This window comes from Ochotona curzoniae, unplaced genomic scaffold (genome assembly GCF_017591425.1).
Source record: "Ochotona curzoniae isolate NIBS_2020 unplaced genomic scaffold, NIBS_Ocur_1.0 contig_3432, whole genome shotgun sequence".
Taxonomy (NCBI): domain Eukaryota; kingdom Metazoa; phylum Chordata; class Mammalia; order Lagomorpha; family Ochotonidae; genus Ochotona; species Ochotona curzoniae.
In genome coordinates, this window is record NW_024465859.1 from 5749447 (window position 1) to 5821535 (window position 72089).

Here is a 72089-nt window from a genome sequence, read left to right on the forward strand (position 1 = left end):
GTGGATTTAGAATGTTTGCAACATTTACAACAGCACCGCACCACCACACACACTCACCTCCAACACTTAGGACACGAAACTTGCTGTCATTTTGACTGGACACCAGTTATCAATAATATGACTTGGAAACTTGGAGAAAGTGGCAGGGCACAGGCTAAATTTTGCTGTGAAACAAACAGCATGACTCAGGGAGGGGGCATTCTGATCATAGCAGTTGCCTATTCAAGATGATGGGAGAGTAGGGTTAAAATCTCTTTCTCTCACTGGCTCGCTCTGTGCGTGCGTGTGTGTGTGTGTGTGTGTGTGTCTTTCTCACTCTCACTCTTCTGTTCGTTTCTGTCTGAGTCTCACAGCCACGTGAATCCTTTGGGCAAGAAGCAACAAGTTGCCGTCTGGGCTGCTTTTGTATCTTCTGGGAAGATTGGTGGCGGTGGGAGGAAAGCTCTTGCTTCTATCTCCTACACTTTAGCTGAGATCTGAAAACTTTAAAACCTAGTCTGGACCCTGTTAGGAACTAGGATTGGGGAACCTGCCCAACAAGCCCTCCGCTGGCACTGGACACTCCCTAAATGAATGTCTGGCAGCTGGGCTCTTGAATCCCTGGCATATTTCCCATCGTGGCCTTTCCCTTTTGTTGCCTCAAGGGCTGTGTGTTGTGATTCAAGTCACTGAGCAACCCAGTACCTTCTGAACAGCCCCATTCTCTCTGGCAATTGCTGTTCTACTCAGCCAAAAATGCAAAGAAAGAAGAGCACTGCCCTCAGAAAGATCAATACCAGCATTTCCCTACGCCTTCTCCAACTAAACAAAGCTGATACTGAAAAATTTCATGGCCAAGCAGGTTCCATCCAACCTCTGTTCAGGTGAAAGCTGGTGTCTCCTGCCTGGAAATGTAGGTCTCAATTCCTCTTCCACAAATGAGTTTTGAGTTAAAATTGTGATCAAGTGAGAAAGAAGTAGAAAAATGTGTTTCCTATCCTGTTCCTGTTATTGGGCCAAAGACAGGATGCAAAACAGGTGAGATCTGTAAGGAAAGATTCTAAACTAAGATAATGTTTTTGCATTGAGTCCTGGTGGTTATGGTTTTAGGAACTGATGGTATTTAAAATATTTTCTCTTTATAACTGCTTCTCTTTGGGGTCGTAAGTGATCTTCGCTTTTCGTTTTGTTAAACCTCCCAGCTTCCTTCAGTGGTTGCTACACCTTCAGATTGAGACATCCTTCCTCATTTGCAAACCTCAGCTGTGGGGGCAGGGCCACAGGAAAGTTGCCAGAGCATACAGGCTTCCAAGGAAAAGCATCACCACATTGGAAGGTAGGGGCAGATCACTCCTGCTATATGACAGGCACAGAGAGCTCCCTCCCCAAAGGACGTCTAGGATTCACACTGACCTTTGCTTTACCTGGTAAGTTTTGTGTGCTTCGTGTCCAAAGCATATCTGAGAACAGGTATGATCGTTGCTGGCTTGCCTTTATTTGAAGAGCTTGTGAAGTCAAGACTGCATTGGGAACTGGGTTAGCGTCCAACTGGAACTGCAGTCACACGTAGCTTGCAGACCTGTCGGTTGCTCTGGGGATGGTGCATCAGGCATTTGGAATAGGCTTGATTTTGGAATGCAGTGGATCTGATTGCTTCTTGGCAGCTTCCCTTTCCCAATTACATTTGGCTTAGTCTGGTAGTCAAGTTACTTTGCAGTCTCTGAGCTGATGCAGAACATATACAGGAGGACAGAGAGGATACTGTCTGAGAAGCAGACTGGGGAATGGAGCAGGACTGTTCTCACTGGATTCTTGAAATGTTCCCTGATTAATCCTCAACCCAAATCAGGGAAAACTGATTTCCTTTTGTGCCTTGGCCCTTTGCTAAACCCCAAGAACTAAGTGCAATGGGATTCTGCAATGTTGGTCAGTGTAATTCATTGTGTGCACTCTCAGTTATTCTGTTCTCTTAAAGAAGCTCAAGAAGAGCTTTTACAGATATTTTTAACCGGTTTGATTAAAAAGATAAAATTTCTCATTGTGAATTTTCATTCTGTTTTAAAGAATGAAGAAATCTTGATACATTCCAGATCCTGTTCTCTGTAAAGAAATACATTGGACATCAGAGTTCTAATCTAAATGTTATGATTTCACTGGAATAAAACTAATGTTTCGCTTTATGAAATTTCCAAATTGAGTAAATATATGAAATTTGATACTTCAAGCAAGATAGACAGAGTGGTGAGCGTATTTTAAGAGAATGTGCTGATTTTCCTCATGAATTCATATAATTCATCATTCACATGAAAACATATTTGCAAACTATTAGATGTATTAGCCACTTATAAGTCAAGTTAAAAATACAACTTAAATTTTAAAAAAAGAAAAACTTCAAGCTGAATGGCCTTAGTATCAGCAGTCATGACTAGCCTATTACATATTTTAGAAGATATTAAAATTCAAGTTCCACAAGCGTGATATGGACAATTTCTACCATACCAAGTGTGAATTAATTGAATTTGACAATTTAAAGTTTGAAATACAAGTGAATAGCAGTATTTTTAAGTCTCTGTGGTGTAATATCTGAAAAACTCAGAAAACTTCTTTCCTGCCTTCTCCCTCCAAATGATGAGGTTAACTAATAACCAAGAATGTCAAACGGTGAGGTTAAATAATAACCAACAATGTTGACATCCACCTACTACTCTAATAAAGTATTTTTGGTAAATTGAAGTTATTTCCTGGAAAATTATTCTGCCATAAATTTTCCATGATGTCACCATATGTTAAAAATTCCTATTTCCTTTCCATTGAGTTAGTTCCTTCCCCTCTCCAAACTCATGATCATCCATGAAATAAAGGTGATAGCAATCATCTCACAGGATTTTGTGGAGAATTAAATAGGGCAACGCATTAAAGGAAGCACCTGAGTGGCTGGAACAAAATAAATAATGTTAGATGCCTATTTCATGCATATACTCCCATATAATTTGCTCATTCATTTGTATGTTTTCCTAATCTTCTCACACAGGGGTGGATCCTGCAGTATAATCACAGGCCTAAACACTGACATTAAGGAAAAGAGATGAAAATTTACAGAAATTGGCATTTGATAACAGGTGTCTATGACTCTCATCCTGAGAGTTAGTAACATAGTAGATGAATTGACTATCCTGAACACATACTATTGACCTCTTACATTTAGTATGAAAAACTGCAGAAACTGAGTTTTCTATACTTTCTTTGAATCCCCTGCAAAGCCTACAATTTCAAGCTATTGTATAAGCATCTGAGGAAATGTCCTGTTGTATTGCTAGGATGCCTTTATTGGAATTATAAATTATAAATGTTTTGTATCTGTACACTGGGCAGGCCACCCTAGACAGGCAGCAACCTTCTCCACTAACCAACTGTGTCAACTTGGACATACACTCCCAACAGCTTAGTGCTTCTATTCTCATTCATGTCTGAAGTTTGTGCTAAATGCTATAACATCACACCTTGTTTGTCTCTGATTCTAGCACATCTAGTTTTATGTTATTTTGATTTCCAAGGCCAATGCCTAATGTAATTCTATTTATGGACCCTATGCGATTATTCAGCGCTGAATACTCACCCTGCACGCATTGGGCTCTGATTTATGTCCAGTGGCCCCACTTTCCATCCAGCTCCCTGTTTGTGGCCCAGGAAAGCAGTAGAAGATGGCCCAAAGCCTTGGGACTCTGCACCCACGTGGGAGACCCGGAAAAAGCTCCTGGCTCCTGGCTTGATGGAAGATTTTTCTCTTTATCTCCTTCTTTTCTATAAATCTATTTTTTCCAATAGTAATAAGTAAGTCCTTTAAAAACTAAAATAAATAACTCCACTTTTTAATTTCAAAAATTAGAAATTTATTTATACCAGAGCAGGGATGGTGACTTAGTAGTCTAATCCTCCACCTACAAATGGCTGCATCTCACACGGGCACAGGTTTCAGTCCCAACTGTTCTACTTCTGATCCAGCTTGCTACGTACAGACTGAGATGGAAACAGAAGATGGCTCAAGTCCTTGCATCCTTGCAACCATGTGGGAAAACTGGAGTAAGAATTCTGGCTCCTGGCTTCAGGATGGCTCAGCTCTGTTTATTGTGCTGATTTATGGAGAAAGTTAATAGCTGCTATGGCCAGAGCTGGTGTAATCCAAAGCTGGGAACCAGGAACTTTTCCCAGGTTTCCCATGTGGGTAAAGGTCTGAAAGTCTTGATCTATTCTCTTCTGCCTTCCCTGGCCATTATCAAGGAGCTGAATTGGAAGTGGAGCAGCCAGGATTCATACCAGGACCCATATGAAATGTCAGCACCACAAGCAGGGGTTTACCCTATTGTGCCACAGTGCCAACTCCAAAACGTCTCTTGCTTTTTCCCAAAAGTGCTAGAGAAACTAGGCAGAAATTTGAGCTTATGAAATTAATTAAGAGCAAAAAAACAACCATCATGATGGATGAGCCTGACAGAAGCTTTAAATTTGAAAAATCTGGTTGGTGAATACTAAGAATAACACACAATCACATACACACACACAGTGGGGAAGAGAATGAAATAGGAATCCATCAAAAATCAAGGAATCAAGGGCTGCTTTTCAGGAAAAACTACTCCTTCCCACGAAAATCAATCTAACATTTCATAAACTAAATTGTAACTGCAAGGAAATTCAAGATAACATAATACAGTATATAACAACCTCATTTTACATGTGCTCTTTAACTTGGCAAATAAATGCTACTGATAAAAATGGAACTCATTTGTCTGCCTTGTTCCTCAGATAACTTCAAAAACTTATCCAATAACTATATTGTCTTTGTACTCCAACTGGGCTCAATTCTAACAAGTGGAGTAAATTAAACACATTCCAACAAATCAGTGTCATGGACAGGCTTACAAGTTCTAAATGAGAAGTTAATTTTAACTAGTGATGATACTTAACATTTGTCCTTCTTAATTTGCATTGTACTTGCATCAGCAGAGCATTAAACCAGCGAAAAAAAGTTCAAGTGGGAAAATATTTTTCCATTTCAGTATGCATTTGTTTGGATCACCATCCACACTTGTCATAAAGTTACGGCATGTACTATGAAAAGCAGACATGATCTGCCAAGTTCCTGCATAGATAATCTAATCACTTCATTTCAGTAACCAGGTCTTTCTAGTTCTTCCACTTGTTCCTATGGCCTTAGGCAGCCTCCCATCAGCCATGGCCCTGACATCTCCACATCTCGAAGTAAATAACTTCTTAGGAGTACCCAAGTTAGGAGAAGGATCCTCAGTGTCCCTAAAGCCCAGAGATGTATTTTGCCTTTTGATGTCAAATCTGCAAAATAAACGAGGGAGAGAAAAAGAAAGAAAGAGAGAGAATGCATAGCAGAGAGATGCACACATATACATACAGAGAGAATGAGAGACACGGAGCGTGAGTTCTCATACATTGATGCATCACTCAAATATCTGCAAAAGTTTGCAATTTTTTTATCAAGATCACTTTAGTTATTTGATGATTTGTTGGTTCTATATGAATTTTACAGAGATTTGTTCCTATTTTTCAGAAAAAAACTTACTGAAATATTGATAGGGAGTATACTGAATCTGTAGGCCATTTTAGGAAGTATGGCTGTTTTAATACTATTAATTCTTCCAATCTCTAAGTGTATGGTGACATTCCATTTGGTTGTGGCTTCTTTAATTTCTTTCATCAATGTCTTATATTTGTCAATGTACAATTCGTTTATCTTCCTGATGAAATGTAATAATAAGTATTTTTTATAAATAATATAAATGAGATTATTTCCTTATTCCCATTTTAAGAATGCTCATTGTTATGGTATTCATACTTACCTATTGATTTTATATCCTGAAATTTGCTAAAATCTTTTATTCATTCTGAATGTTTCCCTCTGAACTCCGCGGTTTCCCATAAATAAGATCAGGTTATCAGCAAATAGCAACATTTGCTTCCTCTTCTCACAGTTTTATCCTTTTGTTTCCTAATCTCTCACCAGAACAGCCCTGCACTGAAGAGAAGTAGTCAGAATTGGCATGATTTTCTTGTTTCTAATCATACAGGAAAATTTTCAGATTTTTCTCATTTACTAGATTGTCATGGACTTTAGTATGTTGAACTATATTTCTCTTTTTCTGCTTTTGTGAGTTATAGTGAAAGGATGGTGAATTTCAACAGATGCTACTTTTGTTTCTGTTGAGATAATTATGAAAATTTTTAATCATGAATGTGAGAAATGTCACATTTATTTGCTTACATGTATTGGACCACTCCTCCATTTCGGGACTACATCTTACTTTATCATTGTATGTGATCTTTTTAATGTGTTATTTAATTCATTTTACTAGCATCTTATCAAATATTTTTGCATTTATATTCACCTGTTACATTGACTTGCGATTGTCTATTATTTTAATTTAGTCTGGCTCTGACTTAAGAGTAATGATGGGCTCAAAAAGTTAATTTTTGAGTAATCCATTTCCTTCAAACTTCTGGAAGCTTGTGAGGATTTGTGCTAAATCTTCTTTAAATTTGTCACCTACTGAAGAGACACTGATGATTAAAAAGAAAATCCACTATAACCGCTTGCCTGGTAAACATATTGATATTTCTAAAGGTGTCCATATGAAAAATTGCATTTTGTATTGTGTTTTTCATACACTTTTTAAAAATGATTATCACATTGCTTTTTGCCATCCATGGACTTTCAGTGAATGAGGAATCTAGTTTTTTTTCTTATATAAAAATAAGTCCAAATATGAACAACTACATTGGTGATGTGACATTGCAGAACGATGAAGGATCCTTGCTCCTTTAAATATTTTTATTTCTTCTTGCTGCTTCGTGATTCCAACATGACTGCTCTGCTCTAAGACACATGCGCATTCTGGAGTAGAGGCAGTGGAAGAAGCACAAAAACATTGTGTGGCACTTAAATCTGCCTCGTTTCTAAAAATCTCCTTGCCCAGCCACTTCCAAGTACATTTCATTGGCATAATTATATCACACTATCCTTAGCTATGATAGAAGCTGGAAAGCATATCTGTTTATTAATTATGAGTTTAAAGAAAATTGCATTTGTGCTAGTGAGGAGGGAATGTAAAGTGGAATAAATGCACATTCAGCAATGTTGATCATAGATCCTTAAAGACTTATGTAAATAGCTTTATCTTCTCTATGGAAGCATGCTGAGCCTGTCAGACAACTACACGTGCTACTTGTGTTCAGCCGTCCTTTGTTTACTTTCATAGCAATTTTATTTTTCCTTATGGTCTGGAACTTAATGGTCATATGTGTGTTCTCTAGTACCAGTGGTACAAAGGAGACAATTGATGCACACCTGGATTGTGAATTTGATTGTTTGATAAAGAAAGAAAAGAGAGTTATTACCTCTACTTGGGCAAGATTGTGTTTCATGGCAATGAAAGCATAATTTAATTGATCAAAGATAAGCAATGGGCCAAACATGCCTACAAAGTGCTTTTGTGTAGCCATCGACTAATAGTTGTTACACTCTTAAAGAGCTTAGAAAAATAGAATGAATACCCATGGAAATACATCTGCCCTTTCAGAAAAAATATTCTCCCACCCTTGACATTGATTAAAATGCTCTATACCTTTCTTTGTTGCTGCTCTTGTTTTTGTTGTTCTGGGTGTGATCAGTTACTTATATTATGCCATGGCTATAGGAATGGTCTTGTCCTTTGAAAATATATATGTGAAGAAATTTGCCAGCCTGTCTGTCCTATCCAGAAAATCCAATGTGTTACATTTTCCAAAGAGAAATGGATGTTTGGATTCCCCTGGAGCCCTCTCCTCCAATGTAAATACTGCTTTCAGCTAAATTGAAAACTGTGACTATTTTTTTAATTAATAATTCTCTAGAATAATTATACAAATTTTGAAGAAAATGTGAGTGGGAATTCTCTGAAAAAAGAAGACTTAATCCAATGCATGCTGTTTCTCCCATTCAGTCATTGGATAACTGCTGTAGGGGAGACTAAATTGGGAACGTAGTATTTTTTGCTTGGCTTGGCTCTATAACTACCAAGTCACAAAAGCTAATCTCTTAAATCTGTTTTACTTTAATATTGTGTAAAATACTGTTAATGTTATTTCAGTGATACATAAAGTCTTCCTGTAACCTTAAGAAATGCACAATGATTTTTTTTTTTATTGAAGCCCCAATTGCCCACTGAAATGCCTGATGTCCTAAAAAGGTTTTTAAAACAGCCCTTACACTTGTCTGCGTGTCTATGATGGGGAGTCTACCTCCATCCTCTTCAACTCAAGCAATGAAATCTTGCTTCTACTGTTAATTTCACCTTTTATTGTTTCTGAGCCAGTTATTTTATAGAAGTTTAAAAGTTTAAATTTTCTCTATAAATAGTACTTCCCGCATAAGTGTCAAATAAGTTTCCACATAAATTTCCTTGTTAAATGTCTGAGTCCTAAGAAATAATACATAATGTAGGTGAAATAGAGAATATCAGCATGATTTTCAAAGGTCAAATGTATAGGCTTGAGTAGAATTGGGATTCATCTCAAGTACCTCTGACCACAATACCACGGTGCCCCCATGTCACTAGCTTTTCTTTTCTATAAATATTGCATGTTCTTAAATTTTCTGTATTTCTTAATAAGTCATTTATTCCCAAGTTAAATGAAAATAAGGAGCAGTACTTCATAAAAGTTTAAAAAAACAAACCCCCAAAACCATGGCACTTTGTACTAGTTTGTGTCAAATCAGAAAATCTCAGATAACTTATGAAAGAAGTCTCTTGGAGAAACTAAAGATTTTATATTTATTGAGGAAGTGAACTTCGCATAAGTAAAAAAGTAGCGGATAGAGTAGAAAAAACACAATGTTCTGAATTTTACAAAATCACTCAAAATGAATAAATTACACTAATCGTCTTCATTCAAACAGATTCATTAATTTACTATCATAGAAGCATAGGGTACAATTGAACAGTAGTTGAAATAGCACAAACATGATTGCTGCTGTTTTCATTTCTGAGCATTTTTTTCCTTTAAAAAAATCCTAGGACTTCTATGAGTGTATAACTGTAAAAATATATGAAACTATGTAAAATCTGTATGAAAAAAAAACAAGGAATTGCTTCCACCTGGCTCCTGACTTAGCATTTTTATCATATTTAACTTTAGTCACTGTGTTTCTGTTTTGAGTACAGGAATTACTTGCATTCGAGCAGAGGTTTCAGCATTAATAAGGCAAACCTCAGGCTGGGGCAGTTAAACAATCACCAGAAGGCAGAGTCCACTTGAACTGTTCACGCACATAGAGGTCAAGTCCAGATCCGATCTGCCTGAAATTCCTATTAACACTGATTTTTCACAGCAGGTATCTGGCAGGATTTGTCCCCGAAGGCCAGGGAAGCATGTGCTGTGCCATTCAAAAGGCAGAAGTGGTGGATGGGACTCACTTGCTGCAGGTCCTCTGGCACAGTGGGGAGGAGTCTCTCTACCCAGCCATATGGCTGAGAGACAACTGCCAGTGCTCCGACTGCTACCTGGATTCCGCGAAAGCCCGGAAACTCCTCGTCGAAGCTCTTGATGTCAACATTGGTATCAGAAGCTTAACTTTTGACAAAAAGAAGGTACTTATCTAAATAATATCTCTTTCTTCTCTCCGGTTAACTAAGGGGTCACATACGATAAATACAATTTTTATTTGGTTAAATGTATATGCTTATGTATAAACACATATCTACACACATACATATATTACATATATTACAACTCTCGGCAGGAGTTTTCATTCATGTCTAACTTCAGCCATCTCAGAAAATTTGGGAAACATTGGTTTAGAAAACAGAGCACAACCTAGCCAGATTCGGCCTTTTGGGTGTTAATTGGGAGCCTCAGACTTCAGTTGATTCTCTGTGGTTTATAATTTTTTGAAAAAGAGACCACATTTCCTGATTATGTTAAACAACACACAGAAACAGAAACACGGCAGGGGTTAGAATAAAACCATACTGTTCATGTGGTAATCTTTGCTTTCTGTATGATAAGGTGTACATCACGTGGCCTGATGAACATTACAGTGAATTTGGTGCCGATTGGTTGAAGAAAAGATGTTTTACTCAACAGGCCAGAGCAAAACTCCAAAGAGAGCTGTTTCTGCCAGGTAACACAATGGGTTTCATAGCTTTCCAAAAGCCTCAGAGGAAGAATCTTAGAGAAGACTTTTTCTCAGCAGTGAGTTCGAACATGTGTGCTTTAATCAAATATTGTTGTAGGCGAGGACACTGTGACTGAAGAATTTTAAATGAAAGAAGCATGGTACACTCATCTTCTTGTCTCCTAAACTAAAACTGGGCACACCACACACACACACACACACACACACACACACACACACACACACACCCCACGTGAGGGTTCCTACAAAGGGGAAAGATGAACCAGAAGTGGATATGCCCCTCTTAGAATTTTGTCTTACAGCAGAAAAAAAAAAAAAAAGATCCACAAAACAGAAGAAATTCCCAACCGGCTCTTCTCAGATGTAATGAAACAGTAATCATGCCGTTGAGTGAGCATGTTAGTATGTGCTTGTGTGCACGGTGGTTCATGCACAGGCACCTTGGCCTAGAGACAGTCTAGAGCTCTCAAACACATCACATCAACATAAACATGAAGCATGAATTCAGTGGGGAAAAAAAACAGATAAATCTGTTTCTGTGTTTAGATACAAAATAAATACCTAAAAACAGAATAATTTTTGGAAATATAATTTTTCTATTGGAAAGTTAGATATACAGACAGGAAGATTTTCTGTCTGATGATTCACTCTCCAAATGGCTGCAACAGCCAGAGCTGTGCTGATCTGAAGCCAGGAGCTCAGAGCCTCTTTCAGATCTACCACAAAGGTGCAAGGTCCCAAAGCTTTGGGCCACCCTCAGCTGCTTTCCCAGGTCACAAGCAGGAAGCTAGATAGAATCAGGGCTTCTGGGATTAAAAGTGACACACCTAAATGCGATCCCAGCACATGCCGGGCGAGAACTTTGGCCACTAGGCTACCATGCTGGGTCCTAGAAATATAACTTTTAACAAATATGCCATCATAGAGTGTGAGCAGAATGAAAAGAGTTTATGATTCACTGTCTGCATGTTTTGAAAGTTTGTTACCAAAATTATGTAGGTCAAAGGCCAATTTTGCCATGATAATGCATTTGTTAGAACCTTGACTTTTACAAACATAATAGCTAGGCAACTTCCTCTGAACTTCCTTTTCCACTGTTCCTCCGGTACATTGGACCTTTATCCCTTTCAGCAGGTGACTATCTGCTGAGCCTTACAACAGCTCTAGTGGGAATTTTAGGTCATACAACAGGACAGATATTTTACTTCATGCCATTCAGATTCTCCAATATGTGTAATGATCTGCCATCATTTGAAGAGCTAAACTCACAACAGTTTATTGGACATGTATTGGACATGAAGATTTTAAAACTTCTTATTGATTTCCATTTCTATTTGAGAGGAAGAAACAGAGAAGGAAGAGAAAGAGAAGGAGAGAGAGAGAGAACCAGAGATGTATATACACACAGATAGAAAATTTCCATCTGCTGCTTCAGTCCAGATGCCTGCGGCACAACAGGCAGGACAAGGCTGAATCCCAGAGCTAGGAACTCAATCCTCTCCTTCCACAGGGTGACTGAGTCCCTAATACCCGAGCCACCCACCCGTTACCTCCCACGGTATACATTAGCTAGAAGCTGGAATCAAAGCAGGGCTGGTACTCCCATCCAAGCACTCAGCTACAGCCTTCCCAAGCAGCATCTTCAGTGCTGCACTCACTCACTTCAGAGGTTACTGACTTACCAAATTCAACCACATTGCACTGCCTTTCCCTGCAATTGGCAATAATAGAAGATGGCGGTTACCTTCCTCTACCAGCACAAACCAGACTTGTTAGGAATTAGGTTCCTCTATTCCCTTAGTCTGACAGCTGGCAAGGTTTTGTTCTAGTGTGTGTAAATCATGAGGAATGCATGTATTTTCTTTTTTAATCTAGTTCCATTGGTTAGTTGAACACAAATGGGTATGCAGAAAAAAATAATGTTTGCCCTGCCTTCCTCCTAAGAGTACATTGCTAGATTCTTCAAAAGGTCTCTAATTACATAACAAAGCGGTGATTGGGTCAACCAGCAGTGTCATGAATGTATTGTTTTTTTTATTTATTTTAGACTTTTCTGATACTCAAGATATTTTTATGTAACTCTAAGCTAATTTTGTAATCCTGGTGGATTTTACATTCATTTCCTTCAAGTTCTTTTTAGATTACTTCAGGAAATAAAATCCATCTTTTTATTATTACAACTTAAGCTCTTAAGCATTGGAAAAGGATATAGCCACCACTCCGTTAATATTTCTTGATGAGTACAGTTTTATGGCTTCCATTTCTCAGCATTATCAGGAAGTAGCAAAGTGGAAATGATACTGCACTCAGTTAAGTAGTGGAAAAAACTGGTCACAATGACAGGCTATGGTCATGAATAATATAAGGAGACCTGGCTGCTATTTAGACACTGGAAAATATTTTAATGGCTTAAAACTAGCTCAGATGATTAAAATATATTTTCAAGCTGTACAATTGTTGGATAAAAGAAGAAATTGATGGGCCGTTTTTGGAGGATTCATTTTATTTTTTTTTTTCGTCTGTGGAATTTGATACTGTATTTCACTGCCACTGCACATTCTCAAATGCACATACTCCTGAGCATGCAAACAAATTCAGTTGCATCTGTGAAAGGCTTTTGTGTGTTTGTGTTTGTGCATGTGTGTCTAAGTTCCAGAGGCAGTGTTTCTCCTTTTGCTCTTTCCTACAGGCATTTTAAAATCTGGAGTCAACATGCAAGGCCTTTTTTTTTTTTTTTTCCTTTTCCTGGCAGTGTCCATTGAGCTAAACAAATGGAAAGACAAATAAAAATCAGCCAAAAACCTCTTGTCATGGGACAGTCACAGCTGAAGGGAAGACGTGGAGAACAGTCATTCCCTCACAAACTTCAGTTGCATATATTTTGGATAACAATTTTTGAGCCAGGAACTATGTAAGGAAATACTAAGATAAAAGTGATACAGATCCTATCCTCAAAAGTTTATTAAGTGTAGAGGGAATAACACCAATTAAAGCAAATTAAGAATAATATGTTACGTGAAGAGAGGAATTTGAAGAGATGAGAGAGTCACCTTCAGAGAGGGGGCGATGTTTGGGCTGGGTTTTGGACACTCGATCAGACTGTCAGGCAAAGACAAAGTCAGGAAATTGTTGGAAGAGAAATGGACGTGTAGAAAATCATCCAAGTACAAACCAGTAGGCTGGGTTTCAATCTCTGAATCCAGAGGCCTGATCCAGAGGCCTTACAAAAGTAAGTGTATGTGAAGTAACTGTACATTACAAACCTCCCCACAGGACAGAGTACAACTGCACTGTGAAGGTCTGCTTTTCAAAGCTTTTAGTAAGTGCTATTGGAATTTTGGGTCGTCTGACCATTTTTTCTCGAATATATTAAAGAAATACATGTCAATACATACAAATTAAAGCTATATAAGCAAAAGAAAGGGAGGATTATGTCTTTTTACATTCGCTCAACCCTGAAATAATATCCATTAGTATTGAAGTACAAATCTATCACTCTAAGCCACTGTTTCCCAAGTCAGGGTAGTTTGTGCCTCTCAACTCGATGACAAGTGACATTGACAATCTGAAGAATTTTGGTTTTTCACAATTCAGAAAGAGGAAATTGGAAAGTGGTATTGTCTTCAGATGGATAGAATCATGGACTATATTTAACTACTTTGAAATACACTGGACAGCTTCCTATAATAAAGAATTATCTAAGCCAAAGTTTTAATTGTTCCAGGTCAGAGAAATCCTGACCAAAATATATATGTCTATAACATCGCACATAACTTTGATTCCAGAATGCCATTCTAGAATATCTTCAGCACATTTATGGCAGGTGGGATTCCTGAGAGCTCATACTTAACCAATGTTTGCTAGTATCATAATAGCATACATACAACATACAAACAAAACTTAATATTGAGAATATTAAGTGTTTCCTTGTATACATTTAGCAGATAAATTATTACCCTACCATTTTTTCTGTATCTGCAGGAAGCTGAAGAAATTAACAAAATGGGTAAAGGAATAACTTATCTTAAAGATTTATATATTTGGGATACAAAGTCTAGGTTGGCTAATCCTCCACCTTACAAGTGTTAGGATCCCATATGGATGCGTTTGTTTCCCAATTGCCCCACTTCTAAACTAACTCCCTCCTTAAGGCCTAGGAAAGTAGCCAAAGATTGTCCAAAGTCTTGGGATCATGCGCCCATATGGGAGACCCAGAAGAAGTTCTTGGCGTCTGACATTGTATTGGCTCAGCTCTAGCCATTGCGGCCATTTGGGGAGTAAACCAGCAGATAAAAGATATTTCTCTCTGTCTCTCTTTCTCTTTCTAAAAGTGCCTTTCAAATACAAATACTTTTTAAAAAGAGATTCATTTATTTGAAGATGATTTTCTTCCAAAAGAGCCAGAGAAATTAGTTCAAGATCTTTAAAACTCAAGTGGATGCAATTTCTCCAGTACTACAAGAGTGTAGTATCCTGTCCACTCTGTTTCTCTCTTGTTGCTTTCTCTCTTCTTTCTACGTACCCCTTTAACTCTTGGTTTCTATTTATTTAGCCAAAACAATAAAATGATCTGGTTTGAATTGTAAGAAATGTTGTTATAGCTTTCTGCATGGGATATGTCAGCATAGAGAAAGTTTGGGTGCGGAGTTACCAGAATGTGGCCCACAAAGTATCCTATTGGAGACAGTGGAAGATGATGAAGAAAAAAGAATGTGAAGCAAATTAATGGTCAACACACTCATACTTTGTCTTATAGGATAGTAAGTAACTTGCTCTATTTTCATATCTCTTCCAATGTAATTGACTGTGGGAGCATAGTAAAAGACTTCTTCTAAACATTTGTAGGAAAATTGATGCCACTTGCAAAATTAGAAATACTAAGATTTTGGGCTCAGTTCAACGACTCAAAAACTAAATCCTCACCTCACAAACACTAGGGCCCCATATCAGTGCCAATTTATGTCCCAGCTGTGCCCTTCCTGTCCAGCTCTCTGCTTATGTCCTGGGAAAGCAGTAGAGAAAGCATAGCCTTGAGATCCTGCACCTGTGTGAAAGACCAGGAAGAAACTCCGGGCTCCTGGCTCCTGGCTTTGGATCAGCTCAACTATGGCCATTGTGCCCAGCCATTGAAGCCACTTGGAGAGTGAACAAGTAGAAAAAGATCTTTCTGTCTCTCCTTATCTCTGTAAATCTGATCTATATTTCTAATAAAAATAAATCTTTTTTTAAAAAAGAGAAATACTACATTTTTTTTCAATTTAACAACTTTTGTTTGCATGTGGTATTTTGACATTAAACATATTTTTGACTGGGTTATACAAAATTGGAATGAATGCAATAAATAATTTTATAACATACACAAGAAATTAAATACTTGTATTTTTCAAATATATGTTTCCATTTTGTAATATTCAGTGCCAGCATAAGAAAATCTTATTTTTCTTATTTTTTGACCTGATACTGAATGATCTTATGGTAACATCTGACATCAATAACACTTATTTATTATTGAAAATTGAGCTTTAAACATTGTAATTTGAATAAATTATATGGTGATCTCAGTTTTCTCAACAGTTCAGGACTGAGGACATTGTGCAATAAGGACAGGGCAGCTCCTCTCCAGTCTGTACGTCTCTTGGCAAGGAGAGCCGATCCTTACCATCTACCAAATCAGATCATGAATCCTCCCTTCAGCCATAATCCTCCCTTGTTTCGTAAGAACAAGCCACAAGTAGTGAAAACTCTCAAGGAACTGTCAAGGCCCACTGAGATCCACTTCTCTTATTCATATTAAGGGAAATAAATAGAGTTCTTCCTTTCTCGCAGTTAATTATGTCTACTTGAAAGTGAAGATTCTTATTATAGTGCAAAGAACAGAATTGACTTGCTGCAGAGGTTATTCTTGCACAATCTTGTCAAAAACAAATAACAAATGTTTGTTTAATTAACAAATAATAAGCAATTAATAAGTTTGTTTATAATTAACAAATAACAAGTTCCCATATGATATTTTACTCCCCACCTCATCTAAGCATTGTCACTCCCATTCTTGAGCCCCAAGACTCCAAATGTGGGAGTCTAAGGTGCAAGTCAGTGGTAGAGAGAAGGCATTCATTTCACTTATTACTAGGAGAGTTATTTTTTTCCCCCAGAGACTGCTTTAAAATATCACATTACCAAGGGCTGCAAGGTCAAAATGGCTCTGAACACCTCTGTCAAAACAAGGCCTCCGAGCAATCAAACTAGGTCACTCCCAAATACATGCTCTTTCCAAGGCAGACCTAATAAAAGTTCCTCCCTAGATTTGCTTGGACTCATATTTTCATGAGCATGTGTGAGAATAACCCAAGAGTTTCCAATGCTTAGAAAACAAACTTATTTTCTGTTTCGCCTGACATATGTGAAGCGAACATGTTGCAAATTCTACAAAAAAGATTCTTGGATTTTGGACTATGAGTTTATGAATGTATCATTTTCTTTATGTCTCTTCTGTACCTTCTTAATGGCTTTCAGTGTGGCCTAATCTTTTCTGAATTGGGTATTATTTATTATATCTACTGCATTTTTGCATTGTGCTGAGCGAATCTGGACATAGTAACTAAAGAGTCAAATACTCCTCAGAAGGATAAGCCTGCTCTTGTTCTCTCAGCTCAGATGGGCCACTCAGACCCTGGGAAGTGCACTGCAGTGTTCTACATGATTAGATTCTTGTGAACAAGTATTCCCTTTTCTGGTAGCCCCAGGTTGTTTTGTTAACATTCGTGGTTGGACTGCAAGTTTGTAAGTTGTAAGTTTAGGGAATTTCAAAGTGTGATGTTTCAAAAAATGTTTAATTACTTTATAGGTTGCCTTCACATTTACCAGATGGACACATAAAAGATAAACAGTCATTATTGCAAGTGCCAACACAACAGAAAATTTACTCCCCGGGGGGAAAAAGATCACTGATCAAAAATTACTCCCCCTCTTCTAGTCCTACTCTACTTCTTCAAGATGACAGAATGTAAACTACACAATCTTCATTTTCAAGTAGCAGATACCTAAATCACAATTTAGATAAATTTTTAAGTGTACCCATGGAATAACTGTGGGCTATCCCAAAAAGTAAACAAAATATATTTTTTAATTTTTTATGTTGTTATTTGTAGATTCTGTCAATCTGTCTGATTTTAAGCTGTGCAGATTAGGTAAATAATGTCTGAGCACTATGTCATTCCATGCATTCTCTGACATTATTATTTTGTTATAAAACGTTTGCATTTCTCTCCATAACTTTACATTTGATCAAAAGGATAATATAGCACTAAAATTACTAGATCAATGAGAAACACAAAGTTTCTATGGCCTCAGTCTTTGTGCAAAAGAGATAATAGAATCTACCTACATGGATATCTATTTTCTTGAGTAATGTGATGCGTGAAGGGCAATGTCACACTTTACATACTAACTTACTTCCTCTTGACAACATTCCCTTGCAAGTTGTAATAAGGAATTATTGACAGTATCCACAAGGTGTTCTTTGGCATTGAACACTGTATCACATTTTTAAAATGTAGAATTCTGAATTGAAACTTTTTTCTCCTTTTCTTCTATTGGTTTTCATGCTTTTTAAATTTACTGTTTGTGGCACAGGAAAACTGATAATCAATAAATTGCAATGGAGAAAGATTGCATAGTTGTCACTTTGACTAACTGATTATTTGAAGTCTTTTATCATTTCATGTCAGAAATTTTTAGATAACATGGGCTCTTGCACAATTTTGCAGGGTGAATTCCTTAAACTCCCTGATGGCCATGATCATCTCTTCTGTTTGGTTCTCATGCCTTATTACTTTCAGGACTATCCAAAATCTTTGCTGGGGTTTTCCAATCACCCACTGTCTAATAGCCTTCTTTGTCCAAGCTCAGCCTGCTTTGCCTACACATTTTAACAAGATCTACTCACAGTACTTGCCATAATTTTTTTTCTGCTATATTTATGTGCTGGCTTCATTGTTTGTGCATGCTTTTTCTTCTGGCAAGAACAGTTATCACAGCCATCTTTGCTCGTGAATGCAATGTCTTGAAAGATTTAGGTTTTTAACAAATACATGTTGAATAAGGGAAATTGTTAACATAATGTGATGTAAAGAACAGTGTGACTGAGTTATGTACCTCTGGTGAGGGAACCCGGGAAAGAAATACATCTACACACCCTCAATGCATCTGAAAAGTTTGCTAAAGGAGGTATTTATAGGGAAAGTTGGAGAGGGAATGGCAGATCCTTCTGCACTTTAGAAAGCTATTTCAGGACCAAGGGCTCCGTTCAGTGCAGGTAGACAGAAGATCCTTGACTTGGAATAATACATTGCAACCCAACATGCCGCAGTCATGAATTTAACTGTAGAACTTCTTTATGACTTTCCCTTTCCTGAAATACAGCTCAGGATCCAGGAATGTAATGCTTAACCGTGAGAAGGCAACCTTGTATAAATGATGCTCTGAATGCCAGCATGCAGTCTGTTCATAGATTTTATGATGTGTGAAGTACATGTTCAAGGAAGTATTTATTAGTAAGGCCCTAAGTTAAATTAGAAAGGGTGGTTCATGCCTTACACATTCTGTCATTTTTCATGCTGTTTATCTTTCTGGACCCAAGTGTGCATTTTAAGGTTATTTTTAATGTATCTCTTGACAAATGATGTACTCAAGTCAATTTTATTTTCTCTTGGTTCCCCAGTTCTTATGTTTTACAATTAGAGGAAAATGCTCTTAAATTACACTTTTGAAATCAAATTTTGATATTGTGTACCCATATCACACAATGCTTTTATCTGTTAACTTTAGTGGAATGTAGTATTACTTCTCATACAAACTAGGACACTATGATGCATTTGTTGTTAGTGACAATGTAGTGAGCTATGAAAGTCGCACATAGCACAACCAAGTATGTGAGTAGCTCACACTCCATCACTGGTTCTGCTATGCTTTCGGCATCTGAATTCTGCAACGTGTTGGTTATGGTTCTGCACAATGAAACCTATGACTAAAAACTAAGTTTCCACAGAACGTAAAAGTCACTGAACTACAAACTGAAAATGAAAAATATGGTATCTGTCATATTGATAGTCCTTTTCACACTGTAATTTCTTTAGGTAATCATGGTTAGTTTTTCACTTCTGAAAAGTAAAATATTTCTTAAAAAGAAGACAAAGAGGAAGAGAAAATGAATGCCAACCATATACCCAATCACTCACCAAATGCTTCCAATGGCAGATCTGCGCTGGTCCTAGGCTGGAAACTTAGAACTCAACATAGTTCTCCACTATAGGTGACAGGAATACAATCACTTGAGCCATCATTGTTGCCTCTCACTGTTTTAGTAGGAAATTGGATTCAGTAGCATAGGGCACTAATAGAAACCTGGAACTCTGATGTGGAATGTAGGCATCTTAGCCACTAGACTAAAATGCCTTCCCCCTTCCAAGTCTTAAAAACAAGGATGTGTAGCATTTGTGTGTGTGCATACTGGCAATGTAAATGTATTTTTCCACAGTGTGAAAATAACTCAGAAATAAAAATTTATTAAGACCTGCTATAAATGCATGCAATGTGCACTGTAAGACCCTTCTTGAATCTTGAATCAAAATATAAACTCAAAGTTTTTAAAACAATGACATTTTAGGGAATTCTGAAAAATCTCCATTACATTCCTCTGGCAGGTTACTGAATATTTAGAAGGTGATCATGAATTTAAGCAAGTACAAAATAACATGAGTCACTGAAATACACTGCTGTCAAATAAAGGGGAGAAAGGTGGATAAATATGCAAAGGTTTGGCTTAATTTGCAAAGGGTGACTAGTAACGTTTTTGTTGCAGTGTTGTGCATCCAGCCCTGTTCTTGTTTTGTCTGGGTTTAAAATCCTGAGGAGCAGCTGAGTTGTGTCTTTAAACAACCATACTTGGGCAAGCTTAAGTTCAGACAAAGTGTTCTTGATATATTTTTGTTCTGGTCAACCTACTTTACAAAGAACAATATAGGCTGTGAATATCCAGACACATCGAACATAAAAATACCTCTGATGATGGTATTTCAAGACATCAAATGTTTATTTTGTATGTAGTTAATATTACAGACTTTGGAATCAGTCCTCTGAATTTCACTGACTTGCACTGTAAATCATTAGCTGAATGACTTGGACCTCTGCCCCTTTCTCTACAATAATAAAAGAATATATCCAATATATTTGTTGTGGAGCGTGACCAAATTAGTTTGTATTAAGCAGCTAGTACTGTGTCTGATGCCTAGAAAACATTCAGCATGCAACAGTCATTTTCATTGTTGTTGTGACAGTTCTACCATGTGCCAAGCACTGTATCAGACTTCATGCACAATCCCCTTGCACGATCATAAAGAATCTGCAGGATAAGCTTATATTATAAAGTAGGAGACTGACTCTCCCAAAAGAAGCCAGGAAACTAGCTGGTAAAAATCAGGACAATGATTCAAACCCATGCTTCTCTGCATGCATATCCATATTCTGTTTAATGTAGTACTGTTCACATGTGGCATTAAATTAATTTAAATTAACTAAATTTTTTAAATTCAGTTCTTCATTCTACCAGACAGAAATCAAATCTCCACGGCCATATTTTGCTAATAGTTACACTACTGGGAACTGAAAGTATGAAATATTTCAATCATTGCAGAAACTTCTCTTGGACAATACAGCAATGAATATCATACCATTTCTCTAGGCTGGGTAACTGCCAATAAAAAATAGTTTTAATTATAATAAGTATTTTCTAATAAATTACATTTCAACAGTAAAGAAAGCATATTTGTTATAGAGTTGTAAGCAACAGTTTAAGCAACTTTTGTTAAATGAAAACTGATAATGGTGAGAAATGCTACAGCTTACACAAGAATGGCAGATTAATTTCTAACATCACATCTAATACTCTGTGGGCCCATAATTCTATTTGAGGCAATATAACTTATAGCAGTTTTCAGTATTTAGATTTACACCTAGGTGTAAACTTTGGAAATAACAGATGGTGATTTGTAGTTTATGTGTTTGATGCTGATATTTTATCCAGCAAATTTTTCTACTAACTAGAAGCCAAATGACTTATCTAGCAAGGCAGCCAATATGCAATATTTGTAATATTCATTACTTTCTCTTTACAAGTCTTTTTGATTTGTATCAGATATTATAATCTGGGAACATAAAATGCAATAATCAAATAGGAGTAGGAAAGCAAACAGCCATTAGTCAATATTCAGAGCAAAGCCAAGCTGATTGCCTCTTTGAAAAGCTCTTTCATACGGAATTAATACCATTTGATTTTAGAAGAAAAGTTAGTGAAGGCATGAGGGAGTCTTGTGCACATGAAGGAGCATCAAAGCCATGGAGCAGTACCATTATTTGGGGCACAGAATATCTGGTACCTCTATGGCGTTCTGAGCTAACTCAGTGGCATCTATTATAATGTTTTCATTGCCAGTTTCCATGTCCAGTTCTCCTGTACACCGTAAATTTCTTAAAACTGTGCCACACATCTTGTGACATACTTAAATGTTAAGCTTATTGAGAGTATCAGCCAACAGATAAATGTAGAATAGTTAATATGTTCAATGAGTTTCAAGAAACTGTGTGTATATCTTAACATATCTATAGTAATTATTCTTAACTTCTCATATATTGTGTCTGTTATTGCTTTAACCCATTTGCTCTGGTCTGAACAGCATGCCCCTTGGACTGACCAGCTTCTCTTACCTAAGTGACTTGGTTAATATTAAATGACAAGGTTTCCTCAAATGTGATAAACATTTTAAAAGCAATGTTAAATCAAAAACATATCATAGATTATAGTAGATTATAGTTCTTTCAGCTCTGATTAGTCCCATGGAAAGAGGAGTTATAGGAGTTAAGAACCTGTGAATGGATATCAGTTCAACTTCCTGAGAAAATACAGAGTAACATGAGCCTTTACAATGTGCTTGATAATAACAACTATCAGTATAGGCTAAAAAATAAATGCAGCTGCTATGGAGGCTCAGTTTACAGTTAGTAATTTAGATCTTGGAAATTCTGGCCCATCATGTAAACTGTTATGCTTAATAACCCCAAAATGTTGGCAGTTTTTGTAACTTTCGCTTGATTTAATTTCCCTACATGCACACAACCACTAGCTTTTGCAAACGTCCTTTTGCAACAACTAGTCAATAGACAAGAAGTGGCTGCCTGCACCTATTTGACTTTTCAATACCAAAGTCACTGTCTCGCCCCTTAAAAGAATCTTTTGCATACAGAAAACAACTTATCTTGACACCAAAGAGGAAAAGATTTCTAGTCAACAACTGCTACAAGTGTCATTGATCCATTCTTATCTTAGAACTGAGGGATTTGAGCTTTTCCCCCTATTAGGTGATATGTTCGCCAGTCTCAGAAGCAAAGCATTGCTCAGAATGATATTAAAATCTAAGTTCTCGGTCTTTGTTAGGATGGTTTTGCTTTCAGAAATCAATTGCATTTTCAAGAAAGGAATAACTCCAACGTATGAGCTAAAGTCACGTCTTTCTTAAATCCAGTTGTTGCTACCTGAGTTGCTTCCCTGCAAAAAAAAATTGCATTTCCAGGGCCCTGAGAGATAGCCTAGCAGCTAAAGTCCTTGCCTTGAGTATGCCAGGATCCCATATGGGCACCGGTTCTAATCCCAGAGGCCCTGATTCCCATCCAGCTCCCTGCTTGTGGCCTGAGAAAGCAGTCGAGGACTGTCCAACACCTTGGGACCCTGCGCCCACATGGGAGATCCGAAAGAAGTTCCTGACTCTTGGTTTCAGGTTGGCTCAGCTCTGGCCATTGCGGTCACTTGGAAAATGAATCATCAGACAGAAGATCTTCCTCTCTGTCTCTCCTCCTTTCTGTATATCTGACTTTGCAATAAAAATAAATATACCTTTTAAAAAAAAATCACATTCCCTCTGTTTCACACTTAATTTGGATGAGCCTGGTTTTTAAGCCAGTTATTTTATGCAATTGTTTTTCTTTCTGCTTTTTCAAGTAAATGTTGTTTTTTGGGGGTCAGTATTTAGATAATCAGAGACAAGAGAGCTAAGGAAAGGTATTTCACCATCCCTTCAGTTTCACTGGTTCTAAAGGATTTATGGTTCCCAAAAGGCATGTCTGCATTTTCTTCCCCATGAGCAACTGTTTCTGACTCCAAAGGGTGACCTCATTCCAAGACAGCTTCTTATCAAGTGAGCTATGAGGAAGAAGGAGCAGTGCCTACTCTGGCAAATACCACTTCAATCTGACCTATAATATTTTCACTCTACCATTATGATTTTATCATCTGTTTGGAATCAAGCAATGTAACTTGGCTGTTGGTACACACAATATATCAGGGCTATTTCTAAGAAGCATTTAGAGAGAAGTTATGACAACATACAGACCAAGGGCTGTGCAAACTAAGCAACAATCCTCCACATTTAAAGTATATGGAATATCTGCTATGAACCCAACCTTGTTGAACTTTTGGAAGTACCCTTATATAATGACTAGCACAGATCCAGCAAAGGTCTGATGATTTTGGTATTCCTAATATGTCTCGTATTTAATAAACTCTGTGATAAATCAATAATAGCTCTAAGAAAATAGTTCTTTCAGTGATGTATATAAACATAATGTTATTTCAATTGACTTCTTCATTTTCTTAATTCACAGAATGCCAGTACTGGGGTTCAGAGCTCGAGCTACCTACCCTGGATTTTGATGACGTTTTAAAACATGATGAACAGGCATACAAGTGGCTCTCTACCCTCAAGAAAATAGGCATCGTGCGTCTGACAGGGGCATCTGACAAGCGAGGAGAAATCATAAAACTTGGGAAAAGGATTGGTTTCCTCTATCTCACATTTTACGGGTGAGTCACAAAATAGTTTGTGTTCCTCCATCACAAATAATGTGTCACATATTTCTCAGAGGGGTGTAACTCCTCCAGTGTAACATGCAGAAATTTCCATAATGTTCTGAACAGGAAGTCAAATGAAAAGAGGAGTTTAGGAGCAGTAGTTCTCTAAGAATGGTCAGAACTTGTGAAGAACTGACAGCCCAAAGACATCAGGCGCCAGACATCAGGCCAGCTGCAGTTGGCACTTTCTCCGGCTGCCATAGCAAGATACCATATACTGAGTTACTTAACAGCAACATTTTTTTCACAGTTCTACAACCTGAACATCTAAAATCAAGGTGCCATTAGGGCTGTTCATGGAGAAAAAGAATTTTTTTGCTTGAAGATGACATCCTTCATGTTTTGTCTCCACACAGCCTTCCTTTCATAGGTGCATTGCACACTGCTGCTGCCTCCTTCTCTTACAGGTGCTCTAGACCCTCTGGGTTAGGATCTCACCCTTATTACCTCCTTAAAAATCCCACTTAGGGTTTTTACATATTGATTTGAACAAACATCATTCAGTCTTTAACAGGTGGGATGCAAGGCCTTTGCGTCCCCAAGACTTTAAAAAAAAAACTCAACTCTACAAGTTTTAATGTTTGTTAAGGTTTTACCTCCCAAGAGTTGGCACAAAACAAAATTTGATCCTGGAGAATTGGAGTTAGTCACCAAACAAGTAAAATTAAACAGTGTTTAAGTAAATAACATCCTGAAAGACATTGTTTTCATAAGGATTTCTTAGGCAGTAGCATTGATTATGGACATTGAAACACTAGCATTAGAGAATATTTACCTGAAGATGGAGTTTCAACTGTACTTATAATTTTTAGCATGCGTCTTTCATGCGAGATGGATACAATTATTTTTGGGCTCCTAGAGCAAAGAACATTGGCAGTGAAAGGGACCTTCAGATTCCAAAGGTTGCACACGCCTGGATTCAGAGGAGTTAGCTTTGGCCCACATGATGCTGAAAGAAAATGCTAGGAGATTTTATATTAAATGTGAATTTAACTTTTCTTGAAAAACCAAGTCCAGTAACCACTGGGCCTAATTTTTGCATATCAGTAATCTGCTGGGCATAGCAGATGTTGCCCTTTAATTAAAGAAACATAGGCTCACTCTTCTAGCTTTCAAAACCCCTCCTTCCTCCGGAGTCCTGCAAGGGTCCTGCCAGCCTTTCAACTTTCCACCCCCTAATGCAGAGTAAGACTCTGATGTAAATTAATAGAGGATTAAAAATATTTAACCACTTGCACTCAAATGATTTGAGCAAATTTCTTCATGGAACACAGCCATGCTTAGAAGAGTCCCCTCCAATCCTCATGCCAAGAATTTCATTTTACCATTAGCAGATCTACATTGCATAAAATTTGCATGTGTGTCCGTATGCCCTAAGGATTTGACCTGCCTTAGAGATCACAGCAATATCAAAGGGAGGGAAAAAATCTTTGAAATGATTATGAATCTTGAGGGTATTGTTTGTGACTTATCAATCTTTATAAGCTATTCTCCAATTGGTTGATAAAGAATCTGAAAGTTACTGAATTAATTCATAACTTCGGTTAGGTCTGTCCTCTCCATTGGCTTTATACTCTCATTATCAGGAAAACAAAAAACATGCTTTCAGGCACTGCATCTAAAACAGAACATTTTGGAATACATATGAGTGGTTTTACTTCACTTTATTTGCCAATAACAAACTCTTTGTATCTATTCCAACTCATTTCACAAGCTTATCACTACTTAAATGTGAGGGCTTTTTGTTGGAGCTCCCTAAGTCTCCCCACCCACCACACTGACTCAAAGGGTCAGGGTCTTAGTCATGATTTACAATTTATCGTTTTTGTTGTTGTATCACATAATAGGGCTCAATTATTTGCCCATTGATCTAATATTGTGAAATGTATTGAAATAAATCGTAAATGTTATCAAAATGAATCAACCATTCTACTGCAATTGTATTTTCCCCTTCCTATCTAACCACACTAATGGAACCTCCCCCATTTCACCTTCCTCAGATGTTTCCCAAAAATCTCAAACTCTATGCAAGCCAAACGAAATAAATTTCTTGCTACCTTACCCCAACTTCTGCCACTGATTTTCAGGATCTTTGCAGCTATTTGGAGGGAGGAGAACAATTTTTAAATTCTCCTTTAAAAAAAAAAAACAGCTTATCACGATGGCTATTTCATTTTTTTAAGATAATAAGAAAAGTGATTATTTTCTCTGAAGTTATGCTTCTTTGCCATTTCTCTCTGCAGTGATTTTGATGTTAGTATAACATGAGCCTTAACAGATTAGTAAATGATAAGAGTGCCCCAAAGCATTCTAAGGGATGTCTAGATTCATGGATTTCAATTGAGGCTGCACATTGGATCAGCCGATTGGAAAAATACTGATGATGGGGTCCTATCCACAAAGGGTTTTTTTGTTGCTTGTTTGTTTGTTGCTTATTTTGTTTTGTTCCATTTTGTTTTTAAGTAGGGATGGTATTTGGTGTAAGAATCAGGACTTCTGAAAAATTCTGCAGGTGATTCTTACAAATAGCCACAGTTGAGAAATTCTGGTTGAGAAGGAGTGTTTCTAAAAAGGCTAAACCTAAATCTCAGCTGGGATGGATCGTGGGTGTTTTTTGGTTTTTTTTCCTTACATCCTCTGAACTCTCCATTCACTTGTGATGTTTATCATGTTCTGTTGATTATACTTGGACTTAACCATACTGTTATCTTTGCAAAGTAAGTAGCTGCTCTGAATTCAGATCTTTGTGTCTCCACTAGCAAAATATTTTACTCTTGTTTGAAGAATAATTGGGTTGGATGTGAATGAATAATTGAAGGCAATAACAAATAATAGAGCATAGAGTGTCAAAACTAGGACTGAGGGAAAGAAAAAAAAGTGGTGACAAGCTAAAGATAAACATCACTTTCCATATAAATTTTTCAAGAACCTCATGACTGTTCTTACTTGCATTCCAAAACACACAGTAGTTTGCTATTAGTACCACACTTGACATGACTCCCTTAGGAAATTCATACTCGTTCAACACTTTCCAATTCAAATATGGTTACCAGTTTGGAGAATTTTAAATACATGGTCTAAAATAACTAATGATCATTTTAACAATTGGCTGTTTTCTAAGTGGTTCATTGAATGGACCAAAACCAATACATTCCAGCATGTCATGAAGTTTTGACATGTAAAATCCAACTATGTTCAAATATGAGTTGTAAGAATACCTCAAAATGTGTTTATATAAAAGAAATTAAAGACACATTTGTTTTGATGTCAAAAATATACCAGAAACCTTGTGCAATTTATTCATACCATACATTTTCCATAAACTTTTTGAAGTATCCTCAGACACACCTAGACACTCAAGACTATAAAACAGCAGACAAATGCAGCAGTTATTAAAGAATTTTCTAATCATAAATTTATGTTCAGCAAAATCAAAATGACAATAGCTTTGAAGATAAAAGTACATGTCATTTTCCACATCTGTATTTTCTAAGATGCTTGCCATTATTTGCCAGCACATTATCAAGACAATATTTTTAGGCAACCATATGCAGTGCTTCATAATCCCAGTGCCTGGATCATGAAGTTTTCCTGGGAAAACATGTAAGAGTAAAGGAATTTCTATTGACGATTTCATCAAATATAGATAATAGGTAACATTTCATCAAAAAAAAGGTAACATTTGGAAGTATTTAAGCCCTGATTTGGAACAATTTAATTTTTATAGACGGGATCTACAGTCTCATCTCTATCATTGTCTCATATATTAAAATAGCTTTCTGGAAGCATTTTAGGAAAAATGATATTATTGAAGGAATTATCTGAATCTTATGACATCTTTTAGCCCATTAGAAAATATTTATAAACTCCATATGAATGTAAGGCCACCTTCAATAATTACACCAACTTAAAATATCTTCTTTTTAAATTTTTATTTTTGTTGATGTTTAGTTAATTAGGGTAGAAAGGGTTGAGGATTAGAGGAAGGTATGTTAGACCATTGATCTCAAATTTTCTTTTTCTTCTTCCTATATTTGGGGGAAGACAGAGATAAAGGGATAATTGCCCCACCTCCTCAGTGGGGGGATGGCCACTGATGTCATCCCAAAGTCCCCAGGGTGGAGCATGGTCTGAGGGTTCTGCTCAAGTAGTTTCAATATTTCTGAAATGCTGCTGACCTCACTGACGCAAGGACGAGGAAATCGTTCTAAGGTCCGTTGGCTGACATGGTCTAGCTTAGATTCTCCAATCACCCAGATATTTGCTGTCAACACATGCCTGAGGTAGTTGACCAATTTGGTCTGCCTTCCTTTTCTGCTATGGTGTCAGATGTCCTCTGTAGGCTCCAATGGACTGCCATATTCTCCATGTGCATCTGAGTCTGCTGTCCACTCTATTCCATCTAAGCCACTAAAAGGCCCACTTCTGACATGTGTACTCTATGGTCAGACCACAGATCCTGTGATTCTCCCCATGGTTGGGGTTCTCAGTTCAGTGGTTCAGTTGGGCAGGGGAGGAGAGTGTTTCCTGAAAGAAACCTTGTCTGAAGTAATCTCAGACATGACTTTCGTGTGCTTGTCAGTAAGGGGTCAGCTCAGTTCACCACCCACATCAGCCTACACTGGTAGTAGTTGCAATTGCTGGCTCAGTTCTGTCTCCAGTCCCTTCTCTTACACAAACCAATGGATACTGCGGCCCAGCCAAAACCTGCCCACCACACACTCAGCCCTCACATACACTCAACAGGAACTGTGGAGTGAACCCCCAATAATCCCCATTAGGCTTGCCCCCAGTCCCAGTTCCTGTGCTTGCCAGTATATGCAGCAGACTGATACAGTCTTTCCCACATCCTATTCAGCTTTCATACATGTCAGTGGGCATTGAAGCCTAGCTCAGCCCAACAGACTCCACTATCCAGCCTATGCTCAGTCTGGCAGGTACCACCACCTGTCTAACCCAGCTCTTCCTCAGCCCTGATTTTCATGGTCACCAGTGAGAGTTGCTGCCCATGAGAGAGGTCTCCACAGTTTCCCTAACGGACCCACTCACACTCCCAGATCTTGTATTCTCCAGGTAGTTCTGCAGTTTAGCTAAACAGAATTGACCCTCCTGCACCAACATCTGCCAGTTGATGCTGCGACAAACCAAACCAACCTGCACTTACACTGGCTCATGCATGCACCAGTGGATACAGTCGGTTAGTCGAGCCCAGCTCTCTCCCAACCCCAGCTAACAAGAAGGCCAACTGTTGTAGCCCTGCCTGGCCTGGATTGCCCCCAGTCTCCTCCTCACACTCACCAGTGGGAGCAGTAGCCCAGCAGGGTGCCCTCCTCCACAGCGCTGCTACAAGGCTTCTACAGTCCCCATCCCCCAGATTTCATGTGAGCAGATGGATGCTGCAGGACTGTCTGGCATGACCTGCCTCACCTCAGAATTTGCCAGTGGGCGCTGCAGCCTGGCCTTGCCTCGTTTACCCCTAGTTGGGCTCATGCTGGTGGGTGCTGAAGCCTAGCCTAGACCAGCCAGCTCCCAGTTCTAGCAGTAACATGAACTGACTGGTATTGCAACATAATCCAGCCTGTCCTGCACCCCATCCTAGTTCTCAAATCTGGCAGTGGGTGTTATGAATTATCCCAGCCTGGTCTGCCTGTAGACCTGACCCCCATTTAATGCCAGTAGGTATCATAACCTGACTTGGTGTGGGTTGTTTCCTGCCTTGGTCCCTACTCACCTGTAGAGACTGCATCATGACAAAGGAGTTCTCCAAGCTCCTCTATCAGGTCACTTTCCAGTGGCAGATCTTATGCACTTCAGTGGGTCCTTGGCCCAGATTAAATTAGTCTACCTCTCATCCTGGCAGGAACAGTGGCCTTGCCAAACTGACCCACACCCATTCTGGTTCTTACTGTTGAGTACTACAGCCGAGTCATACCTAGTCCAAGCCAAGATACAGCTCTCACATGATCCAACAGGTACTGAAATCTAGCCCAGCCCATCCTATAACCCACTCTTGCTCTCATGAGCACCAGCGGGTGCTGGAGTGTACCCAAGTATGGCACACCCCAGACCCAGCCCACACCCATGCCAGTGGACACCTCAATCATATCCAACCCAGATGACTGCCCCCATTCCAGCTTTCACAATTGAGAACCACAACCCAGCTGGGATATGCTCCTAGCTCCCCAGGCTTGTTCCCAGCCACTGATCTTGCATGTATCAGTGGTTGCTGTGACCCAGCTTGGCATAGCCCATATCCTGTGTTGGCTTTGCCATCAGTTGCTACACCCTAGCCTGTTCCAGTCTACCCCCAGTCCCAACTCTCAATGGCAGGTGCTGCCCTTTGGGAAATATATGTATATATTTAATAATATTTATTAAGTATGTAGGATTTACAAAAAGCTTCAGAAACCCAGTGACAGCTAAACAAACATCCCTGTGAAGAAATGAGAAAAGGAAATGAAGACATTTTTCAAAAGAACAAAATTCAAATGGCTAATAGACATATGAGAAGATGCTCAGACTCTCTAGCCATCAGGGGGATACAAATGAAAACCACACTGAGATTCCACCTGACTCCAGTGATATTGCCCTACATTCAGCTGTACTAACACCTGCTGGCAGGGCTGTGGGAGAAAAGTATGCTCCTTCAGTGTTGTTGGGAGTTTAGGCTAGTACAACCACTATGGAAGTCTGTATGGAGAATGCTTAGAGAACTCCAAATAAACCTGCCATATGACCCAGCTACCCTCCTCCTAGGAATTTACCCAAAGGAAATGAAAACTGTATATGAGAAGGGGATCTGTATTCCTATATTTACAGCAGCACAGTCTACAATGGTAAATACATGTAAACAACCCAGATGTCCATCCATAGAGAAGTGGATTTCAAAAAAGCCTATGGTACAACTAATCCATTTAATACTATTTAGCTATCAAAAATGATGAAATTTTACCATTTGCAACCAAATCACCCCAACTAGACCTTTTCACTCAGTAAAATAAGTCAATAACAAAAGGAAAAATACCATGTGTTCATGAAGGCAACCTTCATACAAATTATAAAATCAGTAACCCATTCAATATTATTTTTGCTAAAGCACATTGTTTTTGATATATTTGTCTTTATTTTCATTTCCTCAAAATAGCTTCTTTTCTCTAATTAAATTCTTCTCTGACTCACACAGTAGCATCATTTTCTCCAAGAAGGTTTATTTTTTTCTTTCCATTTCTTCACTGACACATCGGTTATTCCGTAGCATGTTACTTCACTCCATGGGATTATAATTTTTTTAACTTTATTCTTGTGGTTGATTTTGTTTTATGGCTTCTCATTTCTGAGAATATATTGCAACTGTGTAATAGAGGGTATAATATCCAGATGTGAAGATATGCAGTATGTATCTATTTCCAGTTCAAAGATGGACTCCCAGTGAAACAGATATATCTGGAAAATAGGATGCTGGACTCTGCCAGTGTCTGCAGCCAGATTGTCAGGATACACTTAACTAGCAGAATGATAGACTTATGACTGTTTATGAAGGACTACACTATTATAGTATAGAAGAAATCAGTTGAGGGAAGGAAATATGGGAATGGGATAAGGGAAATCCCAGAGCCTATGGAAATATATCATAAAATTTAAAATAAAATAAAAGGAATTTATTTATTTATTTATTCATTAAATATTTATTTTCGCAAAGATTTATTTTTAATAAATAGATAAAATAAATAGATTCATTTTTATTTTTTATTTGAAAGACAGATTTATAGAAAGAGAGATCTTCCATCCACTGGTTAATTCCACAAATGTCTACAGTGGTCGGAGCTGAGCAGATCCCAAGCCAGAAGCCAGAGACAGGGACTTCTTCCAGATATCAGATGTGGGTGTAGGCACTCAAGGCTTTAGACCATCCTCCACTGTTTTCCTAAGCCATAAGCAATGAGCTGGATTGGATGTTTAGTACCTGGGACTTGAATCAGAACTTGTATGGGCTGCTGGCACCATAGATAGAAGTTTAGCCTACCATACTACTGTGCCAGCCCTGAGACTATAATTCTTTCCACATTGAGCAGTTTAGAAAGTCTTCTCTAGATCAACAAAAATCACACCCTGTAAATTCCAACTACTGGAATGCCTGAGTTTGATACTCAGTATTGGCACCAATTCCATTTTTCTCGGCAATGCACACTCTGGGAGACTGTAGGTGAAGACGCAATTGTTGTGTCCCTGCCACCACGTGGGAGATGTGTGCTGAGTTCTCAGCTCCAGTATGACCAGGCTGCAGCCATTACAGGCATTTGGAGAGTGAATGTATAATGGGAGAATTGTCTTCTTTCACTCTCTCTTTCACTCTTGCCCCCCGTTTTCTCTCCCTCCCTCCTCCTGTCTCAGTCTTTCTTCCTCTTGAGTAAATAAATAGAAACTCTTCCTCAGTATTGTGGCTCCACAGGTGACAAACAAATGCATTAAAACACTTTCCAAAAAAAAGTTTAACAATTGAGGACCCAATGTCCCAGAAAATTTGTATTGCTTTACTGCCCACAGAGCTTCCCAAAGGGTCCATGGGTGAACAGCAGTCAGTTATTACTCTATCCTAAGCTATTTGCAGGTGAGAAGCTGATCAAAGCTTTTCGTGTCATTTCCCTGATTTCCCAGAGCTCTCATTCTCCTCTACCAGCAGGCTTGTTTTAATAACTGTAAGGACCTTTGAAACTTCTGCAGGAAAGTTGTCTGGAAACATAAAATTCTACTGCCACTGCCCAGTTTCACAATTGCTGAGTACCTTGTCCAAGCAGCATTGCATGCTGGGGCCTCATCAGATAGTCAAACAGGTTCTAGTGGGCTATTTGTAAAGTACATTAGTCAGGCTGATTAAGAATTAACAGTATTAAAGTTGCCTCTGGGGTGTGCAATTATTGAGTCTTTTCGGCATCCACTAGATTTCTGCTAGTATTTCCGTTAAAAAAAAAAAAATCAGTTTGCTTTCCAGTAGCTTTCCACATGCTGAGTTGCATTAGAGATCGGGGATGTACAAATGAAAAAAGATGATTCCTGAGCATCTGGCCCCTAACAACGTGTTCCTCTCATTAACACTACCTCCAAATCTGACTTTGAAACGGCTACTTGTTTGAGATACATGTTACCATAAAGCATTTGTGAAGTGTGGGGGTTGAACAGGAAAAGGGAAATTAGGTTGACCCATTTTGTTGAAGTTTCAAGCCAAGAAATTGCTTGAGGAAACCACATAGCCCTTGAGTCAAAATGGTTTGTGAGTTAGGAAAAACCAGAGTAGAGGCAATTCAGACAGGGAAAGAAAACTTGTCTGAGCTCTGAACTTAGTTATAATTTCATCTGACTGTAAAAAGAATCACAGTAAAATGTTTTAAAGAGTTTCATTATACTGGCTATAGTGTTTGAGTTGGGGCAGGAGGTGGAAAAGTGACTTTTCAAATGTGTATTCTAGTACAATTAGTGTTTCTTAAGCAAAGTAACAAGTTACACCCCTTCAGTCATTGTGAACCCCTGTTTATATTAACAGCCAATCCCTGGGGTTCCCCTTGTAGTGTTAAGTTTCACAGTAATTAATGTTGCTGCCAACAAAATCACTTACATGTGAGGTTATATTGTGATTGAAAGGAAAAATCATTTCTATGTCTCATGCTTCTCTAGAAACCACCCAATGTCTGAGATAACCTATTAAGGCAGCTGTTCTCAAGCATTGCTCTGATTCCTATTGCCTCCTTACTCATCCTCGGTGAAGGCAGACTAAATCATCATTAAGGAGATAGAAGGAATAATATTCCTACTAAACACCTTTCATTCACTAAGTGTAGAGCTCTACACTTCACAGGCATGATCTGGAATCTTCATAATTATGACAAAAATTATTAGCCCCATTTCGCAGGTGAGGAATGGAGGCAGGAGAATCAGGCTTAAAGCCAATGACTGCTTACCTCACTAGCTTCCAGTCTGTCCTTTACACCATTCTTCTGGGGCAGTGTGTTGTATTCTACCCATCAATTTTAATGCCACAATAATTACTAATAATCAAATATAATTTGTACTCATGCACAAGTTCAGATATAAGGAAATAATAGGTTCACATGTAAATTTCTCAAACTAAGTCACAAGTCCCTTTCCTGCTTTTAAATTTAAATTGTGGGAAACTACTCAAATACAGAAAAAATGACAAGTGACACAAAAATAAATAACTTGGGTGCTGTGGGATAGCCTAGCAGTTAAGGTCCTCTCCTTGAACGCACCAGGATCCCATATGGGCTCCAGTTCTAATCCCGGCAGCTCCACTTCCCATCCAGCTCCCTGATTCTGGCCTGAGAAAGCAGGGGAGAACGGCCCAATGCCTTGAGACCCAGCACCCACATGGGAGATCCGGAAGAAGTTCCTGGACCCTGGCTTCAGATCGGCTCAGCTCTGGCCATTGCAGTCACCTGGGGAGTGAATCATTGATGGAAAATCATCCTCTCTGTCTCTCGTCCTCTCTGTACATCTGCCTTTCCAATAAAATTAAATAAATCTTTAATAAATAAATAAATAAATAACATTACAATAGACCATATATGTCTAATGTTACACACTGAAATCTAACTCTTGTTCTAAAGAAATAGATGAAGTACAATCAGATCCATCCCTCCAACCAAAAAAACTACTAAGGATGATTACTGCTAAGTTCACATAAATTATTTTCTTATTTTCAATGGTTTGCGTTCAATTTTTCACAGTGGAGGCCTTTGGGACTCTCTTGGCACCAAATTGCTCTACCTCATCTCTGTTCTTAGAGGTGATTTTCTTTTTCTATCCCTGTTTTAATGTTTATTATTGAAAGAATTATTATGATTAAAAATGAATTTAAAAGAACATCTTTCAGTTATTAAAATGTTTTACAGCTGTGCTGATGTAGGATTCACAAAAACTAAATATGCATAGTGTGTGCAACATGATGAGTTCATAAATATATACTCTTTGAAATAATTGCCATAATCATGTTAGCATTATCAATTCTTTGTTACCTCTTAGTTATATATGAAGAAAATTTACATATTCTCAGAAAATTTCAAGTGTACAGTACTGTTATTGTGAGCAGCAGTAGTCATTATGCTGTACATTAGATTTCTGGTAATTATTCATATTATAACTAAATATGTGTGCCTTTTCTCCAATATATATTTTTTTCTCCCACTTCTACTCCCCGGTAATCACCATTCCACATAATTTTCATGCTAAAATATCATACAAAAACTGAAAACCTCCTAAAGGAAGCATATTTTAATGAATTATTATAACACAAAAACCCTTAAATACCACCGATGTCAAGATATAGGATGTTGGGGTGGCTGTTTGAGTCAACATTTAAGATGCTGCTTGCCGTATCTATGTCCTGTTTTAGGGCACCTGGTTTGAGCCCTGGCTCCTCTGCTTTCAACCCAGCTTCCTGCCAACCAGCAGCTTGAGAGGCAGTAAGATGATGGCTCAAATCCTTGCGGTCCTTGACACCCACATGGAAGACTGAGGTTGAGTTCTGGGCGAACAGCTCTGGCCCAAGCTGTTGCACATGTTTGGAAAGTCAACAGCAGATTGAAGATCTCTCTGGCCTCTACCTACTTTTTTCTCTCCTTCTCCCCCTGTCTCTCTCTCTTTGTCTCTCTCGCTCTCGCTCGCTCTTGCTCTGCATGCTGGATGATCTTTTTCCTGGTTTCCTTGGTTTAGTTTACTGTCACCCATGTGTGCATCCCTTAGCACTGCAGTTTGGCTTTCATACTTTTTAGGGTTATTAGTGTTTTTTTTTTTCTTTTCTAACATTCATTCAAGTAAAGATAAATTCACTGCTCAACACTAATCTTCTATCAATGTGTTTCTATTCATTTTGCATGTCTGAAGCCCATTCTCTTATAAATTTCTCAGCAAGGACTCATGGGAACAATATTCTCCAAATTCTTGCATGCTGACAACAGTTTAAGACATTTATACTTGAAAATCAGTTTTCCTGTATATAAAATTCCTGGCTTGAACATGTCATTATTATGCCTTGAACATGTCATTATGATTTTATTGGTAATCTGACTTTAGTTTTCTCATAAGTTGATATTTTTGCCTGAATGCTGAAATTATTTTTTCATAAGTCTAGTAATTTTCAAGACCAATGTTGTTGCTGGCTGTTCCAGGGAAATTTTTCAGGGAGAATATTGTTTGATCTTTCGAAATGTAGTTTCAGTTTTTATTGGGTTTCAAGAATTTTTTTCTTGAATTATAATTCCTAGTATTTGTTTGCTTCCTTTGCTGTGGGTTTCTTCTTTGAAGGACTTTTGTGGAATTTATACCTAATCTTCCTATCTTGTGCTTTTACTACATTCTCTTAAAAAGCCTTTTTCATATTTTTATTCTTAAGCTTTTCTCCCTTTTCTCTCTTGGTTACATAAAGGTACTACTTGTTGATTTGATCATGCATTTCTTCAAGTTTACACATTATTTGATTTTCAAGTTTTTTTGCTTTCTGAACACATCTTTGAGCTTCTAATTTTAATTTAGATTACTCTCTCATATACAGAGCCATTTCAATAAAGATTTGGGGATTTGTTCAAAGAAGTTATAAATAGAAAATAAAAGTAGTTGGAGAGTAGTTCCCTCTGGCATATATTACTTTAATGTCATTTTGCTATTTTTTGTCTTAAAATAACTTTAAGTAGCCTGACAGTTAAAAAGTCCTCACCTTACACAAGCCAGGATACCATATGGCCACTGGTTCTAATCCCAGTGGACCTGTTTTCCCATCCAGCTCCCTACCCATGGCCTGGGAAAGCAATAGAGAATGGCCCAAAGCCATGGGACCCTGCACTTGAAAGAAGCTCCTGGCTCCTGGTTTCAGATCAGTGCAGCTCTGGCCATTGAGGCAGCTTGGGGAGTGAATCAATGAAAGGAAGACCTTCCCCTCTGTCTTTCTTCCTCTCTGTATATCTGACTTTCCAATAACAAATAAATAAATAAAGCTTTTTAAAAAAAATAGCTTTACGTTTAACCTTAATTACATTCTGTTGCTGATTTATGTGAAATTGCTGTTCCCTATTAAAAGGAGATACGATTCAGAAACAATTTACATTTTATTATTTTAATCTACATTTCAAGACTATGCCTGATAACCTTAGACAATTGAGCTTTTTCTTTATTTTCGTCTGAATTTTCTTTCATTTGCATTATTGGTCCTGTTTTTTCAATATGGTCTGTATTAAAAAATGTAGTTACTTTTATTGGAAAGGCAGATTTACAGAGAGAAGGAGAGACAAAAGTTTTTCCATCCATTGATTCACTCCCAAAGTGGCCGCAATGAGCCAGAGCTGAGCCTACCTGAAGCCAGGAGTCAGGAGTTTCTTCAGTGTCTCCCACATGTGTGTAGGGTCCTAAGGCTATGAGCAGTCCTCAACTGCTTCCTCAGCCCACAGACAGGGAACTGGGTCAGAAGTGGAGCAGCTAGAACATGAACTAGCACCTATATGGGATCCAGGCACATACAAAGTAAGGACTTCAGCCACTAGGTTACCACGCCTGGCCCAATACAGAGTATTGTTCTCTGAAGAGAGCTGTATTGTGGAAGCTTTGTCTGGATATTTCTAGAATTCATGGAGCCCCAAATTGTTTCTATCTCTTCCTAGTACTCCTGTAGTCAGCTATATGGGAAAGTAGGAATCCCTTCCTGTCTTTAATTGCCATATCTAAATTGCTCTGCTGCACTGCCTGGTGCATATCTGTAATGATCTGAGAATTTTTCACATCTATGATATGTCTAGTGGATTCCTTCTAGTCAGTTCACAGCATGTGTTGTGATTAAGACCTTGTGACGTTGGAAGGTTTATCTCTGCCCATTCTGATTGTGTTGTTTGTGTGAATACCTTCTCATCCTATTCAGTTTAGATTTTGTACCAGAGTTTTAGATTTTCATTCTGGATATCCTGCAAAGGGAATTCAGAGACATTTTAAAAATTATGTCAGCAAAATGCCCTAAAATCATCCTTAGTTACTTGATATCTTTATATCTCATGGACATTTTCACACCCGCATTCATTAAATGGATTAAATACGAGCAATACTGGATATCAGAGAGATTGTTTTTGGAAGTCAAATTTAGGAATAATGATATTTACCTAAAATGGCATGAAACTTCATTTTCAGGAATGAATGTATGTGCATTGTCTATCATTAAGAGGCATCATCATGGATGCCACTGTGGTGTAGCCCATAAATCTGCAACCTGTAATGCCAGCATTCCATCATGAACACCAGTTTGTGTCATGACTGCTCCATTTTTGTCCCAGTTCCCTGCTAATGGCCAGGAAAAAGTAGCAGAAGATGGCCTAAATATGAAAGCCTCTTGTCACACACATGGCAAGTAAAGTTTCTGTCTCCTGGCTTCAGCCTGGCCAAGTGGTGCCTACTGCATCCACCTGGGGAGTGAACCAACAAACGGAATCTCTCTTGCCCCTCTCTAATTGCGACTTCCAATATAATAAATCCTAGAGAAAAAAGAAGTATCTTCAAAAAGTTCATATTCTATTATGAGAAAGCTCCATTGATTTAAAAATTATTTTGCACTAAACCAAGTTCTTTCAGTTCTTTAATTTAACACATGCATTCCTCTACAATAATACAACAGCAATATTCTGTTAATTTAAAAGTCTAATACTATAAGATGCCAAACTGTGTGTTATTCCCTGTAGTCCCTCAACATAAATTAACCCAGATTACATGCCCACAACAATCCGAAAGGCAGGCACTAAACTATTTCTTTTTCCCTTTCTTCTTTATTTTTATAAAGGTGAGTAAATATCACATATGTTGCAGTATAGATTTAGAAAGATTATTTATTTATTTAAAAGGCAGCCTTTACAAAGACAGCTCTTCCATCTGTGGGCTCACTGCAGCAGAACTGGACTGGTCTGCTTGGAACCCCATGTGTATGACAATGTCCCACAGACTCAAACTACTTTCTGCTGATTTAACAGGTACACCAAAGAGAGCTGGATTAGAAATAAAACATTTGAAACACAAACTGGCACACAGAAAATGCTGGCATTACAGGCAGGTAGTTTTACCTACTGAGCCACAATACTGGCCCCTTCCACCAACTTTTTGATTTACCCACATACTGAAAAGATTATAGCTTTGCAAAACACAACTCTTGAAATTTTTCCAAGTGTTACTTACAAATAAATATATGTACTTACTCTATAATAAAAATAATGATTAATAGCTAACATATTCATGACTTCAATACACTTACAATATATAGAATAGACAAAAAGCAGTGAGCAAGAGTGAACCAGCCAGGAAATGACCCAATTTAACATCATAAAATGCACATTGACTCAACAAGCATTGACAGTAGGTCACGGTTATTAATTAAAGAATGTGTTGAAACAAACCCCTCCTGGTAATATGCATTGGAGAAGCAAGTGCAGCCTGCAGCCCAGGGATTGCTATTTTGTTTGGACCAGCTGTGCTCTTCCCTCGGCCCAGTGAATTTCTTTTGATAACGGCGAGGCAAGAACACCTTGGGCTGTAGGACACAGATGAGAGGCTGAGTCCTATTTTCAGGATTTGTTTCCTTGTTCCGTAGCACATAAATGTATTTTATTACATGCTAGATAGTTTAACTTATATTAAATATCCAAAATAGGTAAATTTATAGTGGTAAAGTAAATTAGTGCTTGCCAAAGTCTTGGGGATGGGAGGAATGGGAAGAAACAGCTTCCTAGATCAGAGGTTTTAATTTGGAATGATACTACTGTTTTCAAGCAAGAGACCCAGAAGCAATGATTGAAATGATTGACACCTTTGTGTATGTACTAAATGCCACTGAATTAATCACTTCAAAAATTAATTTTACGACACGTAAATTTTCCTTACTGCACCATTTTTTAAATATGTTAAGCTTTAAAACAAAAGAACCTACAATCCCATTGGCCCTTCTCTGTGAACTCTGCATGACAAACCAACCAACAAATGCATGAGTACACTTGAGAAGAAATGAGAAATGAGATGTTAATACTAAAATAGTCACTTAAAACAAAGAAAAGTCAAACTCCCTTTCTGGCTCATAGTCATTATGCTTATTACTTTAAAAGTGAAAAGTTTCCGCTTCACTCATTCTAACACATTTCCTCTGCCTTAATGACAATCCCTTTAAGCACATCTTTCTTGTATTTTACAGACATACTTGGCAAGTGCAAGACAAAATTGATGCAAATAATGTGGCTTACACAACTGGGAAGCTAAGCTTTCACACTGATTATCCAGCTCTCCATCATCCACCTGGGGTAAGGTGAGCTTCAACATATTTTCCACAAGGCAGGCCAAACACAATCATCCTCTTGTATTCTGGGGTCAGAAGAGTTTATGTTAATGCAGATAATATATCTTATGTAAATTTCCTTTCTCTAAGCACAATCCCAGCTCACATAATCTGCTATTAAATCCTGAATATTCTCACATTCCTAAGGGAGAGGACTTTTTGTGTATTATTTCAAAAAGTGTTATTTGTTTCCAGAAGTAACTGTTGGCACATTTTATTGCCAAGACAGAGTTTAAGAGAGCAGTACATTGTAAGGTTTCTACCCCTATATCACTCCCAAGATAACTGAGTAGAAAATAAAATTAGGGTATGTAAGATAGGGTTTTCCCACAGTCACATGGCCATCATTCAGATCAGTTAGCTAGCACTGCAGAAAAACACACTCTTGTAACCTAATGGCCTCAAAGAAGGGCCAGCTTTTACAATGTGGACTGCATTCAGCTGGGCACTTCTGCTATGCGGTCATATATCTGTACACAGCTGCTGAGCTTCTGTCTGTTCCACTTGGTACATCATCCTCCAGTTGGTCAGCCCAAGTCAGAGCACAGCACAACTAGGAGAATATCCAGAGAGTAACCCAACACATGCAAGATCTATAAGAGATCACATCATCGGTGTTTTGTCTCTGGCTATTTTTGTTTTATCTAGGTAAATTTTAAGTCTAACTCAGACTGAATAGGTGAAAAAATGAACACCTCAAGGAAGGACTTGCAAAATTAATTGCAAAGAGGGGCAAACAGAAGAAACAGAATAACTCTGGCTACTTTTTGTAAACTATCTACCGTGTTATCTGTCAGATCTCTTGTCAAGGCCATAGATACTCTGAATTCTTAGGAGGATTTCTGAAGTCACCCTTATTTTACTAAACAAGATACACTTTCTCAAAATCATCATTTTAGTAGCCCCAAAATCTAGTTACGAAACAACTTTTGAAAGATATTGTCCTTTCTATTTTTATTTTTTTAAATGTTGTGGGTATAGAAGTTCTCCCCCACCACCACCTCTGCCATTCATAATTGCCTGAATTTCCACAGTAGTAAAGTCTCTTAATAATAGTTACAAGATTAACTTTCTGGGCCTAGTGTAATAGTCTAGTGGCTAACTCCTCATCATGCACGTTCTAGGATCCTATATAGGTACCTGTTCATGTTCCACTTGCTCCATTTCTCATGCAGCTCCCGGCTTGTAGCCCAGGGAGGCAGTAGATGGCCCAAAGCTTTGGGGCCTTTTATCCACACTGGGAGATTCAGAGAGAGCTCCTGGCTAATGGCTTCACATCAGCTCAACCGCAGCCATTGCAGCCACTTGTTGAATGAATCAGCAGACAGAAGATCTTTCTGTCCTTCACTCTGTAAATCTGACTTTCCAATTAAAAAAAAAAAGATTAGCTTTCTGCTATTTAAATGTATCATGACATGGTAGGTATAGACAGAGGTACATACAATCTATTATCATGCTGTACAGGTATATATTTAAGGGCACATTGTGCTAATAATCACATAGAAATTTGTTAAACAAAATTTGGCTAATGCTCAAATAATGAAACAGAAACGGACCAAACTCAAAGCCCATTCATTTTCTTTTCATCATCTTAACTGAACATGTTTTCTCTGTGTTGTCCTTTTTGCCCATTTTTTCTGGCCAATATTAGCTAAGCTGATCTATTATTTGACTTCATATGTTTTAAATTATTTTGTTGGTTGTCATCCATCACATGATTTCTTTGAACTAGATGATGACAAAAGAAATGACCCCTATAGTCACTTCTTTGGGTAGAAATTGGGGAAGGAAGATGGAGTGTAATTTATCCTAATTACATTTCAAAGATTTTTCTGAAATCCCAGGGTTAAAAGCCAAACTAATCACATTGGCTCATCTGCCAAAAATCAGTTGGAGAAGTTGGGTGGAATAAAACTGGAAAGATGAGAGTAGGAAACTGAATGTTCTATTTGAATTTTAAAATTATCTCCTCATTTGTGGGTACAGATCTTGCTCTTTGGGTTAAAAATGGAAAACCAATGAAAAGCAAATTAAGTATAATGTGATGTCTGACAGTTCCATAGTGTTTTATGCTTCTCGAAGAAGTTTTACGTATTTTACATTAAATAATCCCTCTTAATAGTCCTCTAAGAGAAAGAGGACGAGCTGTATCAATTTGTATTAGAGGAGAGAATGAAGCACAAGGTTAACTACTTGTAATTCTCTCTGTAAATCTAACCTGCCTTTCTAATTAAGACAAATAAATCTTTTAAAAAATTGCTATCAAATAAAATGTAAAGTCTGCTTCATCAGTCATTGCAGCTACATTTCTAGTGCACTGTAACCGCATAGCTAGTGACCATTGTACTGGGCAACAGAGACAATGCTATTCTAGACTTCTCTGGAGAAAAACCAGAAAAACAGATTTTTTTTCCATCAATTTTATCCTTCTAGATTGGAAATTTTATCACATTTACCTTTCCAAGTCTATAAAAACTCATCCATACACTGGTTTTCTTTTTTTGCTTTTGAATCACCTATAACAAACTTCTCACAGCTAAAGATAATTAGTTTCAAGTAAAAAAAAAGTCTAAATGTAGATATTGAAAAATTATCCACCAATGCTGACTTTCCAATAGGAATGACAAAACCAATGAAAAACTCCACCCAAATTTTTGATTATAATATACTTTTCAAAATGTAGTAATATAAAAAGTTCACCCAAAATCTTATAAAAACAACCAATATGTACTGCATTGTTATGTCCCGTTTCCAGTATTTCTTGGACTTATTCATTTTTCCAGTACCTACCTTCTAGTCCCATGCTTCCAGTACCTACCTTATTCCTTCTTAGCCCTATACCCTAGGCTCAAGTATGCCTCTGTGACACTTCCCCTTCAAACTAAAAAAAAAAAAAAAAGGAAAAGGAGGAGATAATAGTCCTTTAAAAATACAGTTGTACTTATTGGAAAGGCAAAGAGACATTGGTGTAGGTGACAACTTCTAGGATGAGATTTCCACACAAGGTGTTTGATCCAAGAATTTCTACCCGCTGGTCATTCTCCCATTTTCCACAATAACTAGGACAGGTTCAAGGACGGAGCCTAGAATTCAACCTATGACTTCCATATATGAGACAGAAACCCAAATACCTGCATGAACTATTGCCAGCTGCCAAAACGGGTGCCAGGAAGCTGGAATTGGAAGCAGGGCTAAAATTCCAACATGGGCACTTCGATATGGCATGCAAGTATCCCAACCAATACCTTAGCCACTGTGCCAAATGCCTATACCTGCTAGAAAACATCTTGAATTCAGTCCTGATTATATAGCTTGCACATTCAAAACCTTTCAACTTGCCCTCTATGAGCGAATAAATTATTAAAGTCTTTATTCTGACAGTCAGAACTTGCCATGACAAGATCCCAATTTACATTCCAGCCTGATCTCGTCCCACTCATGATTCTCAGTTACCCAAAAAACAGTACAATTATGAGTATCCATTGTCACTGTCACCTGATTTTCTTTCATCCTATTATGTGTATTGTGTGTATTGCCACTTCTTATGCCCAAATTACTCCGCCTCTTGCAGAAAAGTGATCCTGTATGAAGCACTCACTCCTTGGAGATCCCATAACCTCAGTGTTTTATTTGGTAATGAAAACATTTATGCCAATGTCTGTCTTCAACTATAGCATGTCTAGATTTCATAACAGTAATTACAAGTAGCTTTTTCTTCCCCAATATTCTTTTCTACTTACATAAGAGAACTAGATTATAAAAATTTATCAAATAGGTTTTTGATCCATTTATATGTTTCTGAATCTTAATGCAATATCAGAAAAGGAAAATACATGTTATTTTTTAAATATTTATTGAGATCCCAGCACAGTAGGCCAGCGGCTAAAATCCTCCCATTGCATGTGCTGAAATTCCATATGGGCACTGTTCATAACCCAGATGTTGCACTTACCTTCCAGCTTCCTGCTTGTGGTCTGGGAAAGCAGTAGAGGATGGTCCAAAGCCTTGGGACCATGTACCACTTGGGAAACCTGGAAGAAATGCCTGGGTCCTGGCTTAGACTCAGCTCAGCTCAGGCCATTGAGACTATTTGGGGGGCGAACCAGCAGATTGAAGATAATTTTCCCTGTTTTTCTTTCCCTTTGCAAATCTGACTTTCAAAAAAACATAAATAAACCCTAAAAAATATATTTATATGTATGTATAAATATTATTAAATAAAATATTATTAAAATTATATATATTGAGCCTGGAGCAGTAGCATAGTAGCTGAAGCCTTTCCTTGTAACCATGTGAATCCCATATGGGCATCAATCCATGTCCCTGCTTCCCCCAACTTCCCTTCCAGCTCCGTGCTTGTTGTCTCAGAAAGCAGTAGAGGATGGTCCAAGGCCTTGGAAACCTGCACCAATATGGGAGACAGGGACGAAGCTCCTAGCTCCTGGCTCCTGGCTTCAGATAAGCTCAGTTCTGGCCACGGCAGCCACTTGTGGAGTGAATCACTACAGGGAAGGTTTTTTCGATCTCTCCTTCTCTCTATTTATCTGCCTATCCAATAAAAAAAATCAACTTTTAAAAGTTTACTTATTTATTTACTTACTTATTTATTTATTACAGGTTCAGCTTTTGCACTGCATAAAGCAAACTGTCACAGGAGGTGAGACTGAAATTGTGGATGGATATAACGTATGCCGAAAGCTCAAGGAAAAAAATCCACGGGCATTCCACATTCTGGCCTCTACGTTTGTGGATTTCACAGACATTGGGGTGGATTACTGTGATTTCTCTGTACAATCTAAACACAAAATTATAGAGTAAGTAATATTTTAAACTTTCCTGTAGCAATAAAACAACTGACATCAAAAAATGCAGTAACGACCCAGCATGATAGCCTAGCAGCTAAAGTCCCGTGCTTGCATGTGCAACCAGGATCTCAAATGGATGCCAGTTTGTGTCCCTGCTGCTTCACTTCCCTTCCAGCTCCCTGCTTGTAACCTGGGGGACCAGTGGAAGACGGCCCAAAGCCTTGGGACCTTGTACATGCATGAGAGATCTAGAAGAAGCACCTGGCTCCTGGATTCAGATCACCTGGAGAATGAACCAGCAGATGAAAGAGCTTTCTCTCTGTCTTTGCTTCTCTCTGAAAATATGATTTTCCAATTGAAAAAATAAATATTTTTTAAAAGATATGTTCACCTTTGTTTGAAAGCCAAATTTACAAAGAGAGAGGTAGAAAAAAAAACAAGATCTTTCATCCACTGGTTCACTGACCAAATAGATGCAACAGCCAGAGTTCAGTCTACCGAAAGCCAGGATACACTAACCTCTTCCAGGTTTCCCACAGGTGCAGGGTCCCAAGGACTTGGGCCATCCTTAACTGCTTTCACAATCCAGAAGCAGAGAACTTGATGGAAGAAGAGCATCCAGGATACAGACCATCAGCCACATGGGATGCTGGTGTTTGAAGGTGGAGGATTGGCCAGCTGAGCCATCATACCAACCCCTGTTCTTTTCTTTGTGCTTCAAGTTCCCTATCTGTAAAATAAGCATTGAATTCTAACTATGTTCTTCAAATGTTTGAAGCATAAAACTTGCCCATGCTATATCTTTAATTTAACTGTGCTTAGAACCCAGGTAAATTCCTACATAAAACCACTGTGATGCAACATGATTTTAATATGGTAGACTTGGTTTAATAAAATGAAAATGAATTAGACATAACTTGACTCCCTGCAACATGTAAGTTGAATCTTCCTGATACTTATGTAGTAATATTTGAAAATACAAATAATTACTAAATGAATGAATGCAAAAATGAAGAAATATGCTGTACTAAATACAGGTTACTTTACTATCTTTTATATACATATATATATATATATTTGGGTTCTTTAATACTATACTTCAGAAATATTTTCCAAGAGAATGGATCCTTACAAGTATAAATGGGCATTTCATATTTTAAACTTTCTTTCTTAAAAAAAAAAACAGGTTAGATGAAAAAGGTCAAGTGGTTCGCATCAACTTCAATAATGCAACCAGAGACACAATATTTGATATACCTGTTGAAAGAGTTCAGCCATTCTATGCTGCCCTGAAGGAGTTTGTTGACCTTATGAACAGCAAAGAATTCAAGGTTATCTTCAAGATGAATCCAGGTGAGTGAACATATTTTCTCAAACAGCTGAAAGAATAAATTTTCCTCAAGCTTTACTAGAATGACATACAGAGCTATTTTTCTGAAATATGATACTTTGAAAACTTACAATACAATATTAGTAAATATAGGACTTGCTTAAATGGCAGACTTCTGGCCTGCCCCTGAGTTGCCAAACAAACAAATACACAAAAAAACTCATTTTCTCAAGATTCTGGGGATCCTCATGCACTCTTAAAAGTCTGGAGGTTACTCCTGGTCTCCCAGGTGGGTGCAGGGACCCAAGGACTCAAAGCATTTTCTGCTGCTCTCCCAGGCCATAGGAAGGGAGCAGCCAGGATTCAACCCAGTGCCCATACAGGATGCCGAAGCTGCAAATGAAAATTAGCATGCTTAGCCATTGCACGTGCCTCATCAAATTGTTTTCCAATATGATTACATTGTAGGATACATTGTAGTAATTCATGTATTACTGTATATACTTTTTGTGTTAATAACAGAAAAAAAATCTACCTTTTCTCTAAGTTTTTAAGATGCAGTACATCATTATTAATGTTAGTCACCATGTTGTATGACAGATTTCTTACATGTGAAGATTTTAGTTATCTATAATAAATCATTTCTGTCTGCCATTGATTTGGCCAAATGGAAGATTCTTTTCACTTGCACTAGTTTTAATTGATTCTTGACAGAATAAGGTAATACTTTCTAGTATCTATAAACTCATAGATTTTTGATATTCTGAGTGGAAACATTGAGGCAGCCATTATAGTACAGCAAGTTGCCATGGAATTTCACATTCATATCAGAATACCTGTTCACATTCCAGCTATTTTGCTTCCAACCAAGCTTGCTGTTAGTGCATCCAGGGAAGCAGCAAAGACAGCTCACGTTCTTGGGCTCCTGCTATGCAGTTGGGAAACCCAAATGGAGTTTTGTATCCTTGGAGTAGGCCAGGCCCAATCCTGGTTCATGTAGACATTTGCAGACTCAACCAGGGGATGGAAGACTGGAAGGTTGCTCTCTCTCCACTTCCACACCAACACCTTTCAAGTAGATGAAAATTCAAATTTATGTAATTTTTTTCAAAGTGCAGCAGTATATGAAATTGAAATACCAAAAGAAACAAAAAGCAGCAAGAAGGTAGGAAGTTGGAAGCAAAGCAGTTTCATTTCATGGCATTATAGCTTTAGAAAACTCCTTACGCTTGAAGCCTCAGTTTTCCCTTGTATGAAACAGGGCAAACCATATTATTTTCAGGATTCTTATGAGGCTTAAAAAGAATGCACACAAATTACTAGGAATAGAAGATAAATCAAGAAAGTCACTGCCCTAATACTAACTGGAAAGAAACATTTCTCAGTAAGAGCTAAGTAACTACCAGTAAGAACAATACCAATATTTTACTCAGCATTTTAAAAATAAGGATTATAAAAATGTTCACAGAGGCTGACCAAAAGACTTAGGCCTTAAAGATCATAAGGCATAAAAGAGTTTGGCTCCAGCAGCCTGACTGGTGGGAAAAAGTGAACGTTCAATTTTATATAAAGCAATAGGCATGCGGCTTCTTGATGTGATCCAAGTAGCAATGGGATTTTGCAAGTTACATTTTCTCACTGTGTAAATCAAGCAAATGTATATTGTTCATGCTGAAACTCTCATCTAGGTGATGTGATTACTTTTGACAACTGGCGCTTACTGCACGGGCGACGCAGCTATGAAGCAGGCACTGAGATATCTCGCCATCTGGAAGGAGCTTATGCTGACTGGGACGTAGTGATGTCAAGGCTTCGTATCTTAAGACAGATTGTTGAGAACGGAAACTGACTCTTTTTTTTGTCTGTAACTTTAGAAGATTTCAATGAGTAGATTTAACAAGATACGGTATGATTAGTCACAGATTTTGGTCCAGTAAACCTTCATATTAATTTCTTCAACACTGAATGCATAATTCTCCCATAAAAAACTGTTTGCTTGGCAATTATATACGATGTCAAATTTATAGCTATTGGAGTAGTGGGCTCTCTTCACCAAATAAGGCACCCCTTCTACTCTATCATTTACATGCTTGATTTAGTTTGCCCACATACTGTAACTACACAGTGTCTACAAATAGTTTTTAATCACATAAAACCTTTCTACAAATAAAAAGTTTTTGTAAATAAACCCTTTGTTACAAGTAAAGCTTGTGTTTCAAATAAAACTTGTCTCAAATCATGCTTCTACTCTATTTCCTATGGTCTCTTTTTTCTTGGCTGCAAATTATGTCTTTAGCTTGCTGGTTAAAATGCTTCCTGTTTTCAAAGGTCTTGCTTATTTACTTTTATTAGTGAAGTGTATTACCCAATTCCCATATCTTACCAACTTGTTCATCTTAGCATTTTATTTTGAATACCCAAAGCGTAACATCAAAAATAAGATAAAATCTAGCCATCTAGTCTCCCCACATTTCTCTTGCCCAGAATTATTACTTTCGCGGGCTTCCAGCATTGTTTACAACTGGGATGCTGTTCTTCCCAGTCCTTGTCTTCAACAACAACAACAAAAACAACAAAACAAAACAAAAAAAAACCTGAGAAGGCATTATGTAAGTACCACTCACGAACAGACACTGCAAATCTCTGGACAGCCTCAACTACTTGTAATAAGATGATGACTACTTTTTGTTAGAATACAGGTGGTATCACTGCCACCATACGAGTCCCATTCCCCTATTGAACCTAGTCCGTCACCGACCCCTGCAAAAGAGAGGTAATCAGTATTAACATTTACATAAAATCTTTAGTTATCGGATGTACCAAGTCTTCTGTTCTAAAGGTATTAATCACTGCCATCACTGAAGGCTCTTCCCGTTGCCTTATAACTATGTAAAAACACTACCTCCATTCAACTTTTAACTTTTGCTTAACACTGACTTCTGTTTTCATAACAGAGGCATGTCCAACACCAAAAAGAGTCGATTTGATGTAGTGACCCTAGATTTACCCATTAATAATATCCAAATGCCAGGCACTTGTCAAGATAAAATGATGTATTACATTTTTTCTTTATTTGTCAGATGTTCATCAGGCCCACTGACAGGCTAAAAATAGAAAAGGTTCAACTTTGGCTACTCATTATAGTCTAATAGAGAAGAGGCTATTAACAAAGATGTGTCATGCTAAACACAATGATTCACAAGAAGGCAACCAAGAAAAATTGGAAAGGTTGAGGAGAGCTTCAGTCAAGTTGAATTATGAGACGTTTTTGTTTGTAGAAACAAAAAAGGAAATGGCTTTCCAAGTTAAAAAAACAGAAGACATATAAAGAATTCAGAGTGAAGCCGGAATATGTGTTGAATTACAAGTGAGAGAAGTAGAGCATAATGGCAGTATACATTTTACTATTAGATGACTTTGTTCAAGTCACAATAATAACAGTTAACCCTGTTTTTTGGTTATGTAACTTTCCCTTTTATTGTGATTTTTCCTATTTATATACAAATGGCAGAATACAGTGTTATCATTGATAAATACTCAATAGATACTAGTGTTATTTATAATAATGAGCATTGTAGAATGAGAAGATAAGAGAGTGAAATGAGATACATTTGGGGGCCAAGTTATGTAATGCCTAAATATGCTGCATTGAAGAGCATGTATTTTATCTTGAAAGCAATGAGAAGCCATTTAAAGGTTTTTAAACAATGAAGTTACTTGGCTAGATATTTGCATTTTAAAAATACATCTGGCTTCACTGAGGAAGGAATTGTAAATGGTGAAGAATAAAGACCTATAAATCTACTTCAATGGTTACTACATGGAGCCAGGTCAAAAATGACCAAGAACTGACTTAGAACACTGAAAAAGATAATAAGATACTTCACTAAATCTACAGAACTCGGCCTCTAACACTTTAAAAACAAGGATGAAGTATAAATATCTGTCAGATTTCTGAGTAGAAAAAAAAAATGGTTTATGTACAGGGAAAGAAGCAACAAAGACAGAAGCAGGCTACTTTGCCAAGAAAATGAACTCAGTTTCAGATAAACTGAGTTTGAGTTGCCCTTGAGCTCATCTGTTTAACAGCTAATAAAACTAAAGTAGAGCTCAGGCTTTCTGGATAAGAGATCTTCATATGACAAGAGTTAAAATCATCAGTCATGACCAAAGGCAGAACCCTAAGTGTCTGATGAAAGTGGTCTACTTTATGGAATCAATTCCACTTATAAGGTAAAGAATCAATGAGAACTGCTACTCAAAGACCAGATAAAATCCCTACTTTTCCCTCCGGAAGGCAGCATTCCAAGTCATCACTCAATGATCTGGCTGGTTTCTGCCTGCTGCTACTATTATTTCAATATATATAGAAATGAGGGACAGAAGGATTGGATGTAATTGCTACAATTTCTGAAGTGTTACATAGGGCGGGATATATTACAGGCATTCACAGCTGCTGCTTAGTGAAGACAAACAATTGGGTTTTTGGATGGAATTACCTGGGGTTTTTACTCCATCCCCAGTTCATAAAAAACTTGATGTAACTTGGATTAGTGTTTATCCCTATTAGGCATTTAGACTCTTACTTTCAGTCCATCTCTCTGATTTGACCTGGACAATGTTTGCTGCTTGACTAGCTATCTGGAACAACTCCATTTCTCCTGCCAGTCAAGCACTAAAACACAAGCGAATCAACATGGAAAACTTGAAACAAACAGAATTCTGCATGTGAAGTGATGGTGTTGAAGCTAATGTCACTCTTTAAGTTTAAAACATAGATTGGGAAATGTTGTCAACTAAAATATTCCATTGCATTAAATATCATCTTCAGGGTAGATTTAAAGTGAAAGTTCTTAAAATGAAACATGTGATTTGGTTGACCTTTGGTTTAGAGCACACCCCTTGGTCTCTGTAACTGTCTAGAATATCTTCTCTGCTTCCTTGTATGCTTAGAAAACACAAGAATGGCAAAATAATAGAAAAAGAGGTCCTACACTTATTTCTTCCCTTAGCACCAATCATCTAGGGGATGCACATAGACAAAAGTGTCTTTGCAAGTGCTTTGGGAGCCTAGTAGGACATTAGAGAAATCCAAATGGAGCCGAAGTCTTAGGAGGGCTATTTTGAGAAGGCAGGTCTATACCTCCATGGTAGGCTCATCAGCCTTGTTCATGGATACAGAACCATAAACATCTTTAGCCTCAGTCTATTATATTCAGCCCTATTTTTCCTTGGTCTTGCCACTAGTATATCTGCCAAGGAAATCAGGAGGAGCCACTATTTCCATCTGTTAGATAACAAATCTCTCAATTATTGTCCCAATTAAGGACCCTGAAATGACTTGTGAATTCACCCTACTTTCTCCCATGTATCATCTGTGAAAGGTCCTGCCCTCCAATAAATTGGAAAACACACCTGTGTCTGCTCCAAAAAGCAAACTCAGGAACCCAATAGTAATTCCTGAGCCAGCCCTATAACTTGGCTCAAGAGCCTAAAACACTCACAGAGCACATACATACCAAAAAACATGAAAAGTTATGATCTCTGATAGAAGACCCACCAGTCTCAGACATTCTAAAGATCCTGGAAAGTGACTGAAAACATATATAAGCAGACTCCAGAAGGAGAGTTTCATTGACATATTCCTGCTTACCCAGGAAACCACAGAGCAATCACTCAATGACCTCACGGGAGCACTTCTGAGATTTTGGTAGGAATCACAGCCATCTGCAAACGCGGAAGTAGCCCTGCCTGCTATTTATGGATCTAACTATAAACGCTAAAGAACATGGTTGTTTTAGCTTTAACTCTAACACCAAGATCCTGTGGATCAGTCAGCAACTGCATATCCCCAAACTTTTGTAACATACCCAACAACTACAGAGCATTCTGGATTTATCAGCAGCCACATAAACTGTCTCCAAATACGGTGAACTCTGATGCTGAAAACAATCTATCAAGGCATGAATCCAATAGGAACAGGTCCTTACCTGCCAAAACTAGATTGGAAAAACTTAAAGAGGTATCATTTACAAATCTATACTCAACAATGTAAGGCTGCCATAACACAATCAACAAATATTTTTAAAAGTTACAGTAACCAAAGAAATGAATATCTATTCATCTCTGGAAACTTAAAATAGTGGTCTTCAAGAAGCTCAATGAAATGCAATAAAACAAATCATGAATGTCCAAGAATCAAGTATTAACTAAATGAAAAATTTAACAAATAGAAAATGGGAAAAAGAAATAAGAATTCTCAAAGGAAAAACAGCAGTGCCTTTCAGTTCTTGAATATTTGTTTTTAGCTTGACCCAATTTTTCTTCCAGCTTTTTGTTTGTTTCCCCCGGTGACAGGAAATATGTTCTAATTTTGAGATTTTACCTCCTTCATTCTATTTTGGGGACTCTCCATTGTATTTTTAATGTGCTCCACTGTATTCTTCATTTCTCATATATCAGCTTTCATTTGATTCATTTCCAGTGTGACATATTTCTTAAATTCCTTGAATGCCTGCTTTACATGTTTCTCATTTTTGATAAGAAGTTTTACAACAAGTGTTTTCAAATATGTATCCCCTATTTTCTTGATGTCTTCCTCAGTGAACTCTGAGGTTTGCAAAGAGTTTTTCTCCTTTGCAGAGGAGTCTCCAGTAATATTCATTGTGCCTCTGTCTCTTCTTTTGCTCTTGGTCATTGCACTTCTGGTTAACAAATTATTCTCCTTGGGGCAGGTTTCTAATTCTGTCACCCACAAGTCTACAGTTCAATTTTACTTATTGCAGTTGGTACACAGCTCATTGCTTGCAGTCAGTTGTGCCACTCCTTCCAGCAAGCTCCAGGTCTGGGTTCTTATATTTCCATCATGGCCTGCATAGCCCCAGCTCTTGGCTTACCAGTCTCCACCTCCTGTGATATTATGCTGAGGCTGCACCATTGTCTGTACAACCTTTCTCCCACTTCTGTTTGGAGCAGGTCCCAAGATTAAAAAGACACCAGGAGTCCTATACAGCTAGGTTGTCGGTGGTGTTGATCTTGCAGGAACCAATGGGTCCTTAGGTCTGAGGGACACACGAACTTATTTTGACCTGTACAACGCCATAGTTGGTATTATTTTCCTGTGGGACCAGTGCAAAGCAATGAGCTAAATGAGTTCTCCCCGAGCTTAGCACATGCACAGCTCAGTGTTGTCCCTGCAGTCTTAAATTCTTTGCCACACCATATGAAATTATGCCTGATGTGCCACTATTAGAGTTCTTGATCTGCTGGCTGTCACATCTGAGGGCTGCCCAGACCTATCTTGGGTGTAACCTGTAGGATGCCACATTGTTGCAGCTCACTGAGCCAGAAATGAGTTCACTCTCAGCTCAGTGCATACAAGTACGGTCCATGGCCCTTGCCTCCTTAAACAAAATGGCACCCGATATAGCTCTAGAAGGTGGACTGGGTTATGAAATCCACCCTGTTCCCACACTGCCCATCTGGGACCTGCTGCTGTGTCTCTGCTCCTGGTTAAATCAAATAGACCAGCAGGTAGATAGTTCTTTGTCAGGATTCACCTCCTGCACTCCCACCGAAAGTACCTTCCCATCTCATTTCTGGTGGAGTTCTAGCTGCTGGTGCGATTCAGATCACCACTGGCTGAATGCCAGTGGGGTACTGTTCACTGCAACACCACTCCATTGTGTCTGCTGCTTTCCTGTGTCTGTCAGTCTCCAGGTATCCCTCTGCTGTTGTTCTGGCCTCTCCTATTTCCTGGAAGGTGCCCTCTCTACTTCACACTGGCTAATATTTCTCCATCTGTTTGATGTGTCCTTACCATATTCCGTCATCTTGATTCTCCTAATTCCTTTATTACATTACTGTTAATGACAAAGCCAAACAAAACAGTGGGCTAGAGCATCCATAAATAAAACTCATATGTATAAGAAAGTGTGGTATGACAAAAAATAGTAGTTCAATTCTGAAACTAGAAAGGATGTATTAAATGATAATGACACAGCTGAAAGTTCTGGCTATCCTGATCTTATACTACAAGCAAAATTAAATTAGAGATGGAATAATGCATTAATTTTATTTTAAGTAACAAAGAATGCTTTTTAAAAGTGAGCCTAGATGGAGTCCAGCATGGTGGCTAGATCCTTGCCTTACACACACCCATATGAGCATCAGTTCTTACTCCAGCTGCTCCACTTCCCATCCAGCTCCCTGATTGTGGCCTGGGAGAATAGTCGAAGACAGCCCAAAGCCTTGGGACCCTGCACCTGCATAGGGAACCTGGAGGAAGTTCCTGGCTCCTGGCTTCAAATCAACACAGCACCAGCCATTGAGGTTACTTGGGGAGTGAGTCATCAGAGGGAGAATCTTTCTCTATGTCTTCCCTCCTCTCTGTATATCTGACTTTGTAATAAAAATAAATAAATCTTTAGAAAAAATATGGCAGCCCAAAAGCCTTAATGAAACAAAGAATGGCTGAAAATAGGTACAGCTTCCCAAATTCTAACCTTCTACAAGGATACTGCCAACAGTTTCTGGAAAGATGGAATAAAGAGAATAAATCTGAGTGAGGATATTTTGTAGAGGGTTAGGATGCCATTTGGCATTCTCACATTCCATCTGGAGTGCCTTGAGAAAAGCTCTGGTTCCACTCTCAAATTTTTATGTGCATTTGGGGATTGAACCAGCAGATCGGACATATCCCTGTATCATTCTATCAAATAAAATAAAAATTTTAAAAGAATAAGTTTTGGTGTCAAACTATTTTTTTATGAAGAAAAAGTCATAATATATGCAAATGCATACAGAAAAAATCTAGGCAAAGATTTTAAAGTTGGCTTTGCATCAAAAGAAACTTATATGCTTAATTCAATTTTTTCCACAAGCTGTTGGGAGTGCTCTTGTATTTCCAGAACAATTTGATGTGATAGATTCTCCTGAATACAACATTTTTTTCTGTTACAATAAGAAGATCAATTATGTGGTGGTATGATAGTAAGAATGAATGTTCTTCAGTGGTGAGATGGCGGGCTTACTGACGTGGGAGCACTCAAGTGTGGCTTTTGATCCCCCATTAATATTTATATTTATAGAGTAGTTCTTACTTTTAGGACAATGTGATCACACAAGCCAGAAAAACAACTCACCTGCGGATATAAATATTACAGAAGAATGGTAAGAACTGTCCCTGTAAGAACAGATAAGAAAATATTTTTAAGATTTTACTTATTTTGACTAGAAAGACAAAGTTAGAGAGAAAGAAGGAAAGGGAGAGAGGAGAGGTTTTCTATCAGCTGGTTCACTCCTTAGATGGCTATAATAGCAGAGCTGAGGCAATTTGAAGCCAGGAGCCATAAATTTCATTCGATCCCCAAAATGAATGCAGGCTCCCAGGGACATTAGCCTTCCTCTGCTGCTTTCCCAGGCCATAAGCAGGGAACTGGATCAGAAGTGGAGCAGTATGGACTAGAACCAGCATGCATACGGCATATCAGCACCACAAGGGGAGACCTACCCACTATGCCATTGCACAAGACCTGGGAAAAAAATTTGAGGTAAGCATGAAAATAGCTGGTGATGGAAACAAAAAGATGCATATTACATGATGTAATACTTTTTAAAATAACTATAAATAGGTAACATTAAGAACATAATATTTGAGACTGCATGATAAACACAGCTAAGAATAAGTTAGTTAATTGGGCAGTCATATCAAAAAGAAACAAAAAGACCACAAAAAATATAAAAGATTAATATAGGATACCAAAATGAAATCCCAGTATCACCACAATTACAATAGAGATTTACCTTCCAATAGCTACCATTGCATCCATTTTGAAAGCATTGATTTCAGACCTTTACCTTATCCTTTTAATAAAAATAAATTTCCAGGGTCTGGCACGGTGGCACAGAAAGCTAATCTCCTGCCTTTTTGTGCCAGCATCCCAAGAAGGCCCCAGTTCTAATCCTAGCTGCTCCATTTTTGACACAACTCTCTGCTTATGACCTGGGAAAGCAGTGGAAGACAGCTCAAGTCTTTGGGACCTTCCACACACATAGGAGATCCAGGAAGCTCCTGGCTTCAGATTAACTTAGCCCTGGCCATTTCAGTCATTTAGGGAGTGATCAAGCAAATGGAAGATCTCTCTGTATTTCTCTTCTTCTCTGTCTATAAAAATCTATTGTTCAAATAAAAATAAATAAACCTAAAATAAGCTTCAAGTGGATTATGGCCATAACATAGAAATAAAATATAGATATATATTAAGAATCATAGGAGAATACTGAATAGTCATTGACCAAGGAGGACCTTTCTTGACAAAACACAAAGCCTAGAAGATATATATCAGACAACACAAATATGGGAAAATTGTATTCAATACAAGCCAACACAAGGACAGAAGACCGATGACAGACTGAAAGAAAGTATAAATAGGCACGTCATAAAAGAAATATATTGTGCAGGGCCCGGCGCAGTGGCGCAAGTGGTTAAAGGTCCTCACCTTGCACGCCCTGGGATCCCATATGGGCACCGGTTCTAATCCCGGCAGCCCCGCTTCCCTTCCAGCTCCCTGCCTGTGGCCTGGGAAAGCAGTCGAGCACGGCCCAAAGCTTTGGGAACCTGCACCCACGTGGGAGACCCGGAAGAGGCTCCTGGCTTCGGATCGGCATAGTATCTGCCGTTGCGCTCACTTGGGGAGTGAATCATCGGACGGAAGATCTTCCTCTCTGTCTCTCCTCTCTGTATATCCGCCTTTCCAATGAAAAAATAATAAAAATAAATCTTAAAAAAAAAGAAATATATTGTTGATACAGATATAAGATAATATTGAACCTCACTGATATCCAAAAAATTATAAATTCAAAGAGTGATACATTTTCATCTATTATACTGGCAAAGAAAAACACAGACTAGAGGCAAATTCCTAAGTAGAAGAGAGAAAGGTAACAAACACAAAATGTAGCAAAATAAAGACCAGTTGCCTGACTTGTCTGATTCATGCTGTGTTTTAGTGTTGGCATATTTTTCATATTACCCTATAAAAATGTACAAGTACCACATGTTCAGACACTTATTTAAACCACAAAGTGATAAAATTTTCATTGAGAACAATTTACAGTGTGCCATCCTGTAATTTCACAAGGGGCTTTTAAAAAGCTGATGTAGCTAAGCTTATACAATGGAGGAAAGTATGTTCTAATTAATTAAAAGAGGAAACATTAGGAAAGAAATAGAAAACAACTAGAATTTGACAAATGAGCAAATGAACAACTAGAATTTTTAGAACTGATATTTAAAAAGTATCTGAAATACAGTCATCTGAATAGACTGAGGGTCATAAATGGAAAAAAACAGAAAATATTCATTGAGATTGGATATAAATCATTAGAAATCTTTTAGTCTGTAAAAGAGAAAGAAAGAAGGTTAAAAAATAATACACAGAGCTTTTAGGGTGGAATGTCTAGAGTATGTGTAATTTTAGTCCAAGAGAACAGAAAAGGAAAAACTATCTGAAGAAAGAATGGCTAGAAAATCCTAAATATGGTAAAGGACAAAAATATTTATCCATAGATTTAAGAACCTCTGCAAACACTAGCCAGAATAATCATGAAAGAAACCACACGTAAGCCTGTCATAGTAAACTAAAGATCAAGCACAAAGAGAAGCAAATGAACGCAATCAAAGATAAACATAGTACAGAGAGAAGAGGAAGGAATCAAATAACCATGAATTTCTCAGGAATTATAGGGACTAGAAAGCAGTATAATTTTCTTTAAATTGCTGAAAGAAAATTATCCGTCTAGAATTGCACAACCTTTAAAAAGAGAGGTGGGAAAGACTGCTTTCTTATAAAATAAGCCAAGACAACTCATAACCAGAATATCTACATGCAAAGACACACCAAGGGAGTTCTTCAGACCAAGCACATTTGATAGTTGATGTGACACTGATCTTTAGAAACTAATCTATTGGGGTGCAGTGGGTTAGACTACTATTTGCAATGTCAATTTTCTATATAAGCACTAGTTCAAGTCCCAGCTGCACCACTTCCATTCCAGTTTCTTGCTAATGTGCCTGGGAACGCAGCAGGAGATGTCCCAAATGCTTAGGCAACCGCCAAATGCTTGGAAGATTTGGATGGATTTACAGACTCCTGGTTGATGTCCTTGATGCTCCTCTCTAAGCCAGTTCCCATTCATGGCCCTGAAAAAGTAGCAAAGAATTGATCAAGTCTCTGGGCCCCTGATATCCGCTTGGACGACCCAGAAGAAGCTCCTGGATCCTGCTTCAGCATGACATAAACCTGGCAGATGCAGACATCTGAATAGAGAAAAATAGATGGAAGATTTTCTGTCTCCCTTCCCCTTTTCCTTACTCTACTTAACTCTTTCAAATAACTAACTCTTTCTAAAAATACACACAGAAATCCTAATATATATACATATATATCCAACAGAAATGACAACATATTTTTACAAAAAGATTTGCTCATAAATGTTCATAGCAGCAATATTCACATTTGTATACACAAATTGATTAAAAACGTATACATGTGCCCAAAAAAAATCAACAAATGGAAGCTGATAGTGGCTTTATTCCTAGTTGTCAAACTTTGGGAATAACCAACATGTACCTCAGTAGACAAATGGATAAACTGTGATTCATCCAGACAGTGAAATATTTTTCATTATAAAAATAAATGAACTACCGAATCATGAAAATACCTGGATGAAACAAATGCCTATTGCTAAGCAAAACAAGAAAATTTGTAACAGCATAATACTTTATGATTCAACTGTGACATGATGGAAAAGGAAAAAAATACAGAGAAAACAGAAGATGTAATGATTGCTAGAGTTTAGAAGGAAAGACAAATCAACAGAACCTGAGAATCTCTAGGGCAGTAAAATTATTCTATATGATGTATGGTAGCTATAAGAATGAGTATATGATACCATACATGTTCTTTTAGGACCTTTAAATCGTTTAACACCAAGAGTCAACCCTATCTGAGCTATGGAGTTTGGGTGATAAGAATGTGTCAGTTTGGGTTTGCCAATTACACGTCTCCCTCTGTGGCTCAGGATGACAATAGTGGGGGAGGGTATATATGTGTGAGCACTGAGGATACATGGGAATTCTCAGTGCTCTTTGCTCAACTTTGATGAAACTAAAAACAAAAATGTTTGTTCGCAAAAAAGCAATGAAACTGTCTCAAAAAGCAGTTACATTGTCAACTAACATCTGTCTACCTCTGGCTCTGGATTCAATAAAACTACAAAAACATCAGGCTCCAGTATTGTTAAATTACCAGAAGGATTTTTCTTTTTTAATATTGTTTACTCTCTAAGGAGCTACTAAATCTGAGCCAACCACTAAATGAAAAATAATTTGGCCAGAACTAGAAGCTAAATGATGTTGGGAAAGTTTTGAACAACTTCTATCATTTTATCTTTTTTTTTTTTAATAAATGCATCACTTAACCTTTCCCCTGTTTTCTATTTTGGGAATACTAGTGAGAGAAGGGTTATTGACTACTGATTGTTCATCAATACTCACTGTTGTGGGGAAATGGAAGAGAAGCAAGGACAACAGGTTAGGGGAAGGAAGAGCAAAGTCTCAGCTGAGAGGAGTTTTACATATCCTCTTTTTGTCCTCCTATCCCATGCTTCTACTCTGCTATCTTGTTAGGAAACCCGTTTCTACGGAATCACGGTAATGGAATCAGCAGGTCTTCTACTTTACTTAACTTCAAAAGCTTACAGGCCAATATTGGACTCAGTGGCCTGTTACCACTTGGGATGGCTGCATAGCTTTAAAAAAAACAGATAATATCCATATATCCATTGAAGATAAATCTCATAAGAGAATGTATGGGTTCCTATCCTGCCTCTGTTTTCAATTCAGTTTCCCGCCAGTGCCAATCCTGTGAGTCAAACAATGATCCCTCACATTCTTGGGTCCATGCCAGGCACATGGGAGATCTGCACAGACTTCCTCAGTAGATTCTCTCTCTCTCTCTCTCTCTCTCTCTTCTTTCTCAAATAAATATTTTAATGGATCTTATAGTTACTTAAAAGTTCATGGAAAAGGGAATCAAATCTTTGTTTCATAAAAATGTTTGACATTCAGGAAGGGTTTTTTTTTTGTAATGATTATTCCTATAAAATTTTTGAAGACTCCTATCCCCAAAAAGGTTCATTTTGAAAGCAGAAAATATAGCTAATACAGTCAAAATAGAAAGACGCTTTGGTGATTTTATGTGACTTTAAAATCATTTAGGACTATTTGTATTTAAAACGCAGGTTAAAGAGATTAAAGTAGAGGTACTCCAAACTTCATAAGTAAAATATCACATCAGAAATATTAGCAGGCTAGCAGAAGGACACTTTTGAACAATTTCAAATCTCCATCCTACCATGCATGTCCTCATCACAGTTTGCAGATTATGCCCCAAATCCAAGCTTGTACAAAGCAGGGTAGTTTCTTTGTGCAGGAATGTTTTCCATTCTTGTGTAACAGGATTTCTCTGAAATATTTACTATGATATTAAAGGACATGGCAGGGGGCAGTAATATGATGGCTAAACTCCTCACCTTGAGTGCCCTGGGATCCCCTGTGGGTACCAGTTGAAATCCTGACTGCTCCACTTCCCACCCAGCTTTCCTGCCTGTGGCTTGGGAAAACAATAGAGGATGGCCCAAGGCCTTGGGATCCTGCACCCATGTGAGACATTTGGAAGAAGCTCCTGGCTCCTGGCTCCTGGCTCCTGGCTCCTGGCTCCTGGCTCCTGGCTCCTGGCTTTAGATCAGCTCAGTTCTGGCCATTGCTATCACTTGGAGAGTGAATCAGTAGATGGAAGATCTTTCTTTCTGATTCTCCTTCTCTCTGTAAATTTGAATTTCCAAGAAAAATAAATAAATTGAGTACTGGCTCATTGGCCGGGGTGGCAAATGGCCCATGGGAGTCTGAGGATTCAGACTTGAGTCAGGGGAGAGCAAGGGGCATGTGCGGACCTGGAAGCTCACCTCCAGGCAGGTTGAACAAACCCAGGGATTTCCCTATGTGCTTGGTCCGAGATGAGGTGAGGAGAGGGGAAGGGAGAGGCCCAGTTCAGATGCTGCCTTGGTGTGCTGGTGGACTAGGTAGGTATGGCACCAGGACAGTACACATGCCAGGAGCTTGGGACTCTGGTGAGCAGGTAGAGCTCTGAATCAGCACAATACCCACTGGACTTCTGAAGGCTGGGCTGGAAAACCCATCCGCTCCTGGGCACAGGATTGTGGGTTGATCAGGGATAGGAGCCAGGTAATATGGGATAGAGAGGACCAATGTAGCAATATCTTCCAGGTGAAGAATGACTCCTGAGGTACTCCCAATGACAAGGCCACTGTACTTAGGAGTAAGCGAGGGAACTGAGACCTGGTGGGTTGGAGGGGGGAAAGCCAGAAGATCGTTATGGATCAGGCTGATGCTTTTGCCCACATGGGAGATCTGAGCTATGCTTGTTACCATGGAACATTGCTAACTACCACACAACAATCCACATGAAAGCTAAGGCTAAGGGCCTGGCCATGGCTAGATCCCAGTACCTGACATTGAGTGTCAGAATAGGGGATGGGTCACATTAGGATGGACATCATACTAACCAGTACACAAGAAAATCAGGTCCAGGGACTGATTCGGGGGGTTGGGGGATATGTGGACCTAGCCAAGTAGATTATAGGTCCCACTGCTTAGCTTAAGAGTTTGGTTAGTGACAGGCTGAACAAAGCATGACCATGGAACCTGCAATCACTCACAGGTACTGGGGCCAGGTAATGGACTGGGCAGGTCCCGGCTGCAGCACCTTCATGTGTATCCTAAAACAGGGTGTGGAGTGGTCTAGGCCACAACATCTAGCAACTCATACAAAGGCCAGGACCGAGGGGACAGACTATGCCATGTAAAAACCTAGCTCCCTCTGGCCTGCATGAGATCTGGGCCTGGGACCGGGCTGAGTAGAACTTTGAAAACTCCCCTAGTGGGTCATAGCTCATGCTGATGAGCACATGGACCAGGTCTAGGTGTTGGGCAGGTTGGGTAAGGTAGCTCTATCCATTGGAAATCGTGTGGGTTGGTTTTGGAAAGGGTTGGACAAAGCAGGGCAGAGCAAGCTTTAGCCCACTAGCAAGTGCAGAAACAAGACTGGGATGCAGGTCATACTGGGCTGGGTTATCACAGCTACTAGATTACATGAGCCAAGGATAAGAGCAGAATGAACAGGGCCAGGTTCCAGCACCTGCCAGGGAGAACTGGGACTGGGGGCAGGCTGGGTCAGGCCAGGCTGCAGCAATAGATGGCAAAGGGTAAGATAGGTGAGGGTCTGTGCCAAGCTGGGTCATAGCAAACACTGGAACATGCAAAGATCTCTGGCTGGAAACAGGCCTGGTGAGGGAGCAAAGGGGATGTCCTGGCTGGGTTGTGGTTCCCACTGGTGAGCAGGAGGGCTGGATTTGGGACTGTGATTTGGTCTGGACATGGTGGATGTGTCAAGATGGCATGGAAATGGGCTGACTCTGGGTGCACTAGACTGGGCTAACCTCCAGAATCCACTGGTGCTCGTGAGAACTAGGATGAATGTTGGATGGGCAGTGCTACATCCTCTGTTCCTGCTGAGCAATGTGTGAACTGGGTCAGGTTGTGGACCAAGCTTCACTGGGCTGTAACACCCAACAGTAAGAACCAGAATGGATCAGGGCTTGTCAGGAAAGGCCACTGCTCCTGCCAGAGCAGGAGGCAGACTAAGTAGGGTTGGGCCATGGACTCACCGGTGGGTATGAGATCTGGCATTGGGAGAGGTTCTGATGGAGGAGCTTGGGGAACTCCTTTGTTGGGACACAGTCCCTACGGGTGAGTGCAAGAACTATGACAGGGAGCAGCCCAGCCCAGCCCAGCCTAGGCCAGGTTACAGCACACACTAGCATAATTTGGCTCAGGTCTGGGGCAAGCCAGACTGGGCCAGATCATATCTTCTGGCAAATCTGAGAACCAGATGGTGTGTGGGTCATGCTGGGTAGGGCCACAATACCAGCCAGTTCACATTATGGCCGGAACTGAGGGCTGGCTGAGCTGGGCTAGGCTGTATCCCTTACCAGAGTGAGCTGGAACTAGGGGCAGTGTGGACTGGGCCAGACCAGGCTACAGTACCTACTGGCAAATGCCAAGGTGAGGTAGGCCATGCCAGATCTTGCAGCACCCAACCAGCATGCATGAGACTGGGGTGGGGGGAATGGGCTAACCTTGCAGGGGAGCTGTGAGGAGTTCCCCTGCTGGACCACTACCCCCAGTGTTCAGTGTGAGAGCTGGGACTGGGGACAGACCAGGCTGGGCAGGGCTACAACACCACATGTCAGTTAAATCAAGGAAAAACCAAGCTGGGTTGACTGTACCTACTGGTGCATGCATAAGTCAGAGTGGGTATGGGTTGTTGGCTTTGACACAGCATCAGCTGGCAGATGCTGGCACAGAAAGGGGAAGAGGCAATTCTGTCAGGCTAAACTGCAGAACCACACAGAGAAACAAGATCCAGAGTGGGAGTGGACCCAGTAAGGAAGCTGTGGGAACCTCTCTCTTGGGTTGCCATTCCCACTGATGAGAATGAAAACCAGGACTAGTGGCAGGCATGGCTAGGCACCATTGTGGACTGGAAAGTAGAACCAGTTAAGTTGAACTGGGCTTCAATGCCCATTGACATGTATAAGAGCGGAATGGGATGTGAGGCAGACTGGACCAGTCTGCTGTACATACTGGCAAGCATGAGAACCAGGGCAGGTAAGACAAGGGGCAGACCTGGTGGGGGTTACTTGGGGCCACTCCAATTAGGATGCAGCTCCCACTGGTTTACATGAAGGCCGAGTGTGTTGTGGGCAGGATCAGGCTGGGCTGCAACACCCATTGGTTTGCATAGAAGACAGGGCTGGAGACAGAACTGACCCAGCAATTGCAACCACCAGTGTATGTGTATAGAATTGTGCTGGACCCTATATTGGCAGGCACACACAAGAATCATGTCTAGGATCACCTCAGATAAGGTTTCTTTGGGGACCCCTCCCCCAACTGAATTTCTGGAATCAGAACCTCAACCATGGAGAGAATTACAGTTTCCATGGTCTGACCATGTAGTACAAGTGTCAGAACTGTACTTCCTCAGTGGTTTAGCATATCCAGATGTACATGAATGATATGGCAGTACAGTGGAGCCTGCAGTGGACATCTGGTATTATAACAGAGGTCAGAGGACAGAGCAAATTGATCAACCACCTCAGCCAAGCGTTAGCAGTGAATTCCTATGGAAATGGAGACTCTAAGGTGGACTATGTCAACCAGTGGATTCTGGAGAGCTTTCATCATGATTGGAATGGCAAGAACGACAGCAATTCAAAACTTTTGAGCTATCAAAATGACTTCAGCAGGAGCATCAGAGCATGCCCTACATCGGGACTCTGGGATGGTTGGGAGGCTGGGTGTGGCTTCTTCCCTTATCTCCCCTCTTCCCCCAGATACAGGTAGGAAAAATAAAAAAGAATATGGAAAGAGTTGTCTGACCCACATTCCTCTAGCCCGTTTCCCCTTGTATCCTAATGAACCACATAAAAACACCAAAGATAATTTTTAAAATAAATAATAAATAAATAAATCTTTTTTAAAAATTTTAAGAATAGACTCCAGGAGTAAAGCAAAAATGCCCATCCCCCAAATCAACTCCAATGTTTGGGGCCCATGGTGAATTAAGCTGCCACCTGCTGTACCAGCACCCATATGGGTGCCAATTCAAGTCTAACTGTTCCATTTCTACTCCAGCTCCCTGCTGGTGCACCTAGGAAAGTAACAGAAAGTGGCCTAAGTGCTTGGACCATGCACCCATATCAGCTGACTTGGATGAAAGTAATGGTTCCTGGCTTCAGCCTGGTTTAGCACTGTCTGTTGTGGCCATCTCAGGGGTGAAAGAACAGATGAAAAGCTCTCTGATTCTTTCTTACTCTCTCTCTCTCTCTCTCTCTCTCTCTCTCTCTCTCTCTCTCTCCTGCCCCCTTGCCTCTTCTTCACTACAATGCTGACTTTCAGATAAATATATAAAGCTAGGATCTTCTTTCAGGTCTCCCGTGTGTGTGTAAGGTGCTGCACCATAGTGCCACTCACCCCACACATGCTTGTACTTCTTTTAATAAATCTTACAAAAAAATCTAGATCTTCCCCACAGACCACCCCTGCTCCTTTATTCGATCCACTAAATTGAATGAAGAATTCCACCATCACCTTGTCTAATACCATAACCTAAAATTGAACTCCTTTTAACTTGTGGCATCCAATTGACTCACTTAAGTGAATTCACTTTCATGTGAATCTTTGAATCTGCTTCTAAAATAGCGCTAGGTTCCATACACTTCATTTTATTCTCATTGTCAGTTTCCAATCAGAGATCACAATCATCCTTAAGCAAGTATATTTTCTCCTCTAGCCTCCCATCTGTTCTGACCTTGACTACTCAGTTTCCAAAATGTAAATCCACAAGTAAATGCTCATGCTGCCATAAAATCGGTTATGAGTGGTTAATATAGATACCATGTGCTAAATATAAAATGTACTTATTGATGCTCCTGTCACTCTTTCCTTAAAAATATTACCGTACCCAGATGTGGGGGTATAATGTAATGTGCATCTCTGCTTCCAGATGAAAGATGGATTCCCAATGAAACTGTTGGACATGTGTAGACAATGGGATGCTGGACTGTCTTTGTACCAGCAATATTAGGGTACACTTAAATAAGAGACTGAAGTAATTATGATTCCTTATGAAGGATTATACCACGGTAGTAAAATGGGTAAATTTGTCAGGGGTAGGAGTTTGGGGGAAATCCCAGTCTATACAAATAAGTACCACATAATTCAAAAATTCAAAATAAAATAAAAAATATATTAGCTTAATTAAGGTTTATTGCCTCCATGGTATAGTCCAAGCTACGTAGCAATGCAAAGAAGGGGAGATAATTTTCTGGAATATTAATGTTTGTTTGTCGTCTCTTTTTCTACTTCATTCAGTTCCAAACTGGTAGCCAAGTTCCCTGTCTTGACATTCTTGTGGAAGAAAATGAGAAACTGAAGTGTTCCATAGATGTCTAAGTCTCTTGGAGAAATTAGTATATTTGAGACTCCCTGAAAGATAAAAGGATGAAGAAGAAAAAAAAAACTATAAAATACTAAGGAAAATATAGAAGTTTGCAAACAACAGGTAGTCAATCATTGTCTCGTAGTCAATCATTGTCTCAATCAGCAGCAGAGAGACCTTAGAAAAGAGGACAGGCTATGGGCCCAGCGCAATAGTCCAGTGGCTAAATCATTGCCTTGCAACCTCCCGGATCGTTTATGGGTGCTGGTTTGTATCTCAGCTGCTCCACTTCCCTTCCAGCTCCCTGTTTATGATTTGGAAAAGCAGTAAAGGATGGCCCAAAGCCTTGAGACCCTACACCACATGGGAGACCTGGAGAAAGCTCTTCGCTCCTGACTTTGGATAAGCTCAGCTCCACTGCTAGGGGAGCGAACCAGCGGAGGGAAGATCTTTGTCTTTGTCTCTCCTTATCTCTGTAAATCTGACTTGCCAATAAAAATAATAAATATTTTAAGAAAGGGAAGGCAAGACAAGGCAAGGGAAGGGAAGAGACGGAAAGGAAAGAGAACAGGTTAGATTGTATGTGCTAGAGTGATCAATTCAATAAGAAGTCCTTAAAGTACATGGCTCAAATCTTTTGGAAAGGAAAAATAAATGCATATAAAGAAGCAAACAGTTCACTCCATGAGCTTTAAGCAGAGATCTGCAAACTACAATTGCTAGGTTAAATCCTATGCACCTTTTATAATAGGAAAAATAAGAAGCTTTAAGCAAAATATATTTCTTTTGGGCCCACAAGGACAACATTTATCATCACACTTTTTAAGAAAATTTTGTCAACACTTAAGCATTGTTTTATTTAGGTGAAAAAGAAATAACCCTTGTAACACACAGCTAAGTTATCTGCATGACTCTTCTGCATCCTTTAGGACACAAATAAATTAGATACAGAACAATGATGGGGAAGAAGCAAAAAGACACTTTGGGTAAGTTCTGGTAGGGCAAATGCAGGGAAGGATTCTGTGAGCTGACACAATATATAGTGCAAGGCTTTAAAAGTTCCAAATAATAGAAAGCGATAATCAGGTGTTACCTCCCTGATGCTCAGGAAAGGCAGCTAGCCTTGTCTGGAGAGAGAAGAACTCTGACCCAAAATCTCAGAAACGGAACATGCGTGACTTCAAGCAGCGAGACAGATGGTCATCCGTGGAATTCTCCGCGCTGTGTCTGCTCTACTCTTTTCTGCTGCAACTTTGCTGCTTCTCTCCCCCAGGGTCTCCCCCCTCGTCACCCTTTTCTGCCCTCCTCTCCCTTTTTCTGTTCCTGTTTCTCTCTCCCTCCTTTTTCTCCCTCCTTCTCAGCACACTGGTTTTCTTCTTTCTAGACAGCAAAAAAATGTAACAGGAAAGCACAGTTTTTAGGCTCTGCATGACATCCCAGCTACAAAGCCCAAAAGCAACTAATACTTGTTTCCATAACAAATTTCAACCCTGAAAAGAAAGAAAAAAACAATTGGTGCAGATATTCTTCTGTTGTGTTAACCCAGAAAGCCAGCAATGGGGAAATCAAAGGTATTTCTCCCTACTCTTTTGGGATGAGTGGCATCTTAGGCAGAAAATGTAGCTTCAGCTCCTGCTGTTAGGATTTTTGTGGTTCCTGTCTCTGGTGATTATAACCCCTGGGCTTAGGGGACACAGCCTACTACTTTTTGTTCCTTCCAACTTGAGAGAATAATGACTTCTTGCTATTGTTTAACTCTGGATTACATGGCTGCCTCTTAACCTGCACAGTTCTTTGATTCCTTTGGTCCTAGTAAAATGAAACTAAGTTTCTTGTATGTTCTTAAAATTTTAACTGATACATAATAATTACACATATGATCAGGATAATGGCATTCTATAAATTCAAACAGTTATTTGTTTGTGTTGAACTACTCGAAATATTTTCTGTTACTTGCTGAAATATACAATTGTTGGGGCTGGCACTGTGGCACAACAGGTTAAGCCTCAGCCTACTACAGCAGGCATCCTATGTGTGTGCTGGTTCCAGGCCCAACAGCTCCACTTCAGATCTAGCTCCCTGCTAATGGCCTGAAACAGCAGTGAGATGTCCCAATTGCTTGGGCCCCTACACCCATGTGGGAGACCCAGGAGAAGCTCCAGGCTCCCTGTTTGGAATCAACATAGCTCTGGACATTGTACCACTTGGGGAATGCACCAGTGAATAGATCTCTCCCTGTTTCTCCCTCTCTGTAATTTTTTCAAATAAAAATAAATATTTTGTTAAAAGAGAGAAAGAGAGAGAGCAATATATATTTGTTGTCAACCCCAGTTACCCTACTGTGCTATGGGAATGTTATAAATACCTTCTTGTATCTTACCATAGCTGGGTATTGGTATATGTTCCTGTCTCAAAGCCCAATCCCCTCTGCCCATGTTTCAAACACTTACAGTAATTTAGTATCTCCTGGTAAATCCTGATAAAAATCATCCTAGTCGAGTCACCTGGGTTGATTTTAAAATATTGTTCTCTTCCCAACCTTTGACAAGGGGATGTGGAAAGGGCATTGAGAAACATAGAGTCTGCTCCTGACTGTACCAGGTACTCAGATAAAGTGAAGCTGAATAGTGATGTGAAGCAAAACCAAGGATACAGGAGATCAGATTGCAGATCAGGGGTGGCCGTGAGAGGGTTGTTCTTACTTTTTATTCTGTGTGCTTTTGCATTTGCCATGATCTTGGCCTGCGGCATGAAGGCTGCTCAGTATAGAGCTTTCCCAGGGCTAAGATAACTGTAGTCCAACCCTTCACCTGGCTAAGCTGGAGAACAAATCATTCTTTGTCAAATACACAGTTGTTGATATTTTACACACACTGGGACCCGGCGGCATAGCCTATGACTAAAGTCCTCGCCTTGATAGCACCGGGATCCCATGTGGACACCAGTTCTAATCCTGGCAGCTCTACTTCCCATCCAGCTCCCTGCTTGTGGCCTGGGAAAGCAGTCAAGGACAGCCCAATGCTTTGAGATCCTGAACCCCTGTGGGAGACCTGGAGGAAGTTCCTGGCTCCTGGCTCTGGATCAACACAGCACCAGCTGTTGCGCTCACTTGGGGAGTGAATCATCGGACTGAAGATCTTCCTCTCTATCTCTTCTCCTCTTTGTATATCTGACTTTGTAATAAAAATAATAAATAAATCTTTTTAAAAAGATATTTTACACACTGAAAACCTTGTAAAACGCTCTTTTGCTGATATTCTTAAGTGTGTAGTTTTATGGATTGAAAATGTCAAATATTTTTGCATTTGTAGCTTGTTAAATCACTGTATCACATATTTCAATTTATGGAGTTTTATTTGGAAAGTAAACACACCCTTGCTTTCATAGCCTTCATTAACAACAAGGTCTATCCCAAGTGTCCAATCACTGAAGTAATTGTTATTAGTTAGAAAGCTTTAAACCTCCAGCAACCTGAGCCACTCAGGTGTGTCTGACTTAATGTATTGCCTGTTGGGGCTCAAAATCTCATAGTGGATAAATTACTTGTGTTTGCAAGATTTCCTTTCAAGAAAGAACTCTTCACAAAACAAGCAGCACTTAAAACTTACAAAATACAAAATAAAGGCAACGAATACAGAATAAATGGCCATTTTGCCATTCAGAGCAAAACCTTGATAAAATAAATATCCCTATAGTTGTCTAAGTTTAATGAAGCATGGAGCTCTTACAACCCATATTAGAGACAGTTCCTGAGAAAGGAAACAGAAATTGCTGAGGCAGCTAGAAAAGAAGCATCTTTCACAAAACAAGATTACAGAGCCCTTTGGATCAGTTGTGATTTCACTTGGTATCCCCATGCATACTTCAGCTGGAAAAGGAATCTCTGAGTTGTCTGAGTTCTTTAGGCAGGGCCCCCATCTAGTGGTTTACTACAGAAATTAACCCACAGCTTTTTAAAAACACACTACTTGCTTTCACAACCTGTATGATAATAGAACAATAGAACTCTCTTGTGTAGCCTGGAGGAGGAATTCTAAGGGACACAAAACTCCCTCCTGTACCACTGAGTCATGCCCACCGTCACCAATAACTGCAGGATTCTTAACCCCTAGAATTTGTCATACTCTCTCCATTCATGGAGAGCTCACATCCAGTATACTTCTTTGCACTGAGTAAACCCGTGTAACTTTAAATGATCAAAAAGGGGCCCCAGTGGAGTAGCCAGTTAAATCCTCACCTTGCATGTGCCACAATTCTACTACCAATCACCCTAAGGGCAAGCAGTATTTTTTTTAATGTGATATTTGTTAGAAAGTCAGGATGGCAGAGTTCTTCTGCCTAGCATTTCATTCTCCAAAATGGTTGCAACATGCCTGGCTATTACAGTACAAAAGCAGGAGCCAGGAACTCTTTCCTAATGTTTTGCATGGTGGCAATTGGGTCCTCTTCCCCTGCCTTCCCAGGCACATTAGCTGGGAGCTGGATCAACATGGGAACAGACAGAATTCAAACTAGCACCCTCATATTCCATGCCAGTGTTGTACATAGCAGCATAACCTACACACCCCAATATTTGTTTCTAACAAGCTACATTTTTTAAAGAAAATCATTATGCTCATTAAAATAGCATCAGAAAGCATGACATGGAAAAACAGATGAATGATAATCAGTAGAAGAAAAATATGAGAAGCCATGTGAAAAGAAGAAAAGTACACAAAGATGCCAAACAAAATTTCAGCTTTAGGCAAGCAACTTTTGTGATTTCATGGTATTTTCAAGTGTTATAAATTTTGGTAGCATACATAAGTATACCTGAGAATTTAGCATTCCACAGACTGTTGTAAAAAAATGTTACTTTCATACCCAAGCCATCGGTAGATTGGTCCATGTGGAAGTGATTTCCCAGACTAGGTCAATGATGGGAGAGGACCACCCTGCCTCATCCCATGAAAGGCCATCACTGAGGTCTTCAGTTATCAACTAAGCAGCCCAAATGTTCTGAAGTTCCCACACTGGGGAAATCAAACTAATCCTTCTGAAAAAAACCACACGGAGATGTCTTGAGATTACATGAAGGAGAGAGGCTAACAAAGGCCCTCTGGCTGGTTCAGCTGCTCCGGATTCTTACCACTCCAGCTGCAGTCACCAGCAGGTGGAAGCTTCATGAGAGACGTCAGCCCCATCTAGCAGAACCTTTGCTGAGATCACTAACTCACAGAAACCAAGAGAGATGATAAAATAATTGCCCTGGTTATAAACCACTTATTTCTCACACCGTAGAACAAAATGAAAGACTTCAAACAATTCTAGACA

At 38.9% G+C, this 72089-nt stretch overlaps 1 protein-coding gene across 1 annotated transcript; it reads left to right on the forward strand.

The window, feature by feature from the left end:
- Positions 1-9364: 9364 nt before the first annotated feature.
- Positions 9365-48876, forward strand: BBOX1 (gamma-butyrobetaine hydroxylase 1). The gene is made up of 7 exons (XM_040980294.1): positions 9365-9632; positions 10051-10165; positions 23891-24089; positions 40354-40459; positions 45112-45308; positions 46486-46652; positions 48318-48876. Exons 1-7 carry the CDS (start codon positions 9414-9416, stop codon positions 48476-48478), a joined length of 1164 nt encoding a protein of 387 aa, XP_040836228.1. The 5' UTR covers positions 9365-9413; the 3' UTR covers positions 48479-48876.
- The last annotated feature ends 23213 nt before the right edge of the window (positions 48877-72089 follow it).

Bases quoted from the DNA above. Each gene is read 5' to 3' on its own strand.
- BBOX1 (XM_040980294.1), top strand. From the start codon at position 9,414: ATGTGCTGTGCCATTCAAAAGGCAGAAGTGGTGGATGGGACTCACTTG. The intron at 9,633-10,050 runs GTACTTATCTAA...CTGTATGATAAG, and splicing joins TAACTTTTGACAAAAAGAAG to GTGTACATCACGTGGCCTGA. The intron at 45,309-46,485 runs GTAAGTAATATT...AAAAAAAAACAG, and splicing joins TCTAAACACAAAATTATAGA to GTTAGATGAAAAAGGTCAAG.